Source organism: Ascidiella aspersa, chromosome 3 (assembly GCF_963924565.1).
Source record: "Ascidiella aspersa chromosome 3, kaAscAspe10.2, whole genome shotgun sequence".
NCBI classification, from domain to species: domain Eukaryota; kingdom Metazoa; phylum Chordata; class Ascidiacea; order Phlebobranchia; family Ascidiidae; genus Ascidiella; species Ascidiella aspersa.
The window spans coordinates 25,071,649-25,143,737 of record NC_139449.1 but is presented as its reverse complement, the minus strand read 5'-3'; positions in this window follow the sequence as shown (position 1 = coordinate 25,143,737).

The window sequence follows — 72,089 nt, the reverse complement described above, 5'->3', positions numbered from 1 at the left end:
CTGGAGAGTTGAACATATTAAAGTTTACAGAACGGCTTCAGATGACAGAACTTTGTTAAGAATGCTAGACATATGGGAGATTTTTTTATAATGTACACGTGTTAGCAAATTGTTTGGGCGATTTATTGCTGTGATTGTGGGCCCTGTAGGGTAGACTAAGATTAATCCCTTCCCCAAACAAAATCGAGGTTAAATAATTTAATAAAAATATACTAGGATTCGCTATTCTGGATTCGTTATTCTAGATTCGAAACCTATTATTCTAGAATACCTTGGGATTCTACTTTGAACATCCCTAGCTGCAACCACATTAATACATATTGGTTGCTTAATCATATTTGCCATCCGAATAAGACGTCACAAGCAGTAAAACACAAGGCTTTTTTTTAGTTGTGTTACAGAACCCTGCTAACCCCCCCCTTTGGTTTGGGCTCATTATTGCCCCATGTGGTTTGTTTTATTTAAATATAAAAAAAAAAAGCGAGTGAAGATGGTGAAATAAATACCAGTTTGTGTAACAGTATGGAGTTAGACGGGACCTGCCCTTCATTCCCCCTACAAGGAGGAGTATGCATGTGGCAGGTCTTTAGTTTTGAGAGAAACGCTATGATGCTCCCCTATCACAGGATGTGCGTATTGGATTTAGCATGTGAGGATTCGAGGCTTGTTAAAGCCTAACATTTAGGTGGGGGTGGTATACAAGCCTTAAAACAGGCTCTATGTACATGAATTGAAAAATTTCAAAAACAAAATGGCTGATAATAATTAAAAACAAAATGGCGGTGAAAAAACAAAAGTGGCGTCCTAAGGGGCACAAATGGTTCAGGGCTACGAGCTTTTTGTTTTTGTACATATGTTTACTTTTCTATTTAAACAAATTTAGTAAAGAAATGACAGACATTATAATGTGAAGCCTACACGTGATTCCATGAGATAATATGAGTAGTTGTCGGATTTATTTTAGGATGGTCGTCATTTCAATAACATATCAATTTTAGCATTCCAGAGTGTTGTAGTGATTTCACTTGGTGCACCTAAGTCACTGTTCTCAAATATCTTGACTTGAGTCTTTTGGACAAATGAGTTGGCTGGAACTTTTTTTGTCATTTTGTTGAATAACTTTGGGTTAAAATCAGTGCTTTCATAATTATTTTTTTTATTTAAAATTTAGTTATTTATCTTAATTTTTGCACGTTAAATAATTTGCTTGCTGTAAATTTTGTTTTGTTATTTCTAGTTGAGTTATTGCTCATATTCGGACAATTTTTACCAGGTTTTTTAGGTAAACGATTTGGGCCCTTATTTCTGTCAATGACTTGAAAATGTCTTGATGGTGACTTGACGTGAGCAACTGATGAACCGAATTTTGACTTGAATTGGACTAGAAAACGAAAGATACAGCAGTTTACGCGACAAAAAACACTGCTTTATTATTGCACTGAGTGAGTTCAGGCGATAAAATCCGTTGAACAACCTCTTATCTCTTCGCCCTGTTAATCTTTGGTTGAAGCTGTTCGCTTTCTCCGGCTCCGCTGAGAAGATCCAGATGTTGGGATTGAGTTGCTTAGTAGCCATGGCGATCACGTCCATAAGGGCTTCCTGTCCCCCCTGGGATTACTAGAGCATCCAGGTGAGGATGATCTTTGAGCATCTCTAGGCCGACTGCTCCGTTCCCGGAAATGATTCCGCTTTCTGTGGATCTCATCCTCCATCTTGTTTTTGCTTGTGATGAATTTACTTAGTTCTGTAAAATTTTCAGATTTATATTATTGATGTGTTTAACAACTGCGATCTAGCCCTCTGTCATTTTTTAATCAGCAATAACATCTTACATATCTTACAGTGTATTTGCACTCCTATTTACAAATAATACCACAAAAACACCTGCATGACCTAAATTATAAAAATAGAAATACCGATTTGACTCAGATCTCACCAAAACAATTATATGTTTTCCACCAGTTGCATCAAAGGAAAAAAACAACTGTGCAAACCCAAAAGTTACCTTTAAACACAAAACAGTGGACCCGCAATTTACCAACAAAATAAAGTGTTACCGAATTAAGAATTCGTTTGACTTAGAGCATTAAAACACATGTTTAAATATTTCACCAAAATACACCCTTGGGTCTAAAACCTAAATAGTACCTATAGAAATACCTATATTGCGCCCAAATTTCACCTATACATACATAGTGGACCTGGATTCACCTAAAAAGAACATTTGCAACCAGGACTGTAAAACTACCAGAGTCTAGAGTCCGACGTGCGCAGTACCAAATTTCGAAACAGAAATCACACATTTGACGGCGTCAAACTAGGAGTCCCTGAGCTTGTTTTCCGGCGAGAGTCGGATCCGGGTTGTATTTTACGACTCCGCAGCCCTTACTGAGACTTACCCTAATCAGGTCTCGATAATTTGCTTTATCAGGTCAAGAGAAAATTCTACTGTGACCTGATTAAATAAATTAGCTCTCGCGCGTCTCGAATGTGCCAAGTGTCCGAACGAGCAGATGTATCGGGTTTAACCCTTAAATACCACTATGTGGTAATTGCGATTGCGAACTTTTTGTATATTCCTGCATTACAAACCCAAATGTCCAAACACAAAGTTCTTATCAGCTCATAAGCTGTAACTACATTAACGCGAGTTCGTACAAGTTTTGCGGTGTTTATTGCGCAATGTTTATATTGTTTTTTCAGTTTTGAAATTTGCATACTTACCCGATGGAAAAAGTGTGAAAGCTTGTCATGATTTCCACCTGATATACTGGGACTTATCCTATCGCCTTCAGATCACCAAACTGCCCAAGAAATTCGGCAGCGACTTCCAAATGCTTGGAGCCAGTTTCGCCTTCCTGATTTTGCCACCGTCTTCTCATGAGCCAGGTTATGGTTTGGTTGTAGGTTATTCAAGCTGCACCCAAATTATAAAAAATGGAAATTTAACGACAAAGATTTAAAGACATAAAAATCGTTTAAAACGTGTTATTGCTGTTACGATAACAACTGCTGTTGCGAAGACAAAGTGGTTCCGAAATTTTCGTGAATTTTTAAGAAGTAATGCTGGAACCAATTTCAATAAATCTAACTACTGCAGTCGGCGAGCCAGTTTAAAGTCACGACCCATGGTTGAGAAACACAGGTATATTTTGTAAGTGGTTACACCTAGAAGACTCACATCATCGACTGACACTTCTTGAATGCTCACTGTTTAAGGTTGGCTCAGCTCATAACAAACCTTGAAGAAAGGGAATGCCTTTATCAACACTAATTTTTTGTTAAAAAGTATACTTTTTATGGCTCTTTTTCGCATTTTTTTGCTTAGATTTTAACTGCCCAAGTTGAATTTTAACACATGGATATTATAACTGGGTGGGAGATTCAATTTATGCAACTCCGAAAAATCTTTAAAGAAAGGCGATTGTCTTTTAATAACTCAAAAACTTTCGACGAAATTAGCGCAATAATTAAAAGTAATTTAAAAAAGGCGTTGGGTTGAAGTGATGATAAAAGAAGTTGGGCCTTTTAAGTTTAATTGACAATTATGTTGTTAAAATAAATAGGTCTTAGTTTAAGAGATTTTCCCCACAAAAATGTTTTCGCATTTTCATAGTCGAAATAGCCAAATAATACGAGGAATGGCCCCGTGCCAGTTTGTAAATGGGGCGGCGGGGCGGCGGGCCGGATGATTTACACTGGCGGGTTGCATCTGGCCCTCAGTGTGCCCACTCGGCTTTGGTTTTAAGTCTGATAGACATTCACTGACTGTAACTATTTCCTGAAGTTTTTGGTTTGTATTTTCTGATTTCATGCATGTGTAAACTATAGAGTGAGACTTAACTTATGAACTACGGAAGAAGCGATATTGTGTTACCTTGTAGGTCTTCTGTTTGGTCTCGACTAATCCATGTGCTGCCTGGGCTTCGAGTGTAGCATTGTATCCCTGTAACAAATTTCAAGTTTTAAAAACACTCTGTGAACATCGTAAAAAAACACGAAAACATAAAAAAAAAATAAAAAATGACCAACAGTCCTTAAATGTTTATGCTCGGGTAAAACCATATTAAATCTCTTTTATTTCATTATTTTACCAGACGTTCTCTGAGATATTTACTTATCAAATTGTCAAAATTCGGGCTTTTGAAAAATATACCGTAATATCAGATCCAAGGGCTTTTCAAAATATACCAATAGCACAGGCCCAGTTCAGTATCCCAGCATATAGGCAGCGGTTATGGTCGCCAAATCGACCATTATTTAAAATATTCTCAAACCGTCTTACCACGTGGATTATCGGCGAAATCTGTAACCAAACAAAATGATAATAAACCTAAAAACTTTCTTTGTCCCCTAAGTACTTTAATATTGTCAACTTCAGTATATAATTCTTAACAACCTTGTTTTAAGTGTTTAAATTAGGCTTTATTACTCAGATATTCCTGAGACGCCATCGGGATTTTTTAGTCGGTACTTGACCAGTAAAATGTGCTTACCGCTTTACTGAAACTGTTTAACGGCGTTTTATATATTTATTTCTGTTCACATTTGCTTTGTTTCGTTTCCCGCTTCTAATTCGGAAAAGTCGCTTCAAGAAACTTGGATCCTGCCACAAAACATTATTGAAAAGAAATCGTAACCAAGTATTCTTATAGGAGCAAATTGTTTTTATCAGGGCTTCATAACTATAACATCACGTTTATTGCAACTTTGCATGTAAGGTTCACACATTATAGTGTTTCTCGAGAAATTGTTAAGTTCGCCGTGAATTTTATGTTGTTTTTTAAATATGACGACGCCAATATGGCCGAAATATATATTCCTTTAAAAAAATGTCTGATTCTGGTTTCATTTGGGTTTTTAAACTGAGTTTTTGTGTACATGCAACAAAACATATGCCACTTACCCGATCAATGTACATTGTACGATCTTTCTTGAAGCGATTCCACCCCTGTAATAAAAAAATTAGACGTAAAAAAGGGAAAACAACAATGATTTAATAAAATGATTTTGAAACGACAATTGTTGTTACATAAAACAGTACTGAAATAAATTGATATAACTTTAGAAAACAACTCGTAAGTTCTTTGGGTCTAAAATTCTAAATAGTTCGGCCTTAACTTATAAGTAAATTTTAAACTTTAAGTAAGCATTTCACGCTTATATAACCAGTCATAAACCTTTTGAGCGAGGGAAGTTTTGGCTCATGGTATAATAACAACGATTTTTCAATTTAGTTTATATACGACTTTAACAGCTGCAAATTTATATCAGAGGTCCAGCTAAATTAGAAATAAGAAGATATATATTAAACATAGCACAACAGTTATTTCACTTACCCTGGAAGTTTTGTCTTTCCAATTGCATTTGCATTCTTTCAGGATTTCGCTGTTGTGAATTTCCTGGAGACAAAGTTTAGCGTAAAATGGCGTCGAAACATTTTCTAGTAAAACGTAGCCGAAAATTTTACCTCTGTAAACTTGTAAGCATTATATTAAGATGTTACGTTTTACTTTGTTTCTATACTTACAGATAAACTACTAATGGCCAAAACATTTTGCGCAGTAAAAGCCGAAAATTTTATCCTAATGTATTATATTATGATTATTGACTCGACAAGTCTTTTGAACAAATGACTTCAGTAAGTCATTTTTTAATAAAATTGAGCTATTTATCCAAATGTTTGCACATAAAACAACTTGCTTGCTATATGTTGCGTTTTTTCTTATTTTTTAGTTCAGTTATTGCTTAATCGTACGAGTGTAAAAATAAAAATTCCAATAGTTCAACGTTTTATTTTTACGGAAAGTGACTTAAAGTTGACTTGCTCTAACTATGATTTAGACTGGGACTTGGCTGTTTATTTAGTCAAAAAGACTTGACTTGGACTTAAGCTATTTTACAAATGACTTGTTTATAACACTGAAATTTTATAAAAAAGTGAGCTAGTTATCTGAAAATTTTCACTTAAAACTATAAGATTGAAAACCATGCTATCTTATAGAAAGTTTACTAGCATGAAGTAGCTCGAGTGATACGATTGTTTAAATTTTAAGGTTTCTTTGATTAAAATATTGTTTTATTTAGTGCTGTTTAGTAATTGGTGGCAGAACAAAACTTTTTTTTCATAAAAGGGGTAATCTCAGAGCAGGACAGGGAGATCGATTAGAAACATTCACAAAATGCTACTTATACTTCTGTAATCTGTATGGGTCATGGCAGTGGTCTCCTACCTATGGGTCGCGATCCCATGCGGGTCGTCATCACTCACCAATAAATGCAGTTTTAGTCATTTCATTGCGGTCGTGGCTTAAACCAGTGTTTCTTAAACAGGTGAATGGTTCACCCAAGTGTGAACAAAAATTTTGCAGGGGTGAACCAATCAAAAGGGGTGAATAATGTTTAACCGTCAGAGATGTATGATAGCTCTGCAGAAAATCGACTACTGAACTGATGTTTTTTTTTTGTTTTTTTTCCTTATTGTAATAGTGAAGTTGGTTTGCACTGAGTGTTAAAGTAAAAAAAATGGTGACTGTGTTTTGTGCTTTTGTAGCTTTATATTTCTGGACTCGAGAAATTGTAGATTTTTAATGGTAAAACTTAGCTTGGGTTGATCTTAACAAAAGTCGAAACAACCTAAATCCTTTTATGCTGTTATATACAGACGAGATAGTTTTATCATATCGTTAGACTTACTGCAAACTCTTGGTTAAAATGAAAGGGTGAATGAAATCGGGAGATCGATGCTAGGGGTGAACAAAACTAAAAAAGTTTAAGAAGCACTGGATTAAACGATTTGTGTCAATTTAAACTTTACCTGTATGGGCTTTAATATTGATTCTACGTCCAACTACAACCTTCAGCTAGTATAAAGAATTATTCGAAACGTTCACAAAACGCTACTTAATTACCTTTGTATGGGCTTTGATATTCATTTTCCGTCTGACTTACAGCCATTATATTAAGATTGATTTAAAACGTTTACAACATTCTACCCACTTATGTATGGGCTTGATACTTATTGTAAGACTGTATACCTACAAAACAACCTCCAGTTATTATTCTCCAAATAGCAAATAATGTGATAAAACAGCAACTGGGCGAAGTACGCAGTGTAACGAATTATTAAAGACAAAATCTATGCTATGTGAAGCATTTTAATCCAAATATACTACCTCACCCTTGCAAATAAACAACGACACTTAATTGTAATTAACTTTAGAATTGAATATTTTATGGAGACTGATGCTAACAGATGGGCGAAATACATTTCTCTTCTAATCAAAACTGACTTTGATCAGAGTATAAAGATTACATGCTATCCTTTATATTGTTTTCAATCTAAAACAAAATCAACTCATATAAGCTTTCTAGTTTTAAAACTGAATGCCCCAAAAGGCTTTAACTGCTGTAACAATGTTTTCTACGATTGTAAATCTAAATGTGTAGCCTAAATAGGATAATAAACCTCACTAACTGCAAATACAATTGTAATGACATTACAACATGTATTTCTAGCAATTTTTAATTTTTCATTTTTAAGAAAATAATGAAAAAAAAACACGAATAAACCGAGGCTTCACGTTATCTAGGTTTTTGACATAGTGACTGTTTTTTGGCACCAGTTGGAAAGAATGTGACGCAACAATTGTCTTTCAATAGACGTCACAATGCAATTTTTTCACCGTTTGGCAAATTTTTACTATTTACTTACCTTTTTGCGTTGTTTACACCGCAAAATACCTGTTGGCGAACTTTTTGTTCAAAAACCTCTCGTAAAATCTCTCGATTTTATCGAAAACCCGCGAAAGCATGTCTAAAATGAAGGTAAGTGTGTCGTTTAACCCTTTTACAAGCGATTTTTACTTAAAAAACGTTTGCAACCAAGATTTTGCAAAGTTTATCAAGAAAATTAACCGTGCCATTGCTAACAAAGCTTTTACAGGGTATTAGGTGTTCCATTATGCCTTATACGGGTTTTATTTTATTGTTATAGTGTTAATAGATAATGCCAAGTGAAGTTTATTGTTTTTACAGAACCCTTTTGATTCTGGTGAGGCTTCAAGTCTTTCAGATCAACTTGGTTGTAAACCCGACGGAGCTCAGTCTCCAAAGGTTAGTGTATTTTATTGTTTTAGCCTAAAAGCTAATACTTTATAATAATTTAATGGTAAAGATTGTTTAGTTTCAGAAATTATTATATATGTGTTGTATAAAAATTGTGCTACCCCAACCCAAACACCAACTTTTTCAACACTTATATATAGAAAAACGTACTTAGATATATAGAAAACGTTATATATATAGAAAAACGTACTTACATATATAGAAAACGTACTTAGTATTGTTACTGCCGAGAATTTACCGAGTGTTAGGTTATAAATACATACCGAGTGTTGTATGTGTCGCAATTTCAAGAAATTTAACGATCAGTTTAACGTTAAATGTGGAATGTTGACTACAAATCGTTGAACAAGAAAAACACAGAAGTCAACTCAAGAAATATTTGTACATTTAGGCCTAATATACTTTGAATACTTTTGGTGCTGTTTTATGTAGCACTATTGATGCATACTTTAAACTTTTAAAGTGAAGTTGTATACTTTTGATGCTTATTTGTATACTTTTGGTGCTGTGTAACTGTTATGTGTAACGTAATTTTGATACCTAGTTGTATACTTTGGATTTTATATATTTGCTGCTGTACTGTTATGTATTGACAAAGTTTGACGCCAGGCAAACAGGCTCTACAGCAGGGGTGGGCAACTTACGGCCCGCGGGCCAGATCCGGCCAGCCAACACCAATAATCCGGCCCGCGACCTATTTTACAAACTGGGCACGAAGTCATTCTCCATATTTCTGGCTGATTGAACTACGAAAAAGAAAATATTTTTTTCCGCTTTGCGTTAATCTTGTTCCTCAATCCAGTGTAAATCGCAAAACGCCCTAGTTTATCCTTGATTAACTGCCGTTGCAGTTATAATAAGATCGTAAAAGTCTACACATTTAACATTAACGGCCCGCTGAGACCTTTTTTAGTTTGGTTTTGGCCCGCGACTAGAAAAAGTTGCCCACCCCTGCTCTACAGGTTCATCAACCCTGATTTGATTTACAACAGCTCACATACTAATTAAAGCCGGATTTCATACCTGTTTGTTTTGGGGGAAGGAATGTTGCAAAACACGTCTACAAAGCGGCGTCATTACTTTTTTATGTAAAGGGGGCAGTATCTTGTGAATAGACTTAACATCTATGGAGAATTAAACATGACCAATACAAACCATCATGAGTCGCATGATTTTCTACAACATTAGTATTGTAAGCTAAAATTTACTTGGCACGTATAAGGTATGTGTGGCAATTTTAAAGAAAGTTTGATGTCTATATATGGTTAAATGTGTTAAATAGAAATATTTGAATAACAAAACACAGAAGACAACTCAAGAAATTGTTGTACAACAACATTAGATTTTTGTTTTTATGTATTTTTGTTTTTGTTTTTGTTGTTGTTGTTGTTGTTGTTCTTTACGTATTTTTGATGTTTATAGTTTTATACTTTTGATTGGGGGTGTCCGATACTTCATTTTATTCCGATACCGATACCCGATATTTTGGAAAAAAGGTATCGATCCGATCCAAAATTAATTGATGTCAGTAGTGCTCTGCTTGAACAAGCAACATAAATGAAATAAAAACGTTCAGAGGTATTTTTCTGCTTGCTTTCACCACTGGTACAGGCAAAGTGTTTGTATGCGTATTAGGTTTTAATCAGTGTTGTAAACAAGTCACTCGTTTTAAATTACTGAAGTCTAAGTCAGTGTTTCTGGTGAATGGTTCACCCCAGGGTGAATAACATTTTTGCAGGGGTGAACCAACTAAAAGGGGTGAATAAGGGTGAACGAAGTTCAGGAGCATCATATAGTCACTAGTAAACAACTTTCTGAAGTAAATCGACTAAAACCTGTTGTTTTTAGGTGTTTTATTGCTTATTGTAATAGTTAAGTTGGTTTGCACTGAGTGTATGAGTTCGGCCTACCATATGTTCTCTTTTAGAAGGATTTGTGCTCTTTTCTCAAGAAAACTAAATGGTCCTCCGAGGACGCTCAAAAATGTCCAAATGTCCTCTTTTTTCGCATTTCGAGTTAGTTACGTATACATTTAACAAGACTTTTGGGCGAGAGGTTTTATTTATTTCCAAAAATACTTAAGCCATGAAAGATGCTGAATTGCTGGTTTAAAAAGGGGTTCTAGGGGGGCTCCAAGCAATTCGTAGGGGGGCGCTCGAATTTTTTTGCTATGATTCTAATGGTATCGTTTTCGTTTTGGTTGAACACCACTCCTACAGCGCTGTACAAACTCTGTTTTTGCCAACTTAAATATTAAAATTACCAAAAAACATTTGCGAATCTTCTGTTATCTAATTTTGCTTACTTTGTTGAGCACAAAGTCTCTTTGAGTGCCATTCCATGTTTTCATATCATCGAAGGTATAACGGCCCTATATAATTATAATTTTTCTAACTTATAGATAAACGATAAAAGTCATCCACCATTTGAACTATTTTTTATCCATATTTTATATAATTGGATAACAGGTTAGCAACAGGGGGACGAAATGTTTTGCGAAAAGCCTCCTGATTTTACAGTTTAGCACCAATTCAACCAATTAAATCCAATTTTTTTCTCGCTTCGCGCGACCGACAACAAACTACACTATTTTTTTAAGTTGTCTCAGTGATATTTAATTAAAAATTCTTTTTTTCGTAGGGGTGCAAGTCATAGTAAAATTACAAAGGGTACCGCTGCTGAAAAAAGTTGTTGACATGGCACGTATTTCTCAAACGTAACACTCTAATTTCGTTTTACTTGCAGCCAAAAATGTCCTCTTTTTGAGTGCTAAAAATATGGTAGCCCTAGTAAAAGTACAACAATTTGGTGACTTTGTTTTGTGCTTTTTTAGCTTTATATTCCTGGCCTCGAGAAATTGTAGATTTACAATGGTGAAACTTAGCTTGAGTTGATTTTAACAAAAATCGAAACAACCTAAGTCATTTTGTGCTGTTATATATAGACGAGATAGTTTTATCATATCATGAGACAACGGTGAATGAAATCTGGAGATAGATGCTAGGGGTGAACGAAACTAAAAATGTTTAAGAAGCACTGGTCTAAGTCACGACTTTTGAAAAGATACTAACTCAAGTCGATCATTATCATTAGAGCAAGTCATAAATGCGATAAACGATCTAACTCCTCCGAATATGAGCAATAAGACAACCAAATAGAGCAGCGATTACAACAACATTTAGAAATAAATCGATCGCGAAGTTTGAGATTAATAGTTAATTTTTATTATGTGTAAAAACAGTAAATTTCAACCTATATAATCGTTTGTTGAAAACACTCAAATCAAAGTCACTTAAAAAGAGCGAATTAATTGCACTCACGCCAAGAACACCAGTTATACGTAATCCTGACTATAACATATTATTTATGATACTTTGTTGAACAATGATAATCAAGTTAATGAACTTCGACCCAATATTTAATACCCCGATTGTCAAATCCTTCAGTTATACTTCCTTTTTGCAAAACGTTTGGTCGACCATGCTCTCGGGTGCATAACTGTGCTCCAAAATATTTAAATAAAAAGATCGAAAATATGTGTTATTTAAATATAATTTTGCTAGTATTTTGATAAGTGTGGGCCGTGGCAAATCCACTCAAAACTAAGGATGTCCGATTGTATCCGGCACCGGCTTTGAGTATTTCACACATTTACGTGATTAAAATAAAGTGATGGATATTTAAAAAATTCACCACTAGAAGTTTTACTATTACTAATCCACCCACAATACATGGTTGGAAAATAATCATCCATATGGTATTCCTTGTTTACAACTTAAAGTTTTCGGCCTTATCAGTTTCGAAATTTGTACTGCGTAGCGCGAGTCGCACTCAAGACTCACGCAGTTTTACGTCTTACCCGCGTCCCGAGTCCCGAGTCAACGTTGTTGAACTTAAACACGTCAAGTTATTGTATGTGTCAAGTTTTCTGCTTGGCATGCGCATTTTGCGACTTAGGATTCGGGTAGTCGAAACTAGTCCTACCCGAGTCCCGAGTTTTTACGACTTACCTGTGACTTGGACCACTTTGATGCAGGCCTTAGTTTAACCAGTGACGTGCGGTGAGGTTCCTAGATGGTGAAGCACAATGTTTTTCGAGTCACGTTTTTTTTAACAACCACAAAAATGGTATCGTACTAATAAAAAAACAAGTTGGAAATTTTTTTGTTTAGCTTTTGCCATTGTATGAACTGCCTATCGAACACAAATAAATATGCTAGCAAACCGTTTCGAGCAGCAACTTACCGCATCACTCAAAAAAAACATTCAGAGAGCAAAAACAAAATGACTAAAAACTAGTAACACTACGTTAATATAGGTAACGTAATAATGACTACATCGTTTTTGACGTAACAGTGCATGACCATTGAAGGTGTGGCATGCCTGTGATCGACAATTGTGGTAGGCTACTGCTCATAAAACCTACAAAACAAATTATTCTTAAGAGTACAATACAGTATTTCTACATATTTTTTTTTGGGGGGGGGGGGGGGGGACTATGGCCCCCCTCGCTACGCCTATGACAACTTCACAGTCACTCTCGTTTTTACCAATCTCTTTGAAAGTTGCGTGTTATTTTTTTTGTCCAGTCGTCTGATGCAAAAGTTTTAAATTTACAGCAGGTCTGCCTTTATTTAAGACTTCAACTTTAGAGCTTTACACTACAAGAGGTCAATGTACAGTTGTACACGCACTATGCCAGCATTCAGGTTGGACAAAGAAAGGTTTCATAGCGTGGACCAGGGCTCTCACAAATGAAAACCGGAAAATCCCTAAAGCTATGTTAAAAAATCCCTAGATGACATGAAAAATCCCTAAAACATAATTAGCGCGTTATGCTATGTGATCGCATTACCTCAAAAATGGCTAGTAGGGGTACATATATATATATATATACAAATGAGAAAAAATTTAACCTTGTTTACATGCTAAAAAAATTAACCTTGTTTACATGTTAAAAGCGAGCTGTAGATTTTCCCATATTTTTTTAAATAACTGCATTGTGTAGCCCACCGTGGTCCAAGTTTGACAGCATCGTGGGCCACAATATTTCTTGCATATTCTTAGCGGGCCACATAAAGTGCTACATGCGTGCCAGGGGCGGATCAATAATTTTTGTTTGGTCGGGGCATAAAATGGTTAAAATGACGTCACAAAGCATCGTCAAATACGTATAAACTCCAGAAACTTGTTACTATCGTCGAACTTGTGCGCAAATGAAATCGAGTGTTTTAAGACTGGGAGAATTGGTGCGCGCGAAGCGCTAAAAATTTGCGTATTTTACAAAACTTATTTATATGACTGCGTTTTATAAGCGTAGAATATTTGCGGAAACCATGCGTACCTTACTAAAATGAGGTGTTGCAAACTACACAATCGCCAAATTATAAAAATTTCATCGCGTAAAAAATGGTTTATAACCGGCAAAATGTAATTTTACTCAAACAATTCAGCATTGCTTCGCGGCCACGAACAATGATGTTGCGGGCCTGGGTTTGGGCCACCCTGGTGTAGCATATAGCCTATAGGTCTACTCTAGACTACTATTGTCCATTATGTCCAGCTACTCATTTGAACAACAATGTGCTGACATACTTCACCTGGTGTCATTTTAATTAAAATTATATCTCTCACTTGACCACATTAAGAAAAAAATTAGCTAAGCTAGTAGTATGATGCATAACGTCCAATAGCGCAACAATCAACAAATTCATGCCAGGTTTGAAATAGGCAAGCAGTTTCAGTAACTCTTTAAAATTCCATATAAACTTCCAAATGAACAGGAACAAGTAGGCTAGGCTAGCATATTTTGAACCTGTTTTTTTTTTCAAAACTGCAATTCGGTAAACATTTACTTTAACAAATTATACAATACAATTTGGAAAAATATGGCGAAAAATCCCCCCAAAATCCCCAGATTTGTCCCTAAAAGGGGCTTAAAGTTCCAATTTGGAACTAAGTCCCTAAAAGTGAAAGCACTGACGTGGACGTAACAATTGGGGCATGCCTCAAATCGTAGCTAAATCGTTCATTATGTTTTCCGAGATAATTTGCGAAAGAAAAAGGCAATTATAATGCAGTGCATGGCACTTTTGTGATCTGAACAGAGGCACGGCTTGGCGTTGCCTCTCTTCGCGTATTCCAATGATTTTCACCGCGTGAACGCTTAATATAAATAACGCAAAAGAAATAGAAGAAAAAATAGATCACGCTTTAGGTATAGAAACGTAAAATTTGCGGTAGAGATATAACTGATATAACTTTTGCTTGATATATATTTTGCTTTGCCAGATGTTTGCAGGTGAGGCAGTGCCTCATCTGCCTCCCCTGACTGCACGTCCCTGAGTTTAACCCATGTCTCTTTAAAGGCACCCAAGACTGAATAATTATGTTTAGTTTTAGCTAAGCCGTTAAATTAAAAAAACACAACGCTTCCGTATTCATTGTAGACTTATTTGTCGGTATTACAATACGGGCTACATCGGAAATACATTCATTTTCGAATTTGGCGCATTGATATTTTATGAAATTTATGTAATGATGCTATAACGATTGTTATTCCTGTTTGTAAAAGTCGATTTACTGCTTTAAAGTCTTAGACGTCATTTTGCCATTTAAAACGTTTTTAACCCTAAAAGGTATAAAGAGTGGCAAACCATGAGATAACTAACATTTTAACCCTAAAGCAAAATTTGGCATGTAATCTGTGAAAAGTGCATTACAAATGACGTCATTTGTTGTCAGATCGCGATATTTTTTGGCCCAAAACATTAGAATCGGTTTAAAATGTCAAGTATCGGGCATTGCTATGTATAAAAGGTTTTTGGGTGCAGGTTTTAACAAAATGGCCACACAACTTTAGTTGTATAAATTTAACCACCTCTTTCGCAAAAAAACCCTTGGTAATTTTCCTTGGTAGAGTCACACCTTTTTCATTTAAAGCAATGTTATTTTTAAACATCTTTTATCAAGTTTTGATGCATTTCAGTCTCCTGGTTCGATCGTGTCACCGGAGACTCTGGCTGGAAACATCCCAGCAATCAACGATGTACCGTTAAATGGTGCCGTGGTAAGAACAAGCATTCATTAAACAAGATTTGTAAAAAAAATATTTTGTTAAATGGCCCAAGTGAGTCTAACTGTACATGGTATGATTAACAGTTCAGCAACCATAACCAGCTTGTTTCATTTTACCCGATAATTATATCAACTTAGCTAATCGACATAACCTATTTAAACCGCCATTTATTACACAGTAAACAACTTAAAACTTATCTTGGGTTGCGAAAGGTCAAAACTATGCCTAGAATACCATTAAATAACCCGGTTATGTTGCATAATACTGGTTTAAATCGACAAACATGCTGGTTTAAATCGACAGACGACTTGAAAACTGGTTTATGCTATTTGACTTTTTTGTCGGTTTTTGTATACGTTTTGTTTTGTACGAACCGCCAATGTATTTAATGCAGGTTGACCTGTCGATTGGGGCAAGAGATTGCAAGGATTTCAATCAATCTAACGCCAATGATTCCTATGGAAATGAGTTGGTTGTTAGAAGGCCACCGCCTGTGGACTTTGCGGTAAACTTCTTGAGATTATTTCGAACTACAAATCTTTCATTAGGAAAATCAGTGTTGTAAACAAGTCATTTGAAATGACTTAAGTCCCAGTCAAGTCGTTCGTAAAATAACTTAAGTACAATTCAAGTCTTTTTGAATAAATAACAAGCCAAGTCCCAGTCCAAGTCATCGGTTGCCCAAGTCAAGTCCCAGTCAAGTCATAATTAGAGCAAGTCAACTTCAAGTCCAGCCCTTTGTCAAAAAAATAAAACTTTAAATTATGAAAACCGGCAAACTCCTCCGATTATTATGAGCAACTCAAGTAAAAAATAACATAAAAGCAGCATATAACAAGCAAATTCTTTTAAGTGCAAAGATTGGGCTAAATAACACAATTTTATAAATAATTGCTTAATTAAAACAATTTATTTTAACCCAAGTCATTTGTCCAAATTACTCGAGTCAAGTCAAGTCATTTGCCCAAAAGATTTAAGTCAAGTTAAGTCTTTTTGCCCAAAAGACTTAAGTCAAGTCAAGTCATTTAAAAACAGTGACTTAAGTCAAGTCATTGACTTAAGTCATTACAACACTGAGGAAAATATTGAACCATTTGTCATACACTAATTAGTAGACATCTGTGATCCATAGCCATTTTAAAGTATCTAGCTCAGGGATGGCGAACCACTGACCCGCGCACACATTTTTAGTGACCAACTTGTCTCTCTAGAAATACCGAAATGTTATCAATAATTTCAAGGAAAGGATAATGTAAAAAAACAATTCTTGGTTAGCACTATACTGTTTAAATCCTAATCTGTGGGTCGATTCAGCCATACCGAATCGAACTTATCAATAATACCGCGGCACTCCTTTGTTATACTAATACAACTTGTGCTTTTGTAAAGGCTTAAATTGTTTTCACCAAAGGTACACAGACTTTACACAGTATAGACTACACAATTGCTAATTTTATGACTGCTTGGTGCACTTTGATAAAATATACACATATCGTTCTGGTTATTGCAGACTGTATGTTTCACTAAGAAAACAAAATCCACCATTTTTGTCAATGGTAGTATACACAAACAAATCTGTATCCTCTATTTCACTCCAACTATTGTTTTGTTTTTTTATGTTTCAGTGATTAATTTTGCTCCTAGCAAAATTTGTGTATAAACCCCAATCGAGAAAGCTGTTTTTTTATTGAGAAAAAATATAAAGCTTCTTTGTATCTTAAATTTAATACTCAATTTTAGGCTTACCTATAATTTTATCTTTGCGTTTCATACTTAAATTTGAGTGTTTAGGCCGGCTCGCCAATCTTATGCGACCTGCCTGGCGAAGATCTTGCCAAACTTCCCTTTGACACCGATGTCGAACAAATGGTTGTTTCTTGGTTGTTGGGCATTTTGGTGAGAATATTTATTAACATAAGTTCCGGTTTATTATTGAGGGTATGAATGAAATCATTTAGGAACACATCTTTGTTGTAAATGAATAAATATTTCAACTTTGAAAGAATAAAATTTTGTAATACTTTTTTAGTAATTACTACTCTGACTCATTTTTAGCATTTTGTACTTTTCCTTTTCTGCTGGAAAAAGTGTTTATTTTAGTACAATAATAAATTTTTACTTAGGTAAATACCACAAAAAACTCATCGAGAAAAAAGAGTTACTTCTTACATATTAAATAAAACAAAAAAGAGTAAGAAAAAGAAGTACATTTTTTCATAATAAATACAAAAAGGTGTGAATAGAAAACGGAGAAAATTTGAAAGTGAGTATAGGCCTTCTTACAAAAAGGACTGAGATTTAGTAATTTAACGTAAATTCCTTCCTCAGTGCCCTAGGCCTAACGGTTTTATCATCGTCGGTGTACTTATTGTTGTAAGGGTAAGCTTTGTACTTAAAAAAAAACTGTTTTAAGGAAAACCTCCCGATTGGTGAGGATTGCAAAAGCGAAGAGCTTGTCCAATCACCTCAGGATGATTTCAATGAAAACGAACTGCCAGCAGTTCTACCATCGAACGAAGCCATTGTGGTACAATTTGCGTAAACTGTAAATCCTTGCTAAAATACATCTCGCACAATCGTAGGCCTACTTAAGAGATCACTGTTAGAATGAAAGTAACTAGTAAATTATTAAATAAAGTATTTCTATTTTAACATTGTTACGTATTTTACTGCTTTTAAACATGTATAGGACAGATGTAAGCTTTAAATATACCATTATTTCCCTAATACTTTCTTGTTGACAAGGAATGAAAAAAAAACAAAGTAACTACTTTACACGGAATTTTTTTCGGCCAATTAGAAATATTTTTGTAAATTTTGCCCGTGTATTAAACGCCTTGCATCCATTTGGAAACGACATTTTTGAAAATTAAAAAAAAAACCCACTATCAGAGGATGAGTTATATGAAGCCCCCTACGAGTGCATTGCCGAGTTAATGGGTATAATACGAGCTGTAGGGTCGGAGTCGGACTCGGTCTGGGGTAATAGTTAAATATTTCCGTTTTATATATTTACAGGCCGAACCAGCAATGGCCGCCAGCAACGGCGAGGACCCAAGGATACCAGTTCATAAAAATCCTGTAGTGAATCGAGTAGCTGGGAAGATGTTTGGTGTTGCTTACCTGGTGAGTCTCGCGCTGAAATCCTCGGTTGCCAATATTGCCTGTTTTCCTATAGACAACGAGAGTGTGAAATTATTTCTTTATAGATTAGGACCGACTTTTTAAATCGTCATACAAGTCGAAATTGTGTGGAAAACCAGGCTAGTTGTTAGCAAACAAATAAAAATTTAAACTTTTATAAATGGATAATTTTGGTTTCTCTGATTTATGTATTTTCCCAGCCGTTTTCCCTAAATAAAAATAAGTATGGTTTCAATTGAAACTAAAACATTAGAGATAACCAAACTTTTTTATCATTATTACACTTTTACTTTTTGTAACAGTCACAGCAGTCAAAAGTAAAAAAAAATGTTGAAGACATCGTACTGTGCAGCTATAATTTTGAAAGTCAAACAAAATTAGTGTTCTTATTTAACGCGACTTAATATTTTAGGATAAGCCGCAGACAATGGCAAGTTATGCGGAAGAACTCAATATTTCTTCCACTGAAGCCCAGCAACAAGCAGCAGACGTTGAAATTGAATCCTTGGTAAGTGTTCCTCCTTGTTATTAAGAAAGCTCTTGTTTATATTTATTTAGCCTTCAAGCGAGGCCAGTCTACAAAAACCAATGCCACTATAATTTTTACGATTTTATTTGGTATTTTTCTATATTATGCTTGCTTCTTGTAGTGAGACTGGGAATGTGTATTTTATAAGGCGAAATATACATTTCTGTTTATTCTCAAAAATATTTACTGTTTTTTTACCTCTTTACAATTACAGCTATAAGATATTTATTTGATAAGAAGAAGATTTTTTCTTTTTTTAATGTACCTATTGTAATGTTAAAATAACTACTGAGCACTACACGCCTTAACGTTTTTGTTCACGATTTTAAAATATTTTATTAAATAAAGTTCAATTGTAACACATCCTACACCTATTCTCACTCTTACAAACTTGTCAAATGAAGGATGTTAATACCTTTCCTTTCAAACTGGGTCACACTTTGTAAGATGTGTATTTCAGATCTCAGAATGATCAGGCTCTCTAATACATTTTCTTATTCTTATGCGGCCCTATTTCAAAAGTAATTGCCGACCCCTGCCTAACTACCACTAGGCTACAATTCGCATCTCTCAGAAAGTTGCCCTCACCGGGAATCGAACCCAGTTCCTTAAAAATCTTCTTCTTTTAGCTTAAGCCTGCGAACGATATGAGCGACGATCGAGATTCGAATGTTTCTTCTCCCATTAGCTTTATTTGGGAAGGACCGATTGCTGATCAAACCAGTGGTGAACCTTCGCAGGTAAGTTTGCATTTTATCCTCACAGGTTTTACTGGTATAAATAATTTGAGTCAATATTCAGACTGTTTAATAAAAATTAATCCCTGAAGAATACTTCGTTCTTAAAATTAACAGAAATATACCAGACTTTATACTTATTTTTGAAATTGGAATCTAATCACCCCCCAGACTTACAATGGTTATTGTTTCAATTAAGCTAAAGTATACGCTTAAATCGAAACATATTTATCGTAAAATCTTGTTTTCAGTTCGAACCGCCTCAGTTTGTGTATGATGCTGGTGTCTGCGAATCTCCTTCGAGAAACCTTGTTGATATCGACCCAGCAAATGGTCAATCGGTTGGTGCTAACTTAATGGTAGGTTTTTATTATAATTAGTAACAATTGAACAGAACATTTTGTAATATACACTAGCAGTTGTATTGTCCAAGGATGCAATAACTGAACACCTAGTAATATAGTTAAAACAAACTGAAAACAGTCCATAGTCGTGACTTTTTAAAGTGGCTTGCTAAACTCGCATAACCAAGTAGGCCTAATTTATTTAATGCAGCTTTTCCGGTACTTTACTGCCGTGGTTATTCACTTTCTATAAATCAAAGTAGATTTCAAAATAATTACCTTTGCAATTTCGAATGCAAGTGACAGGCTAGGTCAGGCCTTTGGTTGCTACTATAATCGTTAACAATTTTCTTATGTACCATTTCCCGCCCTCTTTATAACATGGATAGGTTGTTTTTCTATTCAAAGTAAGTTACGGTGTCCAGTGCGATATGCATAAGGTAAAGATTCTCATACTTGCATATTTTCCAGTCCCAGTCTCCAAACATCGCTGATCAATGCAAGGATTTTTACTGCTCTGATATTGTGGATGCTGAGAGCGTTCAACCTGACAAAAAACTAGCACAATATGACTTGGTGAGCAATCATTAAAAATACAATGCTTTTTACTTTACCTGCTCATCATTAAAGTTAAACATGATTAAAATAGTTAGACGTAGAACGCATACCGAAGCACATACAGAAGGAGGCATTTATTAATGTTTCGAATAAATCTTTAGCAAAATGATTAACAGAGGAAGAGTGTTTTTCACTTCAACCGACAGTAAGTAACTGTGTCACTTAGATCACACGGTCGCAAATTGTAGATAAATTGAAATTTAGAATAAAACTTAGATACTTGTGTTTTTTTGTTTGGAGGTTGTAGTGAGAATATCAAAGCCCATACAGACTTATGGTATCATTTTGAACGTTTCGAATAACTCTGTTTTCATTTTTTAACATGTTTAAATGTGATTCAAGTTAATTGAAAAAGTCCTATTTTTTTAGGCGACTCCGGATCTAATTGCGAGCAACTTCAAGGTTTCGAGCGAATCTTTTCCTAACGGTTACGGCGGAAGCGTTCCGTCGACCGCCAAGTCAATGGTTTGTAAATACACAAACAAAACAACCCTTCTCCCCGGACAAAGCCGGTGTCCATTTGTTTAAGACCTTGCCTTTGAATCTTCTTGAAACATATTTTTTCAAACATTTTTTTTTATAAACATCTAAATTAAATAGAGTTTCGGCCATTTGCTGTTTAGTAAAATTGAGAAAAGGTGCCTAAATTAGACATGTGAAACACTTTGTAGCACGACGCTGGGAGAAAAATGGCGAAAGAGGCGTAACCTTGCACTGGCGTATCCTATAATATCGGATCGGAACCGATACCCGAAGCCAAGTGGTAGTATCGTCCGATACTAGGGTAGTATCGGTGCCGATCCGATACCAAATTATTTTAGGAATTTCAGCAATAATTCGCGTCAAATATAAGCCTAACAACCTAGATAAAATAACTCTTTTTTTTAAATTCACCTAAAATTTTCTTGTTTGATCATAATAATGACGTCAATTGGTATCGAATAGGATCGCGATGCTTTTAATCCAACATATCTGGTATCGGAATTAAAAACAAATATACGACATTCCTATCATTCACCAACGTAAACAACAGTTTTTAGTTATTATTTATCCGGTTAAAAATAGCCCTTTTCAAGCGTAAAATTTTCTTTCTTAATGTTTAAAAAACACTAAGCTGTCTGCAAAAATCTAAAATGGCAGAATTCTTTAGATCTCGAGTGAGCTGAAACAAAGGATGAACTTTTGGAAAACCCCAAACAACGAGGAGGCTGTTGGTTCAGTTTCGCAAACCGGCGTTCAACCTTTACGCAAATCATTGGTTGTAAGTTGCAAAGGTTTTTAATTCTTTAAATATTTAGTTTTTGTGATCATTTTTGTTGTACTTCGGGGCTGCGGAGTCTAAGTCTGACTCGGACCTCGGTGCGCGACGGATTCGGCTTATTTTGCTGCAATCGGACTCGGGACTCGAGAAACACTACTGAGAATACCCGAGTCCCGAGTTCGACGTGCGCATGCGCAATACCGTATTTCGAAACTGATAAGACAAACAAACTGTAAATTGTTAAGGTGGATCTCAGTTATTAACACACATATGTGTGAATGTTTCATTGTTAAGGTGGAATAGCATAATATTGTGGAACATTTTTCAACCATGTATTGTGAGTGGATGAATTATCTGGCATCCGTAAATGGGTGTGCAGAATATCTGCCTTATTTCAGTTACGTAAATATTACATACCGACCTCGGAGCCCTTACTCTACTAATATAAGTTTGACGGAAGTTTAGACATTGTTTCAAAACTTTGTTCCACAGCAGCACTTCCTAACCGGTGCGCCATAGAATTTTGCAAGGGGCGCAATAATAAAAAAATAGATATATTTTTCCCTTGGGGCGGGCTCATTTACCATACAAATGTTTAAAGATAGCTGCAACCATATTTTACAACTTGCGAGTTTCTTTCGCAGTCCAAGCTGCCCAGCAAGGACGAACCGTTGAAGCGTGTCGACGCCTACTTTGCCAGCCTGGAGCTCGATCAAGCGGGGGTTCCCCAGTTCGATCCTATCCCGCGTCGGGATTACGAGGAGCTGGAAATAACGGAGAAGTACGAGTTGCTCCGGATCCACCGATCTCCCAGGGACTCCCTGCATCCGCTAGACTTCGATATCCTGTCGGAGGAGCCCTTTGCCGACTCCTACCGGCGAGCGATGCCGGCCAAAGTGAAGAAGGATCCGAAATCGAAAAAGAGACAAGCGCGCACCAACAAGCTAATTGTAAGAGGTTTTTTGTTTTTGTTTTTCTTTTATTTCCATGAAACCTCAAACAGCGGTTTTGAAATAGGCTAATTACCAGTGTTGTAATGACTTAAGTCAATTACTCAACGATTTGACTTAATTGACATAAGCCAGACAAATGACTTGAGTTGACTCAAGTCTTTTAGACAAATCACTTGAGGTGACTTTAGTCTTTTAGGGAAATAAATTGAATTGACTTAGCTGCACTTGAGAACTCTTTTCAAATGACTTGGCTTCAACCAATTCAAGTCGCTTTCTTGGATGTGAAAAAACAATTATATTTACTAAATTAAGCGGATTGTAAGACCATTAGTTTTATTTTTTCGTTTTTGTGCGATCAAACACCAAACAATGGTTTTGTAAAAACATAAAAAGAAGTTCCATTATGTTATAGTGCTAGACAGTGCTCCGCAACCTTTTTTCACTTGCGGCACACCAACAGGGCTAAAAATATTCGGCGGCACACCAACGAAATATCTGACGTTGGACAATAAACAACAATAGCAAATATACTGGGCTGCCCAGAGAAATAGGTATCGAAAATTTGACGTTTTACTTTATTTTATCTTATGATTTTGCGGTTTTACGGGCTTCCTAAAATATTTTAACACGGCTAAAGGGACTACAGCCATAAGACCGAAATTAGAACAACATCAACGCCGGGATAAAACACAGTTCGGAATAAGACCAAAACAGGACAAATACCACTAAATCAAAAGTCCTAACCCCTGGGGTCAACCTAAGTTCATCACTAACTCCCCTAATACCCCACCACTACCATCTAACAGGGGCAAACAACTCTATGTCTAAACACTGGGGCTCCGACGGCGCCTTAACCGCCGTTCAAACTAGAGCTGCAAAACGTCGACACCTTTCAGGCGTTATTTTGTCCATGTAGGACCTGTTTGAACTAAGAATTTTTTTCGACAGGTTTAGTTATTTTTTATTAGATCTTATTATGTAAGTGATATTTATGCGTACTTAGCTTTATTCGTTTGGTTGTCCTAAAACTATGGCATTGTAGATTATTCTGCGTTAGATATGATATTTCATTGGTTTTAAGCATATGGATAATTAAATCAATATCCTTTTCCACTTTGGTGTAAAATTTGATAGTAATTAATGTTAATTTGTACTGCTGCTAGTTGAATAAGTCAAAAAACGGTTAGAAAATCGACTTACGGCGATTGAACCTATAACACAGACTTTCATAATTGAGAAAACTTCAAAAGTTACACCTGGAATATTGCATAAGGTCAAAATTCCTGTCTTGATGTACCGTTTTCGTGTTAATTCTACGCGGCACACCTGGCATGGTCTTGCGGCACACCGGTTGCGGAGCACTGTGCTAGACAATACTATACTAGCGTGTGTATTGAAGGTAAACCAAACATTTTAACAAAAATACGAAGTGTGTTTGGTTATGTCTGTATTTTTTATTGCAGACCCCGTTTTCTCGGGTTTATGGAATGGTGACAAAGGGAAAGTCTAAAGATTCGGTAAGTTATTATCTATATTTTTTACTTTCTTAGTTTATTTTCATATCCATGAGCGTTAACTTTCGAAAATGCAATTTAACACTCATTTCTCGATAAGCATTTACAAACGTTAAAATTTGCATTTACAATCGTTCAAATATTGCTTCAGAGCAAGGTTTTTTCTAGTATTTTTTTCCCGTTCAGCCATGCTTGTTTTAAACGCAAACCCCGCCCTTCATCACCAACTCCCCTAATAATTAATTTCTACTTTAACTCAATGTCTAACTTTACCCGTCCATAACCCCAAATAGGGGCAAATAAATGTGCTTAAACAACGGCTCAAAATAGGGCGCCCAAACGTCGACATCAAAACGGCCGATGCCAGACCGGTGTCACTCAATCGTCCCATACCCTCTACAGTATTGGGCGTTATTTTCTTTATTTAGACTTATTCCGGTAAATTTAGGATTAATCCGGTAAATTTAGTACTGAATACTATATAGCCTACAAGTTTTATGCCTTATTCAGAATATTTTATTTCTTATTCTGTCGTGAATGTTACTATGTTTGGCTTTATTATGTCGTTGGTCCTAATACTATATCATTAAAAATGATTATGCTCTAGACAGAATTATATTGTAGATCTTTCTTTTTCACTAACCTTAAACAATTTACAATCTTCAGGAAGCTCACCCAAGAGTCAAGCAACCCGCTCAAAAGGCGCTGACCAAAGGCAAGAAGAAAAACAGCTTGCCAGTTGAGGCTGGAAGCAAGCAGAATGTTCCAATGGTCAAGAAGGAGGCCAACAAGCCGGCCGAGTCCGCCGGCCCTTCGAAACTTGCGGCCGCCAAAAAGGCGAAGAAGGCAAAGGAATTGGTGAGTTTTTTCGACATTACATTTGATTACGATACGTGGTATAATTAAGTTTTAAATAGCGGTTAAAGGTGTCCACGAAAAAAGGTTGAGAAACACTGTGTTAGTGCTTGGTTATAGGTGACTCTATTCAATAATATCGTATATAACGCTATAGTTACAAGTGTGACGTGTATTTACAGCCACCATGGGACTCTTCGGACGTGGCACAGAACTCCTCAGCTTGGCAGTCGGGCAAGGTAAATTATGTAATGCAAAAAAATCTCAATTTAATTGTTAAATTGTTGTTCCGCATTTTTTTTCTTTCCGAAAAATTAAAAAAAAATATATATTGTCAATTGATAAAATTCAATTGATACAATGCCTGGCAGCTACAGTATGTTCATTGAAAAAACATTAATTAAATAAAAATATGGGCAAGGGCATTGGACCAATGATTTGAAAAGAAAGAGTGGCCTTAAGGTGACACCAGTCGTCATGTAGGAATTTTAAATCTAGAAAACGTGACTAGTTTATGTTAAATTATGTTCATAATCTGTCTATGCATAAATTCCTCATGGCTTTTGCCAGCAAATCGTAAACCCCTCTCTACCAAGATAAATAGGCTGGACCTTTTGTTATCTTACTTTTGTTAGTGCACTAACGTTGCGTTTTGGGTTTGTCTACATGTATTCTTATGGCAGTATTACGCATTATAGTTAATTTAGGCAAAGATGACGAGTAGGCTACATTTGTTTATAGTAAGTAGGTTGATATTTTTGTATATCGCTATTACTTTTATGCTAATAACACTTTAAAATTGTGACCAGTTGTTGAAGACATTTATTTTGTTAAAATCTTATAAATGAACCTGTTTTTTAATTTTTAAGTACATTGATATTAATTACTGTATGCTATAAGTTAGACACATAACGTTATCCATAATTTAAATATTTCTCTTAAATTGAAAGAATATTAAAGAAAATCCATGTTTTATATTCTTCAATTAAAAACTAAACTGACTTCATAGGCTGTTTTGAGAAATCTGGTCAAACCCAAAGCACCATCGGCGAACAAGCCAAAAAACAACATGAAAAGCAGGACTTTACCGAGAAAAGTCCCCAAAATCGACCTGACACCTTTGGCGTCAGGGTCACCAAAAACCCTGCCCACCAAAAAGTCGACAACCGTAAGATTTTGAGTTTTTTCGTAGCAATGTCTCCCAAACCTCTCTATGCTTTTTTGTTTTAACAGGCTTCCTTAAATTGTGGACGCAGACCGAAAGTGCGAGAGCCTCCGTTTGTGAGGGTAAGACTATTGTGCGACTTTTTGAGGTGTATGCGACTTTTTTTGTGTTAATTAAGAAGTTTGAAGGCAAATTAATTCCCAGCATCGACTGTTTGAATACAAAAAGCATCACAGCACTTATATTTTTTGCTATTTTTCAATCGCTTTTCCGGAACAGCTTATAAAAATAACAAAAACCTGAAAAAGACCATATAAACATGACCATAATAAAGGTATAATCGCTTCAAGACTTATATAGGAAAAACCGAGAAATTTGTATAAAATATTTTTGCTTTCAAAGGTCACACTATTTCGCCGTATTTGAAACTACAATATTTTTGAAAAAACGCGGAATTTCGATTAATATCATCCTATGTGCAACAACTCCAAAAAGGACTGCCCGTTGTGTAAAGCAACTTAAGCTTTTGAATTAGTTTTCTGTACAGAATCCACCTCAAGATGGCGACTTGAAAGGAGCAGAAGGAGAAAAGAGCGCTTTTCTTGTTTCTCCCAGGAGAAAATCGTCGGTGGATTCAAAAATGCAAAGCGTTAGTTTGTCCATTGATAATTGTGTTGTTGTGACTTAAGGCCATTTGGTTCTACCAAAGCGGGCACTATTTGGGTTAGGTTCCGGGTTAGCGTTCAAATCGGACGAGTTTATCGTTTTAATTTAATATCAGTAAATTTAACTTGGGGATGACTTGCTCTAATAATGATCGACTTGACTGGGACTTCACTTGTTATCTTTTTTTCATTGACTAGGACTGAAGTTATTTCACAAATGACTCGACTCGGTCTAAAGTAATTAGAAAACAACTATTTGAAAACCTGTTGGTCATAATTATACTTTTAACTCCAATTGAAAAGCGTGAAAATTGCATCGAAAAAAATAAAAAAAATTAATGGAAAAGGAAAAGCAATTGGTGTAAAGTTTAACACGTTTGCATGCCGCTTCTAAGAGTGAATTTGTTTTTAGAAATGCTTTTTGGGCTCATAATAATTAACTTCGCATTCATTAGCGCTATTTCGCTCATATTTTGTCACTCAATATTGTGGGTCGCAGCGGAAAAAAGCCTGAGAAACTCGGAAATGGTCACTGCCCTTATCAATTATCAAGGATTTAGAGCGTTTTAATTGAAGCAGTTTCAGTAAAATCATGATGTTTCGTGTTACGTTAGATCCCGTGGAACGGCGGGAGAGCAAGAGAATTGAAGAAACCTCATTACGAAAAAGTAAGAATAATAGTTTAGAAAAAACTATTATACGTAATTTTTCCTCATTTTAAGGGAGGCAGATCACAGTTGTTATATACGCATGTGTATATTCGTTCGTTGGAATTGTAGCTCCCCTTCAAAATGAAGTTGCTTATACTAAAAGGCTGCAAGGTATAATTTCATGGCTATTTATCGGTCTGCTCCCCTTTGAGCCTGTGTATCTTAGTGGGTAGAGCAACGATCCCGGTATGGCCGAGATCGTGAGTTTAAACCTCACCACAGACTATAATTTTACCAAAAGGATGCAGAAGGCAATGGTATCATGACTGTTGCTCGAATTTCTTCCCTCTGAGCCAAAAAATAGTTAAACTGTTCTAATATTAAAGGTTGTGGTATCCTGCCAAATTTTTAAGGTTTTTTATTAAAAAACCATGAAGGGCGCAAAAGTACTGACTTTTACCTTCCAGGTCACTCCCCACACAAACAAACAGGGTGGAAACGGGGAAGATGGAGCCCAAGCCTCTCCCAGAGACACTTCAGCCTCTAAAAACCGAATGGTGAGTCACTGTAATCCCATAGTTGACTGTCGATGCTTGAGTATTTAAGGGAGTGAAGTGTACGGTTTGCACACAGTTCATTTGGACACTTTGCGTTATTTAGGAGTCACAAATAGGAAAACTCATTATATCATTATAAAGCTATACCTTGTAGTGTAAAATAATATAAGTTTAGAAAAAAACACAAAGTACAAATTGAGCTGATGTAAAAAAAAATTGCAGCAAAAAAACATTTTAAAATTGGAACTAACATAATATCTAAATTAACAAGACACATAAAATATACTTGTGTAACATAGCAGTAAGATATATGGCATTTTATATGGCATTTATTTGTAAGCATGACATTCAAGCAAAATTTAAGTATTCCATAAACTTCCGTAAGATATAGTGTTAACAATAAGCGTCACTCAAATGAACAAAATGTCGAGACATCATTATTTGTATTTTGTACACTATAGTTGTGCTTTTGCTTACCCTCCTAAATTGCGAACAATTTAAATAACAGACGTCAGATTTATGTTTAAGCAACTAAATGTGTTTTAGAAGGACCGCGCGTGATAAAAATACTGTGTTTTTTCTATCCAGGTTCCTTGGAATTGGGGAAAAGGTATCAAGATGAAAAAGCAGTCTCGCTTTGACAAGGTAAAACTAGTGATAAAATTAAACTGGTCGGAACTATACATGCCAAATTGCCAAGGGTAAATTTGCAAAGTTGTCGTTATTTATTATTACATAAACCGCGGCAAAATTGTGATATCTGGGCTCTGATATTAGTGAACCATTTTTCACATCCGCACTAATTCATTTCGAAACAAATGGAATTATATGGGATTACCCATGATGCGTAAAATACCTAATTAGACCATTTACAATTATGGAGATGGGAATTCGCATTGTTTTCTGATTATTATTGTTCCTAATTTCGTTCCTCGGCAACTAAGTTTTTGTTAAGATGAAATAGTATATTAATTTGTTACACCTTTCTGACACCTACATGCCAATGTTAGTGTTTCAACCGTCAAAATTATTTTTATTGACTATAATAAGTTTTCCGATAACTCATTATAAACTTTAAGTTTTTGAAGTTTATGTCGCCAAGTTTAAACCAATTATAAATTATTGTTAAGGCGGAAATAGTAAAACAAATTGCTGTACCTTCTACTAACATTCCAATATTTCGTGCATCGAAACGCAATTATTTTTATCGACTATAATATGTTTTTTGATTGACTTACCTTTAACTTAAACTTTTTCTATGTTTAAATAATTAGGCTACCGTTATGATTTTGTACCTATTAGTTGAGGGAAACGACTTTTTTGCAGGAACGTCCTTTAATTCCCAATCTGGAAGTTGAACAGACCAAGGATCCTCTTTCTCCAAGGAAGCAAGTGGCCGCCAAAAAGCAACTTAACGTTGTACGTTAACTTTTTACTTTATGTAGTACAATTTGTTAGCGGGTAACGGTCAGCAATGTCATTTAACTTTATCATTCAAGCTATTCTATAGTTCTGACCATTCCTCACTATATACCTCGTTGCACAAAACGAATCGATTAATTTCAACTATTGCTGTTCATTATTGAACCTATTAAATTGCTGCAACGCACATTACAATTAACCAAAGGAGACTTCGCGGCCAAACAAATCTTTATTTTGCGAAATTTACCGATTGCGTTTAGGTGAGATTAAGGAAATCTGTTTTGCTAACGAAGCCTACGTATTCGGGGATGTTTCCTTGGGCCTAAATCAATATGCCGCTATACTGTTTACATTTCTAACTGAGAAGCTATACCATTTATCTCGTTTCACCAGATTCCGTGGAATTCTGGAAGGCCGATGAACCCGCCCACCGATGGATCAGCAAAAGTAAGTGGCCAGTTAACATAGGTTCTAATCAATTATAGGTTTTAATCAAGTATAGCTCATTTCCTCGATAATACACAAAACATTCGCCGGTCCAAAGATACGAATAAATGACTTGTGTTTTAAGCTAGTTTTTCACTGTTAAGTTGACTGATATTCAACGGATTTGAGATAGACGACCTATAAAACTGACTACGGTCGTACCAACCTAAACGTATTTAAATCAATATCGTCAAACAATATGTACATGTTGTATAGAAAATTTTATGAAAAGTTACACTGTGTATTACAGTAGTAAAATGGCTCTTCCGTGCGGTTAACTTACTATTTAAATGTAGTCTTTTTCAGATATTTGATTCACATCAACATTATGGCGGTCCAATTGACGTCATTTTAATGCCCAAACAAGCAAAATAGATTAAATTGCAACGTTCGATTTTGTCCGTTATTAGGCCAAAGTTTGCAAATGTAATCTTTTCAATACAAAAATGGAAGCATACCTTTTTAAGTTTGCGTTTTGGTGCAAAATGGTTATACTTAAATAACAGCAATGTTGCTTGGATACAAAAAAGCCCTTCCCTGCCTTCACTATATAGTGTTGCGCTAATAAGTAGCAAATATATCGCTCTTAGGCAAAAGGCACGACCAAGAAGAAAAAGAAAGCAATACACCACACCGCTAATACAGCAAAGAAGAACAACCAAATGCAAACGCACATCAACCGTAAATCACTTAATGCAGTCGACCGTGACGAGCCACGTTGGGTTGGAGGTCACCTTAATGACACAAGAGACGAGGTCGGCTTTGGGGAATCGCAACACGCGGAGCACTTGAAACCAGTTGAAAAGCTCTCGTTAGAACAAGAAGCAAAGTCGGAAGAGAGTGTTGATTATTCTGAATCTTTGTCTAGCGTTGAAAGCTTAATCTGCATTGATGACGTTTTACTTGTCGGAGCGGATTCGTTCGATTCGCTTGATAATTCAGCATTCTACACGCCACCACACTCTGACGAAGCTGAATTTGACGATTGGACCGCAACTCAAATGGTTTTGGAGTCCATTATTAATAAAGTGGTCGCGACGAACTCCCGGGAAGTCATTAAGCTTGAGGAAGACGCCTTTGGTCAATCTGATGGTTTTATGGAAGATCAACTGACCACCCTAGTTGTAGCAAACGCTCTACAACTTGCATCAGGATCCAATTCGATTGGAAATCAAACTGATGATATTATGGAAGACCATCTGACTGACCTCGTTGTAGCAAACGCCCTTCAACTTGCAACAGAATCCAATTTGATCGGGGACACCACGTTCAGCCTTGATGACTTCTCTACAGACGGAGTTGATTTGGTGGAACCACAAAATCATCTAGATGAAGAAATTGAGCAGGTTTGCGAAGAATTCCAGCAACTAGTCGAACCAAACGCCACTGATTTGACATCAGAAACCATCTTGAACGGAGAGACCGTTATCGTCATTGATGACCTTTCACAAGTCGGAGTTGAAACGGAGGAATCACAAGATGATCTGAATCAAGACATGGAGCAATTGGATGAAGATCAGCTGACCAACTTAGTTGTGGAAAGCGCTCTTGAACTTGCATCGGAAACCATCTTGAACGGAGAGACCGTTATCAGCATTGATGACCTTTCACAAGTCGGAGTTGAAACGGAGGAATCACAAGATAATCTGAATCAAGACATGGAGCAATTGGATGAAGATCAGCTGACCAACTTAGTTGTGGAAAGCGCTCTTGAACTTGCATCGGAAACCATCTTGAACGGAGAGACCGTTATCAGCATTGATGACCTTTCACAAGTCGGAGTTGAAACGGAGGAATCACAAGATGATCTGAATCAAGACATGGAGCAATTGGATGAAGATCAGCTGACCAACTTAGTTGTGGAAAGCGCTCTTGAACTTGCATCGGAAACCATCTTGAACGGAGAGACCGTTATCAGCATTGATGACCTTTCACAAGTCGGAGTTGAAACGGAGGAATCACAAGATAATCTGAATCAAGACATGGAGCAATTGGATGAAGATCAGCTGACAAACTTAGTTGTGGAAAGCGCTCTTGAACTTGCATCGGAAACCATCTTGAACGGAGAGACCGTTGTCAGCATTGATGACCTTTCACAAGTCGGAGTTGAAACGGAGGAACCACAAGATGATCTGAATCAAGACGTGGAGCAATTGGATGAAGATCAACTGACCAACTTAGTTGTGGAAAGCGCTCTTGAACTTGCATCGGAAACCATCTTCAACGGAGAGACCGTTATCAGCATTGATGATCTTTCACAAGTCGGAGTTGAAACAGAGGAACCACAAGATGATCTGAATCAAGACGTAGAGCAATTGGATGAAGATCAGCTGACCAACTTAGTTGTGGAAAGCGCTCTTGAACTTGCATCGGAAACCATCTTGAACGGAGAGACCGTTATCAGCATTAATGACCTTTCACAAGTCGGAGTTGAAACGGAGGAACCACAAGATGATCTGAATCAAGACGTGGAGCAATTGGATGAAAATCAGCTGACCAACTTAGTTGTGGAAAGCGCTCTTGAACTTGCATCGGAAACCATCTTGAACGGAGAGACCGTTATCAGCATTGATGACTTTTCCCGAGTCGGAGTCGAAGCGGAGAAACCACCAGATGATCTGAATCAAGACGTGGAGCAATTGGATGAAGAGCAGCTGACCAACTTAGTTGTGGAAAGCGCTCTTGAACTTGCATCGGAAACCATCTTGAACGGAGAGACCGTTATCAGCATTGATGACCTTTCACAAGTCGGAGTTGAAACGGAGGAACCACAAGATGATCTGAATCAAGACGTGGAGCAATTGGATGAAGAGCAGCTGACCAACTTAGTTGTGGAAAGCGCTCTTGAACTTGCATCGGAAACCATCTTGAACGGAGAGACCGTTATCAGCATTGATGACTTCTCGAAAGACGTTGTTGATTTGGCGGAACCACAAAATGATTTGGACGAAGAAGTCGAGCAGGTGATCGAAGATTCCCAGCAACTTGTCGAACCAAACGCCACTGATTTGACATCGGAAATCATCTTGAACGGGGAGACCGTTATCAACATTGATGACTTTTCCCGAGTCGGAGTTGAAACGGAGAAACCACCAGATGATCTGAATCAAGAACTAGAGCAGCTAAATCAAGATTCCCAGCTGATAATTGGTCAAAGTGGAAGTCCAAACTCCTCTGCTTTGATATCAGAAACTATGGTGAACGAAGAGACCGTTATCAGCATTGATAAATTTTCCCAAGTTGGAGTAGAAACGGAGGAACCACAAGAAGATCTGGTTAAAGAGTCTCAAAAGGATAAGGATTCGCAACTTGTTGGTCAAAATGCCACTGCTTTCAAATCACCAGTTATCTTAAACATGAATACCGCCTCCCGCAATGATCATTTCTCAATAATCGGAGCTCAAATGGATGATCTACAAGTTGAAGTGATGCAGGAATTGGTCGAAGGTGTGCAACTGGGCCAGGCAAACACCACTCAACTGGCATCGGAAGCTCTTTTAAAGAAAGATATCGCAAAGGCCGATTATAAAGACGAAGCGATTCAAGTTGTAGAGCAATTGAACGACGACGTGCAATTATGTCAAGAAAATGCAAGCGATTTGGCATCAAATAACGCCTCAAACGCAGTTGATGAAGATCTTTTGAACTTGTGGACTGAAATGTGCGATTCAGAGCCAACAGCGAACATCGATTCTGTTCATTTGGCCGAAACAAGTTGCGAAGAGCTAGATTTCGGAGCACAACAACCCGCCTGTGACGTCATTCCGTCCTCTTGTGACGCAGGCATGAGCACTGAAGAAACCGGAATGGTTGCAGGAACAACGACAGTGGTGAGATATAGTTTGTGTAGTTTTACATGGTTAGAATTATTTAGATTGTTTCTGGGTAAAATTGCTTCAATATATATGATAATTTCAAGCAATACGAACATATGTCTTAGTGAATACAAACTTATTTTTGCTTATGTAATGTTTTTGTTCGCTTGCGTGATAAGCTGTACTTTATGACGCTAAATGTTTTCTCATTTAAGGCCAGTTTTCTATGAGATGCAGTAATAAATTGGCGTTATATGTTAGTTAGTGTGATATTTCTAGACCTTAAGACAATTTCGGCCCAAAGTTCCTAATACAGTTAACCTTAAAAGCTTTTTGTCTCCTTCAAATCATTGTTTTCCTCAAACTGTTGTTTTTTTTGTCTAAATTTGGAACGAACTTCACACAAATTTATTTAATTTTGCAGACCAAACATGATCCATACGATGACGATGAACTTATTGAGTTCGTGTTCCAAAAACTGAAGGTAATAAGAGGTCTACCGGCATTTATATTCGTTTTGCCGTAATAGCCTTTGAATAGCAGAAAATGTAAACTCATCTGCCTAATAGTACACTGAAAGGAACGGTCCCGGTTTGACCGGTGATCGTGAGTTCGAGCCTCACTACAGGCTAGTTGTTTTTCTAGCCTGCCCTGCTTGCATCGTAGATCGACAGGTTCGGTGAGTGTGCAATGGCTTTCGTTGTACCAATTATACGTAATCGTTGGTAAAAAAACAGCTTCAGAAGGCCTAGATCTCAGTTGTTAACACACACATATGTGTGGGCATGTCTCATCTGCCTAATTTGCCATATATTAGATTTGTAGTTGAAGTACGCCACTGCTACCAATAGATTTTAACAGATTGTTATTTGTTTCAGCTCTTTAACAGATTCAAAGAGGTATTTGGAAGTATTTAGTTGTGATTTTTGTTCTATAAAATAAAACCGCCGTAGTTGTAATACTTAAATAAATAATACAATTATGCACAATCTGTTGATCTTGGATACAGATTGAAAACTACTCTAAACATGCTGTTTTACGCTTTAGGTTAGGGTCAGAAATCGACTCTTAACCGTTTGGGACAATGAAACAAGTGTAAATGTGAGTAGAAATCCCTAGTCCGCTGTTGAATTGGTGCAAATAATTTATAACAAAAAGATTATTTCGTGCAGACTTACCTGAACAGTAACATCACCATTGGATTGCGCGAAGTACTGCTTTTCCGACTCAAGGTAAACACCTTTTGTTGCATTATTATCGACGCCATTTTTGATCAACTATTTTTTAAACTTTATTTTGCCTCGACGCGACTATATGATCTCTGTTTTGTAGTATAGGACCCTACTTCAAATACCGATATAATGTATTTGATGAAATATAAAAAAACAGTAACGCAATTTAATTTTACGTGTACGTAATAAACGTTAATTTTTTTTCTTCGTCATTCAGTGCATTTTCCCGGGGTTGTTGGTTCGATTTTTATTGATGACTGTTCATTTAATTTTTGTTTTTGCTTGCTCGCCCAGCAATAAAACTTGAATAGACTCTAAAAAGGTCTGGAGCTACAAATACTAAAACTTTTGTATATTTCTTTCATTTTGCCCTCTTACATAGAGACAGTCAGTGTTCATTCTTTTTTTAGTAAATGCAAAAGTATTTAACAGTTTAAAGACGAAATTAATTTAAAACGGTTAGATTATTGAAAATGAATAAAACGAAAACGGCAATTCTTTTGTTTTTTAGATTGAAGATTGCTACGAAAATGAGGTTTGTTTTCCAAAATATTATATCAAGTTTTTGCTTTAATGTTGTTTGAGTAAAGCATGGCCGTTTTAATCAACTTTCCTTTTTTACAGGTCAGAAAGAGGTTTAGCAGAAAGGTAGGTCGCTTTTTTAACTTGCTTTTAAAGTGTACCAGTTAGCTTTTTGTCATTGTGGTAACTAGCTATTTTAAAAGTCAAAGTCTTTTAAAAATAAATGAGTCAAGCCACAGTCAAGTCATTAATATAAAAATAAAACGACAAACCATTACAACTGATAAACATTTACGATTATGAGCAATAAATCAATTCAAATTAACAAAACACGCATCTTTAAATCTTATAGTTTTATGTGAAAAAAATCAGATAACCAGGTCACTTTTTATGATAAAATGTTGTAAGAAAACTCTTAATTTCTACCTTTTGACTTAATGACTTAAGTCCAAGTCTAGTTATTTTACGACTTTTTTAAAAGTAAAACTTTGTGTTTCAGAAACCAGCCAAAATTCATTTGAAGGTTGCTTTTAGCAAGAAAATTAAGAAGTACATTTTCCAGGACGAGGCGACAATTGATGTAAGGACTTTTGTACAGTTGGGGGCAAGGCAGTTGGTGTCTTTGGGATCACAACCTTGTTAAAAATTTACCCTAGTAATGAACCATTATAGTAGTTAATCTAAGTAGAAACAAGTCTAAGCGTCGTAATTTAAAAACAAGTTTCACGGCGATAAAATTGTCGGCGTTTGTTTAACACAAAGTGGTTAAGTTTGGTCAATTAGTATTTTATATGTAAATATAGAAATAAAATAAATCGCTAAGCAGTAATATAATACTAACAACTTTCACAAAAGTAAACTTTCGGCCATGTTTTAAAACATGTTATTAAAAAATACTTAAGTTCGGGTCGTTAGTAGTTTATCTGTATGTATGAAAATAAAGTCAAACGTCAAATCCTAATATGATGCTAACGAATTTCACGAAGGTAAAATACGTTTTACTGCGAAATGTTTCGACGCTATTTTACGCTAAACTTTGTCTCCAGGAAATTCACAACTGTGAAGTTGTTAAGCAATCCAACTGCAACTGGAAAGATAAAACTCCAAGGGTAAGTGAAAATAATTTTTTTTTTATATCTTAAAAATATCTTCCTACTGCTGTAAAAACTTTTCTGTAAAACATGAAAGTTTCTCAAAAATAATGTGTTAAAATTCAACATTTTTCGTCTGCCTTGATTTTTCAGGGCTGACTTGTTTAGACTTTTAATTTTTTTTTTTTTTTTTTTTAACTTTTTAATTTTACTTTACAGTAAGGTATTGTTTAATTTAAAAAACCCAACATAAAGTCAAAATCATCTTACTAAATTACTCATTTTCTTATATTTATTTTTTACGTCTAATTTTTCCATTACAGGGGTGGAAGCGCTCCCGAGAAGGGCACACAATGTTTATTGATCGGGTAAGTAGTTTATGTTTTGTTGCAAAGATATTGCCTACGTCCACACATAACATTAAACTAGTATGGTCGCCTAATACGGTGTTTCTTAATCAGGTGAATGGTTCACCCAAGTGTGAATACAATTTTTGCAGTTGTGAACCAACCAAAAGGGGTGAATAAGGGTGAACTGTCAGAAATGGATAAAAGGGCGGATTCTCCAGGTGTTCATTTTGTGCTGTTATATATAGACGAAATAGTTTTATCATATCATGAGACAAGGTGAATAAAATTTGGATATAGATGCTAGGGGTGAACTAAAAAAGTTTGAGAAGCACTGGCCTAATAGACTCTTTTACCATAGTTTGTACCATGGTAAACAATTTAACAATGTAAACAATTAAAAACAAATCATATAAAAATGACTTAAGTCCCAGTCAAGTCTTTCGTAAAATAACTAGTGTCCAAGTCTTTTTGAATAAATAACTCGATAAATAACAAGTCCCAGTACACAAGTTTATAAAAAATGCCTAATCAAAGATACTTCGTTTTACCCCAGCCGCTAAATCAATTCATTACAACACTGGTTTGTAACGGAAAGTTGAATGACCGCCTAACAGACTATTTTATCATAGTTTGTGCCTATGGTAAACAATTTAACAATGTAAATTATTCCGTTGTTGATAGTTCCAATTCAGGTTATACCCATTACGCATTTAGGCTGAAAAATGTTCGCATTTACTTATAGTTGAAATAACCAAAATATAAGAAATGGCCTCTTACATATTTAGTTAAGGATGTGGCGGGCCGGATGATATTCATAGGCGAGCCGAATCTGGCCCGCGGGCCGTAGGTTGCCCACCCCTGGCGTAGAGTATAGTGATTTACAATCTGTGTGCCTCGATAGATTTCGAAGTGTGCCGCGATTTTTTTTCTAATTAAGGAAAAACGACTCTTATATTTCTCATATTACTCAAGGCATAGGCAAGCATATGAGACTTAAACTGCACACTAATCTTTGGAAAACTGATAATTTTGTAGTATTGATCTACTGCTTTGTGAAGGGCGTTATTCTAGTTTTGGTAATTCATTTTTGTGGATATTCAAGTTTAAACGCCCCTTTCAAAACAGCTTATTCTAAACCTATACGTTTGTTTTTTTGGTTTAAAATAGCGGCTTTAAAGCATGAATTTTCATAAAACACCAATGCGGTCAATTTACAACCGGAAAAAAATAGATAAGGGGAACAAAAAGCTTTAAATTATAAGAATAGGGTTAAAAAAGCGAGCGTGTGTGGTTTTAGCTGGCCACTTATTGTAGACCAAGAATTATCCATCGGTTTATTACCGCGCTAAACACCACCTATATTAGCTTAATTTTTAATTTGTAACTGGGATAAGTCACTTAACAAACTTGTAACTGGGTTAAGTCACTTAAGAAGTTTGTAACTGGAATAAGTTATTAAGGAGTTTGTATCCGGGATAAGTTACTTCAGGAGTTTGTAACTGGGATAAGTCACTTAGGAAGGAATCCCATACCAAACAGTGTCATTATTTCGCTCAAAGGAAAATAAATTTAATTAAAACTACAAAGAGTCGTTTATCCAGTTAATTTGGATGAAATGCTCTGTAGCGCAAAATGTAGTTACCTTCAGTTGTTATCCTATACTTCAGTTGTTATTCTATAGTACTAAAACTTTTGTCATGTTTTTCCGAAGTGTCAAGCAAAATGTTATACATTGCAACAAAACATGCCAATCAAACTATAAGACCTTTAATTATCCATTTCGCTTGTCTCTTATGCCTAAGACAAGAAATACATAACTATAAAAAACACGAAAACTAATAGTGATATTTTCACACTTTGAAATGATCAACTTTCCTTTTATAATTTTTTTTCAATCCATGGCCAAATTAAAAAAAATCCAAACGAATTACAATTTTTTTTTATATTCAGGCCCGACCTTCGAATGGAAAACCGCGCAGCCGAAGGTCAAAACACGACCCCAGGAACAACGGCGGCATGGTTTACGGGGGCTGGCCTCCGAAAATCGATGTAGACGCCCTCATGGCGGTCGAAAACGAAGACCCGGGATTTGAAGTCGGAACTCGGCAATCGGAAGCCGAGTTCTTGGACGTCGGTCATCCCGATGAGGAGGAGAATCAAGAGGAGAACGAATTCCTCCAGAAAACAGTGGAGGTTCCTTTGGCTGAGGAAGAAGTGCGATTGAAATTTGTGAGTGAGCTGATTGAGTTATTAATTTAACCAGTAGAAAAATTTACGGGCTTTGCAAAATTAAAGCCCTTAACTCAAAAAGTTTTAACTTTCAAACAATTCACAGTACCGTCCGTTGTAACTTTGACCGTTGTATATAGTGAACGCGAAAAGACATACATCTCAATAAAACGTTAAAGTTGTTCAAAACGTTTTTTTTATAGCGATTTCAACCTTTTTTAGAGGTAACCCTTTTACTCAGCCAGCTCTCCTTTCAACTGGTGTGGGTAACATCAACTTAAAAGTATTATTATTATAATTCAAGTCGATTTGGATACTTAAAACATTAAAGAAGCGCAAATATTTCACCGTTAAATTTGAAAATGCCTTACTTTTAGGTGAACTTTTCCGGCCTTAAAGAGAAAAATGAATTTGAAAAGAGTAAAGTTGTTGGTCCGGGCTGCGGCCAGGTTAGTTTATTCAACATTTTTACATTTTTGTATGTATTTTACTTAACTTTATCCATATGCCCAAATTAAGATTTCCGAGATAATCGAATTTGGTGGTATAATCGGTAGGTACTCTACCCAAACTAGGATGGAACCGGTGTCAATCAGAGATACCTAATTTGGCACTTTTTATCAACGGTTTGCACTTTACCCCAGCGTGTATTACCTTTAAAATCTGTATTTGTTAAAGTAATGTTGAAAAGCAACAAACTTACTGAAACCTTTCATTAACTTATAAATAACGATTTGAGATGAACTGAACTTTTCTGGCTTGCGATACACTGAAAAGAATCCTAATTATTTTGCCTGACACTTTTAACAGAACAACAATATAGTAACTTTACAATTGCATGTAAATGTATAAATGTATCAATTTTTTAATGAAAAGTGTATGTTTACTAATTCATGCAATTTGCTACTTGGTTACGAGTTCTTACACCCTTTTTAACTATGATTTGTGGCAGAATTCAAGTTTCCTGAAAAGAATGAAACGTGGAAAACGAAACAAGGTAAAATATAAACAGAAATAAAAAAATAAAAAACAGTAAATGAGTTTCAGTAAAGCCTTAAGCACATCGTACTGTCAAAGTACGACTAAAAAGCCTCGATGGCGTTTCAGGAATATCTGCCTACGTTTAATAATGAATGGCGAAGCCCAAAAAGTCGGGCAGATCGACATCATCTTGATTAAGACGTTTAGATACGAACTTGTATCAACATTAATTGATCAAGATGGTGTCGATCTACTCGACCTTTTTGCCTTTGAGTTTCATTATCAAGCTATGACAAATCCGTGCATAGTGAACCTGAAATACGTTTAAGAATGTAAAGTGAATTTGACAATGGTAAAGTAATCAGTTGACTATGAATTTTTTCACGTTTATTATCAATTTGTTTGGTTACAGATTTCGCCGATAAACACCAGACTGGTCCATGTGCTGCCAATTCGCGTGGTAAGACGGTTTAAGAAATTTTAAATAATGGATGATTGTGCAATTATAACCGTTTCCCTAATACTGGCATACTGAACTGGACCTGTGTTATTGGATGTTTTGAAAAGCCCTTGGTTCTGATATTACGTTATATTTTGCAACGATTCGATTTTTCACAATTTAATAAGTAAATATCTCTGAGAACGTCTCGTAAAATGAAGAAATGTAAATTAATATTTAAAGAAATTTAATACGGTTCACCCGTATATGAACAGTTTAGGACTGTTTGCCAATATTCTTGATATGTTTTCGTGTTTTTTTACAATGTTCACGTGTTTTTAAAACTTGAAATTTGTTACAGGGATACAATGCTACACTCGAATCCCAGGCAGCACATGGATTAGTCGAGACCAAACAGAAGACCTACAAGGTAACACAAGATTGCTTCTTTCATAGTTTACTAGTTAAGTATCACTCTATAGTTTATACATGCATGCGATCACAAAATACAAACCAAAAACGTCAGGCAATAGTTACATTGAATATATATCTGACTTATATCCAAAGCCTTTCATCATCACTCAAAACAGGGGTGGACACACTACGGCTTGCAGTCCAGATGCAGCCTGCCAGTGTAAATCATCCGGCCCGCCACCTCTTTGGCAAACTGGGCCATTTCTCGTATTATTTGGCTTTTTCGATTAATTAAATGCGAAAAATTTTCGCCTTTACGCAAATATCGTGTTCATGCATAGTGTGTTTGCGTTGTGTGGAAATCTTTTTAACTAAAACCAATGAATTTTAACAACATAGTTGTCAATTAAACTTAAAAAACTCGTCATCCCCTTTTTTATCACTTTGAACCAAACCTTTTTGACGCATCACTTTCAATTATCGCGCTCATTTCGCCTTTTTAAGCTAATTTACTTATTTCAAAACCTCTTTGAAAAAAGTGTAATAAAATATATACTTTAGTTTGTATACTTGAAGAGATCGAAGTGAAAAAAAACACATATGCCAGTATTCGTATACCTGTTGGAACTCGATAAAAATAACACGTTCGGACTCATGGACTCGTTCATAAAGAACTCATGTAGATACCTAATGCAACCTATATGTTTTTTAAAAAGAAACGGCGGATCCTATATTAACAGTAATACAAATGCTGCAAACATAGAATGAAAAACTGTAGTATTTTGTAGTTATTTTTGTAACAGCAATACCCCGTTTTCAACGATGTTTTTTAGGTTTATTAAATCTTAATCGTTAATTTTTATATTTTTATAATTTGGGTGCAGATTGAAGAATCAGAAGATAATACGGTACAACAAGAATCCGGGGCCGCTAAACTGGCCCAAGATAGGACGGCAGCAAAAGTAGCAAGGCAAAACTGGCTGCAAGCCTTCGCAAACCGCTGCCGAAGTATCTTGGGTCGTTTGGCGGTCCGAAGGCGATAGAGTAAGTCTCAATTTATAAATCAGGTAACACTGTTGAACGGCAAAGTGCATTGAAATCTCGACAAGCTTTCGTACAACCGTGCTTCGTCAGGTCAAAGTATAATTTTTCTGTAGACCTGATGAAGCCTGATTACATTAAATTTAAGTCAGGGCTGCGGAGTCGGTAAAAACCAACCCTTGTCCGAATACCGCCGGAGAAATGAACTGATAAAATTTTGGGACTATGGACATTATGGTAAACTTAGGTTGAATAGGTTTCCTATCAATAAACAAAAAACTAGTGGGGACTGCTAATTTGGGTTCACTGTATTTCTATAGCAACTTGCGTAAAAAAGTTTTCACCAATGAATATTAACACAAGTCAACAGAATCTATAATAATCAACGATGTAAGTACATCGTAAGCCCTCAACACGATGTAGCCTACTAAGGTATGCAAGCTTATCACAATAACAGAGGTCTAGATCGCAATTGTTGAACACATCTGTGTATGCATCTATCATCAAGAATGAAAATCTAAAAATATTCACAAATTTACGTAAATTATTATTCCGCACTTTTACAGGGTCGCCAAAAGATCGGAAAACCAATGATTGTCAAGGGAAGAGAAATTTTTATCGTCCTAAACTCCCTCAGTGCAATAAAGCGTCGTTTTTTGTCGCGCCGTTGTCTTCTTTCGTGGTTCTGGTTTGGCGAGGCAGTTGCTTTATTGAAAAAAAAGTGTGGGGAGGGGGGGGCTTAAAACAAATGTAGGAAACAACGAGAAACACTGCAAAATCGTTTAAAATAAACTTTGCGATAAAATGTGTGGATTGCATAAATGTGTTAAAATGAGCTACCGGTAGATAAAAGTTTCTGGCTAACATGTTAATGTGTAAAAATCTCACGTGAGGCCATTTTTGTTAATTTAAATTTAAAAATGACTTCACAAGTTATTTTTAAAATATGTCCGAGCCAAGTTTAAATCCAATTCATCCGTTGCCCAAGTCAAGTCACCGTCATGTCATTTTTCGGGCAAACCAACTTCAATTCAAGTCATTGATATAAAAGTAAAACGTTAAACTAATAAAACTTGTAACTAAAAATAACAAAAGAGGAATTAGATTGTTCTAACATAATTTGTCCTATAAATGCCATTTTGATAAAATTTAGTACGAACTTCGTTCTCATTAGAATATAACCTACTTTAAATCTTTAATTCTATAAGCGACGAAAAAGCCTATGGCTTCATTGTTAAACGCAACTTATTTATCAGATATAAAAATTTTCCGCATGAATGAAATTGCTGCAGAGTGTAGACACATAGAAGCAAAATTTTACCAACTTAAAAAAAACATGAAAAATGCGTCTTTAGAATAGTATTGGGTTATAACCTATAGTCCAGTGGTTCGACTGGGAATTTTATATCGGTCTGGCAAAATTTTTTCTTTATTTGTGCAGTTGTCCAACTAGCTGTTTGGCAAATACTCCAACTACACAAGTGCAAACATTTTTTGAAACTCTTATTTTGTCTTTTCAGTGTGCTATACAGTAATTGGGAAGAGTCTCCTAAGCACTATAAGCAATGTCGTAATGACTTAAGTTTTTATTACAGTGTACCGCACTATAGGCTGCTGCGGCTTATTCTAAAATGATTATTGGCCTAAGGTGTCTGAATTTCAAAATGTCCTAAATTATCTGGGAATCCACTACCGTGTAGGCTAAGTGTTGTTTATTAATGACTATTATAGCGGTATCGTGCGTTAGAAAACTGTGGAATCGCGCCTTAGAAACTATGGTTACCTAATCGTAAAATAATTTTGACCAGTTTGGTAGAGTCACCAGGTCTGCTGACCTAAACAGTAGATTCATTTACACTCCTGCTAATTTTTTTGAAGGGTATTCCGCAATGATCGGATAGCTTATAATAGTAAAACAACAATGGCACTGGCGGTTGGTCGTCCCTATGCTTTTAGCCGCTAATTGTGTATAAAATGAAAAATATTTTCCCACAATACCAGTAAATCCTTCTAAGAAAACGGCCTGTGTGAAAGCGGCAATTAACTGATTGGTGTCATATTTCAAACAAATATGTAGTCCCGGTGCCAAATCTGTATAGGCTATATATATATATATATATATAGGCTAACTTAAAAAGTTTGTCCGTTGGACTGCATATGTTCGTAACCGCGCAAATTTTTTTTTTGACGCCATTACCTGCGAGGACATAAAATTAAATTAAGTGTATAGGCTTATTGCCTTAATACTAATAAATTTTAATGTTTTTAACTTAAAAGATGTTTGACGTGCTTAGTCGTTGGGTATTTAGTCCTTCAAATGGTTTTAATAGTACCCAATTTTGGCAAAGTTTATAGTTTTATGTTTAATAGTTTTTTGCAGTTCCTTACACAGAAAACGTACAGCAACCCTAACAGAGCATAGAAACTACCCAAAATTTAAAGTGAGTTTGCAAAATATCGCGTTTATTGCTGCTGTGATTTTCGTTCAATATATGTCACTGTTTTTTGTTACGTAAAATAAGCGAGACGTGTTTAGCCAATGCTGTGTGTTGAGTAGTTCCATTTAAGCAAAACACACAACGTTGCAATTTGTTTTGATGTTAAATACCGAAATATTTTTTCAAATCATCATCTATTCTGTAACATGCGGCATCGGCAAGCTTACACAATATTCGTAGCAGTAAAATCGTGATAAAATTGTCACAGCGCGTTCGCGCCTTTCCTTTGGCGGCGACTGATTTTAAACACCAAACAACATACGTTAATTTTTCATTTTCAAACTGTTTTAACCAAAGTCGTGCCTTTTTATAGCCTGTCACTGTCACTGGCACCTACCAATGCGCAATGACAGGAGAGATTTTACCTGTTACTCCTAGTTTCTATGAATATAAAGGCCAACTAATGATTTCCTAATGCTGTTTTATAAAAGGTTCAAAAGTACTATGTTTTACCCCCTAAACTTTCATCTTGGGCCTAGGGGATTTAAGTTGAAAACTTAATAGCATTTTTTAATATTGGTCTGTTTTAAAGCAAGCCTATTCATAGTGAAAGAGCGAATAAATTAAAGTATAATTAGTGAGAAAATCACCGATTGTATCAGCTTAGAAGCAATAATCAATAAAAACGCGAACGAGCGAGGCGAATATTACACGAAGAAAAACAAAACAAATGAACAATTAAAGACAACAATGAACTGAAATACGAAAAGGTAAGTGTTGTGACAAGATCGAAAAAACTTACCGAACACGACTATGTGAACAAAAAAAGAAAGAACGACCAATTAAAGAAAAAAAGGCGTCAAGGGCGAGAAATACTGAAAAGGAACAAAGGGCTGGGCAACCAATCAAAGCCCAGAGTTCATTTCCTGTCAAATCATGTAAGTCTCCAAGTATAGGGATAGATTTGTGCTAAGTTGGTCGGGACGATGTACTGGATTTGGGTATCAAGGCGATTTTTCGCCTCAGGCGAGCGCACCTTTGGACGGTTTTTCATTATTTAAAAAAAAAAAGTCGTCGCCACTAAAAAAAATAGTCGTCGCCACTACGCGCGCCAAAGCTGAGTGTTGGATGCCTAAGCAATATCGCGACCCCGTTCCTCGCTGGAGGCCTCGACAAGGCCGACCAAAACGGGGCTTTATTGGGTTACCATTGAACACTCCATGCCATTTCCTCTGCAGGAGAACTGTGTGGTGTCTCCAGCAGAAGAATGACGTGTGCGTCGCTTCCAAAAAGGGAATGAAGGCATCTCTTATTCCCCCGACGTTGAATGTGGTTAATTTAAGGTAAGTTTAGCCATGACTACTGTTTAGTTCAGGGATGTCAAACCTTTTAGCAGAATGGGCCGCATTTGCACTTTAAAAATTTCGATAGGCCTCAAAACCTCTCAAATTAACGAGGTGACGTCATATGTTACGTCATATCGTGACGTCATAAAATAACCTAACTTCTAAAGGCTGATATATTTCCTTAAAACGGTCCGCAAAAACACACGTTTAGAAAAACACACATGTTGCTTAGCAATGATGGGTGCACAAAGTGTTCGACGGATGTTGAAATACGACATTAGACTCGATTATAGTTTCAGAAAAAACATAAGATTGGGCCTACATCAAATACTGCGCGTTCTACACTGATTGATGATAGTCCAAACAATTGTTTTTAATAAAGGGCTACTGAAAGTGAGAATAAGTGGTGGGCCGCACGTAATGCGGGCCTTCTTATTACAATCGGGACAGACGCATATTTATCCCGTATCAGAAAAAATGGCAGTTGCACTGACTTGCCCACTGGACGAACATAGATGGTCGTGCCTCATTCGTAATCTTCCCTTACGTTCTCGAGCCGCTGCCCCTTAGAGTTATTGGTGCTCTCGTCCGAGTCTGAAAATAACCGCTTAGCTACCTGGGGTTTGTCTTCGTCGTTCCGATGCCGTTCTCTTCCACCTGCTGTGTCCGTTTCCGACGTCTCCGTTTTTTCCGTGGTGGCGTTGCGGCCGAACTGGGCAGCGTTGTATAATGTCGGATGCGCCCGCGTTCACCGCTAAGACGTTACTAACGTTGGACACCTGTTCACCAGGGTCCGCTTTTTCGGTGAAGTCATCTCTTCGTTCGGCGATGCCCTCCAGACAGGTGTAATTGTAGCGCCCCTACTTCAACAGATCTGAAGAATGAATTTGCGAGATCGTTTGTCGGGCAACTTGGCGACAACTTTCGTCTTTCGTTCGAAGACGGCTCTTCCTCTGCTTTCTATTTTGTTCCATGCAACTTGGGCCATTGCGGGCTGTGTGTTGGTAATGCGCAGTGGGTTGACAGGGAGGTTGTTGGTGGCGTCTTATTGGACCGTTGTCCTCAACGCTTGATCGGGTTCTTCTAGCGTGCCTTGAGAAAGCCATGAAAAAGGCGTTTTGTCCTCGGCAAGGTTTGAGGTTGGGTTTTTTGGGTTAACCAACTTACCGTTCCGGGGACAAAACTCTTAAAAAATAAGTGATTGTTGTTTTTTCGGAAACGGGGTGGGACGATTTCCGGGTGCTAAACCTATTTAGGGAATTCCTATGCTCAAAACCTTCGGGACTATCCTCGAGCTTATTTCTCTTTTCTTCCTGATGCAGGTAGGTCTAGCAGGGTATTAGGGTGTAGCGACTCTACCTCTGGCTAGCGGTAGCTTTATCTGCCCAACGACATTCCTGTTGTACCGGTATTCTATATATCGCCTTCTTCTTGTATCTTCTTATATGCTCCGTGTCTACTCTCTTTTCCAGAGACCGCCCTTTGTCTCTTCTGAGACCACACCTAACTTTTGACTCTGTTTGTTTCGAGTTGAAATAAATCGAAATAAGGCTAGTCATTCTGCCTAAAGAACTTAACAGCTCGATCTTTAACTACTTAAAAATAAGTTTTGCTGAAGTTTTTCGTATAAGCTGAGATGTCACTGCGAGAGTTTTTCAACGCTCCCAATTTGATACGTAGAAAGTAACGCAAATAAGGTACGGTTTCTAATTCTGTCCAGATTAAGATTGCGAACGCCGTGGATACGTCAGAATGACATTTTTTATATTTTCTGAGCACTATAAATGACCCCCACTTATAGTGTACAAAACGTTAATATATTTAGCAAGGTTCGATCTAGCGGAATTTATTAATTTTAAAACTAATAAATAAAAATTACAAAACCACTCTGCGAGGCACGAAATGATGTTAAAGGTATTATTGAACTTATTTTAGGAATTCATTATTTTTTAAACTCATTTCCTGCGTACCCGAAGTATTTTGCACGGCGCGACAACTGGCGGTAGATTCAACTGGCCCTCTTGTAAAATAAATTTGCCGTTAGATGGCGACACAGTTGTAGAGGTGACCTCTGGTTTCCAATCTTTACTTTGTTGGAAACAAATAGGGTTGCCAGCTAGGATTTTTTAAAGCCAAATTTGAAAATTTAGGTTTTTTTTTTAACCTCTTTGGATTTTATTTTTTCAAAAAAAAGAAAAATTTACAAAAAGAGAAATTCAATGTACCAACATGACCATTTATTGCATTGTTTATTTATTTAAGGAAAAACATAGGCTTGTTAGAGTTTGTAGTAGATTTGGCTTTTTTTGGCCTTTTTTAGAGTAATTTTGCCTTTTTTAATTTTTCTATGGCAACCCTGGAATTTGGAAAGAAGAATCATTCTGCTTTCTGCTGTCCAACAGTGGCACAGCCGAGCTGGTAGCCTTCTTTACGTACAAAATCGCAACGACCTTATTTGAAGGCAAATCGCGTTACAGCTGGCAGTGACAGTTTTGGTGCAAACTGTCAGTAGCTTAGTGACACATGTAACTGACCTGTATTACTGACAGTGACAGGTGTCATTAGACAAAGGTCACGACCCCTTAACATCATCATATTAGGGCGCCAAAACGACGACATCGAAACGGCCCATGTCGAACCGAACCGATGGCCCCCGATTGTCCCATATCCTCTTCCTACAGTTTTAGGCGTTACTTTAGCTAATTAGGTCTTATTTCGGTGAAATTAGTACGTATTTATTCAAGTTTAGGTCTTATTCTCAGATGATATAGATTTATTGTGTTGTGGATATTCCTTCCTATGTATTTGGCTTTATTATGTCGTCGGTCTTAATGCTAGTGTATTATAGATTATTCTGCTTTAGGTAATGTTTTTTTGTGATTTCCAAGAACAGGGCGTTTTAGAAAATATGATATTACATCAACGGACAGCAATGTACAGATAAATAGGATTCACTTGAAGCGCGGAAAAAAATGCTACTGTTTGATTTAAAAATACAGTTTAAAAGGGGTCAATGTCGGGTGCAGTTTTATTCAAACCATGCTAGAATGATATCTCATTTTATCTGCGAACAATATTCCTTCATCAAAAAAGTCATATATGGCTCGCGAGCCATAGCTTGCTGACCTCTGTTATATACCATCAATAATAGTTTATGTAAGTTTGATTAAACTTACAATTTTTTTTTGATCTTACAATGTACATGAATCACTGTTGCTTAAATTCTAGCTTACTGTTTTTTGGAGCACTCCTTTGCAATTACCAATATTGTTGTCAATATATATTCTGCAATAATATATATAGATATATACAAGTCGAGAAACACCATAGCACCATTGCCTACCACATCCTGTTTGTATGTATAAAACAGTGTTTCTCAGCCTTTTATGGCTAGCGGCATCCTTCAAAAATAATAAAAAGATTCCGGCACCCCTACAAGATTTTTCCGCAGGTAATTCATTAGAATGTCATATTAAAATTAAACAGTACTGAATCAACACACACAATGTAGGAAGTTATAATTGCATTTATTCCACTCTAATCTTTTTTTGGTTTGCCCCCCCCCCCCCCCTTTTCGTAAGTGACAATATCGTTTTTTTGTTCGTTTTTGTCAACGTTTAAACTCACCGTCCGAAGCTGGGGGTTTTTTAATGTAATTGGGTCACGACTCACGCGTCTTAAGCTAATGCAAAACGAAGATCGAGCGCAAAACGCTGTTTTTCGTTTCTTGTTTGGTCGACCATAAACGCGGGATATTTTTTCTCTCGCATTTCGTTATTTGTTCAGGTTGGCTGATTAGCAAGTGTGTGTTCGACAATTAACAACAATAAATCAAGCGGTCTCCGCCTTTTCTCGCTTATAACGTCGAGTTAGGCGGTGCTGATGTTTCTCGCAGTTTACCAATTGACTTTTCTGCATCCGTTTTGTTTACAATTTAATGCTATCTTTTGAACTAGATCAGCGCTGCTTTACTGTTGCGCCGTGGAGGGCTGCCACGTGCGTCGCGGGCAAACTTGCAATAAAATTAAAAGAAATGCCGTTATACCAAAAAAAAATCGCGCTCGCTTCGCTCGTCAGGTGTGCCCTCACTTAAAAAGGTTAAAAACACTGATTTTAGAACTATTGAATTAGCGTTTTTATGTTATGCTAGTCGAATAACACCCGGGAAAACGATCTTCGTTTAGTATTGCAGGTGGCCAAAGACATGCTTGTAATTTAGGGTGGTCCCGTACATGGATCTACCAAAATCAATCACATATATTTCACGGTCTTGTTTTCGATTTACTCAAGAAGTTAACGATTGCACTAAGCGGTATTATTTATGACGTCATCACAATCGCTATTTTATGAAGTCATAAACGTCAGACTGAAAAAACGGGGAATTCCCCAAGTTGAAAATTCGGGACCCCCCCTTTTTAAATTTCTGGATACGCCCCTGAAATTGAGGTATTGTGGCCTGAAGCGTTATAATTATTAAATTATTGCACATTATTTGGGTTAGGGCGCTGGTTAGCGTTTGGGTTTGGTTGGGTCAAGTATTGTTAAACTTAATCTTCTTATGCACAATGCAAATTAGTGCATTGTCCAAGACCTCCAAGTCTAAAAGTCGGACTTTTTGATCCTTGGAATGCACTGATTGTTGTAGACCTTTTTGCTTTGAACTGCACTGATTTCTGACGGATGGGGTGCTAACTTTATATATATGTATCTATTCCTGTTTTTGATCAAATAATTGTCTAAGTTTTTTTCATTTAACGATAATTAATTAATAGAGCTAATGAAATTTGATATTAAATTTTATATCAACCCCGTCAACTTGATCCTTAAAAAAGGGTTGAAAACAGTTTCTTAATGCAGAAGTATGATGACCCACTAAACCAGGGGTCCGCAAATACGAGGGCTAGGGTGAGGCCAATGCCCCTCAAAAATTAAAATATTGTAGTAGTTCCTTGGCCCTTTCCAAAAACATTCTCTAGATTCAGTATATTAAGATTTCTAAAAGAAAACTAAGAAATATTTACATGTAGGGGTGCCTCTGTTTGATCAAATATTATCTGTTTTCATAAAATTCGCCATTTTAACCTAATGCACTGTTCAAGCATCATTTAATCTGAACATCAATGGTTAAATGTTAAAATGTATCATAAATAAAGCAACATTCAACAGCTAATTGAAAGAACCTCACAAAAAAGATATATAAACCAATCTGAAACTAAATTAACTAAAAATAATGTGCATAAGGCCACAACTCAAGAATCAGAACCTGCTGTATACATCACAGATATCCTCTTGAATATAGAATGCTGCAAGCTCTAACAATTCTTATAGTCATCTCTAGGTGTTTCTATTCAAAGTAAAATGGATTTTAGTAAAATTATGAGCTGATCTTTATCTCCATTCTCCATTTTTGGTTAAGAATTTTTCTTGTAGGCAAATGAAACGTTATTTAGATTTTCAAATGGTAAGCTGTTGAAGCCTTTTTAAAACTTTCCAAATATAAGAACACCAGGAGACTTTCTAGCTGTAACCTGATCAGTATTAGAACTAGTAGTTTCAAACACCACAGCTTCCACTGAAGATTTGTATTTCCATTCATCAAGTAGCTTTTCTGTTGCTGTAGAGATCAGTTCTGTCATAGGTTCATTAGATTTAGTAGAAAGCTTTGGTGCTCCTAACAGCTTAATGCCATTAGTACCTGAAAGATGTATGGGAAACTTCTCTTTTTCCTTTGAATCCAAAGTCATCATAAGTTTACAATCCCAATGTTAAGATTCAGTTCCGGCCAGTGCCAGTGTTGGTTGCAATTGTTCTTCAATGACTTCAGCAGTTGCTTTTACAGTTTCAGTTGGATATCTCGGAGCTTAAGAGTGGTGAACGTTGATTTTTGTTACATCTCCGCCACATACAGTTATCAGGTCTGAGACAACGCAACAGAACTTACATGGTTTCTCACAGAACAACCAACATTTGAAGGATGTTTACAAATATCAAATGGAACATGAATTGTTGTGCCAGTTTTGATGGTGGGATGGTGACTACATGAACTACATGTGGAAGCTGCTTCTTATCCAAGATTACTGTCAGATCAGAAATCCATTATTTGATCAAATGAAGTATTTGCAGTAGTCCTTCCCACAGTGATTAACTGTTTTCGCTCCTCTTCTTTTTGTAATAATTCTGAAGCCTCCCATCGCGTTGCATTTTTAAAAATCTTTACCTGTAAATGTAGCTGTCCTGTCTGTCATCATGCTTTTCCAAAGGACATAGTCTAAGACTCTTCCAATATGCTTTCTGTCATATGCCTTTAGGTTTTGCAAACTTTTAACATATTTTTCATAAAAATTAATGATTTTTTCTTCAATCTTCTTCTGTGTAATACTATTAATACCAGCAAATGAATAAAGCTTTAAAATTTGACGTGCAACTTTTCTCGCAGCTGTTCTCTTACTTCCTTGCTTGCATGGATTTAATTCTTGGATCTCATCATTAAATGTGCTAAATGAAAACAAAACAGCATGGCCTACTACATACTTGTTACGCCCATGCGAATGTCATACCTGTCTGTTTAACAGGAATGGTGACTATCATGATTGCCTATTTAACTAAATAAAGAAGTATTTGCCAAATCAAGTAAAACTGCAAATACACAACAGTTCTATCGAAATTTAGTACTTTTTAAACTAATAAACAATCGATATGCCAAACACTGGCTTTTCCCTGCTAAACAACACGCTAAGCACTTTTCTCAGAATGGCACAAAAAAATTATTTCCTGCCAATTTTAGTGCATAATGTTCCTACATATTCAGCATTTTAAATATATATTGAATATGTGTAGAACAAGCACACGTTTTTTTTAGTAAATGGATCTTTCAAAAAAAAAAATTGTCACAATTTTTTTTTTTTTGAATAATTTCTTCGGTTTTCTGTTTGATTCTTCGGCCGACATAGTCGCCAAGTCTCCAGCTTTCTGTCATACTGCTGAGAGCCGTCTTACTTTGAGCGCGACTAAAATTGTCACACGAAATATGTACACTATCCCCGTAAAAAGTCGTGAGTGTTCGTTCGATCCAGGTGATGGCAAAGAGTGCTTGTAATCTAACACTATTTTGGCCATTACCACACCAAACTGATCTGCTTACCGCCATCTGGGTTTACTTCTAGGTATATGTTTTTAAAAAACTCTCCTCATTTTTTTTATTCCGTTTCTGGAACCAAAGCTCCGTAAGCACGTTGTTCTCTTAAAATTAAACTATGCAAATTTGAATCTAATAAATATTTTGTTTTGCCTAATGCGATATGTAATGAGGATTGTTGTCTCAATACATATTAAAATTTTTCCTAACATAAACTGCTTAACCAGGTTGTGCAGTTCTTCACGAATTTTAACGAAACAAGCTATTATAAGACTCTTTACGAGAATCTTCATGTTTGCTGAAATATATTTTTTGTGTGGGGTAATTCCATGTCAAAGCAACCAACCTATTTAACCCATATATTTTTTAAATTGCTCAAATTTTGTACATGTGTAGAGTTTTTCCATCCTGATTACAATAAACTTTATTTTACCAAAATTTTTTGAGGGGTTAAAAAGTTTCGCTGTTTTGAAATATTGGGATTTTGTGCTCGCTGAACCGTGAAATTCATTGATTTTTACTCATGCAAAGTTCAATCTAGCATAACTTTTTTACCCCTCAACCAATTTTGACAAAATAAAGTTTTCAATGATCTGGCTGAAAAAAAGTGTGGCAAATATAAAAGAAATCCAAGGTGTAGTGGATAAAATTTTCCTTTTTTCTGGTTGATTTGACATGGAATTACCCTGTGGTCAAGCGTCGTCCTTTTTTTTTAAATGAAAAGTTTTGATAACTAAAATCAGATGCTGGCAATCTGGCTGCGTTTGGCGCATTGAGTTAGGCTGGACAAACGTATTCAAGGCCTTTGTGTTAAAATGATTTGTTACATAGTGTCTTAAAACCGAGGTCAGCAACCTTCGGCCAGCAGGCCGGATCCGGCCCTCCAGTGAAAATCATCCTGCCGCAAACTCTTTCACAAACTGTACTAGGCCAGCATGCTCAAAATTTTAAACTGTTTTAACTATACGAAATTGAACAAAATTTTTCGCCGCACGTATCAAATTTGACTTTGAATTACATTGGTGTTTTGATGTGGTATTCTCAGACCAAAGGTGCCATGCGCATGACAATTATAAGAAGGAAATTCTTCGTAGCATGAAACTTTCTAAAATGCAATTTTCTCCAAATTAATATGTATCATTTAATGATAAACATTACCAAAAAGAGTCACAGCTCCTTGTAAATTTAAAGGTTTTGCGCTACACCCGCTACTTTCTTGTTGTAGTGTAACTAGACTCATTTTCACTGCATCAAACATTTGAGTTTGTCCCTGATTAAGTTATTATATTAAAGTGCTTAAAAGCCACACGTATTTATAAAAAATTGTTAGCGGAAATTTAGTACAGCCGAGAACTTGCTGAATTTTGTCTGGTCCGCGACTTGGTAAAGGTTGTTGACCTCTGTCTTAAAATTTATATTGCCCTCTGAAAAATCCTTAGATGCGAGCCTTATAATGTTGAGTTTCCTAAAACGATTGCGATGAGACGTCGGGCATTTTTAGTGAGTCACGCCAAAAAATCATTACACACCTTGCCAGTAATTATTGCACTAAGAAAGCGCAATAGCGGACGGGGCTTAAAGGGGTTATGGCGGGGAGTTGGTACCAGTGGGGCTGCAGCCATATTGGTGGCTAAATCATATTTCTCATCTGAATGAGACATCATAAGTAGTAAAACTCAAGGCTTCTTTTTAGTTGTGTTACAGAACTCTTTCTCTTTAAAAACGCATAACATATAGATCTGTCTTAATGAATAGAAACACAATAAACTAGACAGGGTGTGCGGTTTTTGTATATTTTGCTAGGGGGGTATAGCGCGGTTCTACTATATTATACCAGGGGGGTATAGCGCAGTTCCACTATACTTTACCAGGGTGTTACACCTTGGTTATTCTATATTCTTTAAACGGGTCTTATTTGTCAGTGTCCATATACTCCCAATGTTGTGCTTCCAGTTTCGGTGCTTTAGCAGGCAAAAGCGGAAGTGGCCCGAAGTTGCGTGTTATAGGTTGGACATGGTGCACTTTTACAAGTTTAATTGCCAGTGGTCTTAGCATAAATTTTGCTGCGAAGCAAACCTATAACTTCTCTTTATAATTAAAAATATTTGACATTTTTTTCTTGCACCCCTATACGCCTCTCATTGGGGACAAAAGTCAATAGAGTGACGTAATCGATTTAGTTCTTAACAGCTATCTACTCCAATCTAGCGGCAGAAAACCTTCAATAGAGAATTCATTCATATCGCTTGCTTTATTTTGGCCGCGAAGCGGCTGGCTCCCTGCTGTGCTTATTTTGTCCAGCGCATGCAACATTCATCGTGCAAAGTGTCTCGTCTCAGTGAAACTAAGCACGTGCGACTTGCCTTTTAGAAAGAGGCTTCTCTTAGTAAATTAACTTATTGCTTTTACAAAACAACATATTTTACCGCCGCAAGTTTAAATAAAAAATCTGCCAGGCAGTGTACACCACTTTGTTTGCAATTTTTTTGGCATCAAAAAATCACTTTAATTTCTATATTTTTGGTTAATTATTTTCCCCAATGGGTTAATTATTTTGAGTTGAAGGTCAAAATTTTGCTGTGAAGCAACCTATAATTTGTCTTTATAATTGAAAACTATTTAACAATGTTTTCTTTAGTTTTTTAGACACCTCTAAACACAAAAATGGCCGAATTTTAATTTTGCCCCCCTAAAATACTCCGTATTTTCAAGAGGTAAAATGTTTATTTTAACATCCGCTTTAAATGGTTCTCTAACATTTGTGAAATTTTCAGATTTTTATGTCATTTCCTTCTAGTGTAAATATATCATTGAAATTTCCTAAAGTGCTGTGCATTTTGACCCCCCGGATAAACAGTTCAGGGCTAATGTTTAAAAATTTTTTACTTAGCATTGTATATGCCATGTATCCATCATCCATAAATATATCAGATTTTTTTTACATTTTTTCATCTCTAAAAAGTGCCGAAAACCAAAATTAACAAAAAATGACAGTTTTACCCCCCTAAAAACCACCCCTTAGAACCTAGGCAATTTTTTTTATATTAGAAACAACTTTGGGAGGGTATTTAACAGTTGTGAAAATTTCATGTTCCAACTATGTTTTTTTCCTTGTCAAAAGTGAGCCATAAAAAATTGACTGAAAAAAAAAAAAAATAATAATTCGGACAAAAACAACATGTGTCCAAAAAAAAATTTTTTTTTTCGGGCCACATAATTACTGTGTTTTTGAACAAAGCTATTTTTCAAAAAAAATTCGAGTATTTGGGTTGTGAGACCTCAGTACTAGCAATTTTGGTTCGCACCAAAAAGTATTTGCGGACCCCTGCACTAAACTATACTAATATATATTTATATTGATCTATTGTAGAATGTATGTATACTATACACTTGTGGGCCTTTTTTAGTGGGCAGCAAGCTATTGTTTTATATTTAAGATTTATCATGTAATTGTGGGCCGCATGATAGCCAAACATACTTTGTACTGTTAAAAGATGGTGTGGCTAAGCAATGTAAGTATAGCCTCCAGTTAGAGTCAATGGGGCTGCAACCACAGGAATACATATTGGTTGCTTAATCATATTTGCCATCCGAATGAGACGTCACAAGCAGTAAAACACAAGGCTTTTTCTCAGTAGTGTTACAGAACACTAAATGAACAAAATGCACACACAGATTTGTCCCAATCAATAGAGACACAACCCACTAAGTATTTGGGTTGCAAGACCTTGGTACTAGTAATTCTGGGTCGCGCCAAAAAATATTTTTTAGGACCCCTGCCCTAAACTACTTTTAATTTAACCATAAAAATACCATTTTTGGTCTTTACTTAAATCTGTAGCGACACGTCATCACATTGTTATTTATCACAGAAAATTCTTTGTTTTATCGCTGATGACCGTTTAATGTTTCGTCATGGAAATATACTAATAAAAACCATTGCAGCAAAAGTTTGCAACCAAAGCTGTTTGACACCAATTTTATGCGTCAGAGTTATATCTGATGTCACGCGCATCCGTTTTATACATAGGTTGTTAAAGCGCTGTCGTGTGAGCAAAGTTTATGTTTTCGCAGTTACATTAGATATACGTTGTTGTTATTTGTGCGAAGCTAGAAATGATGTTGCAATCGTTTTTCGACGTAGAAACTGTATTTTTCGCGTCAGAAATAAGTGTAGAAGAAGGTTTGAGTTAACGCCCTTTGTCATGTGATTTTTTGTTAAATATTGTAAGAATTGACGACGTAAATCCTTCCTCTTTTCACAGAAATTTTCTAACTGATTTTCGTCTATAAATAGTGTGATCAATTAATAAAGAATGCCAAATACGCAGACAACAAATTCGGGTGGTTGTTTTCTGAGCTAAGGCTTTATACGAAGCAGAAGATGAACAATTCAATTTGAATGCAGTATATAAACATTTTAGTTGTGAGGTTGATACACCGAGGCACAACAAATTGCAACAGAAGGTTTTTTTGTTGATTCATGACCAGAAAGGTGCCAGAAACTCCCAAAAAAAGTCCCCGAAAATTCATAATGACGTCATCCATATTCCTTATTGGCTCAAAAATTCAAAGTTCTTCTAGATACTCGCAATTAGTCTCAAATTAAAGAATATATTGTTGTTAACAAAAAACTCAATTAGGTCAAATTGATTAAATCAACTCATTAAAGACCCTTTAAGAAAAATCCTGTTATTACGTAAAATTTGCACTAAGCTGCGCGCAGGCTGGTGAGAAGGACCTAGTATAGAAACTAACGCCTTGAAGTACAAAACATTAAATTGTTATATTAATAACACATGATATGACGTCATTATGATGACGTCACTGGACAAGTTATTTAATTAAAACTAAAGAGAATTACGCAATCAATTCTGTTAAATTTTGTTAATTGTTCAAAAAATAAATTGAAGCACCACATGGATGTAATTAACAGTTGTCACTTATAGATTATCGTCCAAGGTTTTTTCTTGGACGACAACATTTCTGCGGGACATTCCCTTGCGTTGACCGCATGCAAAAGTACATTGCAAATTATGCTTTCTGCACGTACATTTTACGGTTGTGCATGTCGTTGTACAATTACACCGTATCACCTTAAAGGAGGTTCTGTGTAGCTGCTCTTAAATCTGTTAAAATAGGCTTTAAAGTTCCATTGATATTTTCCATCCCCAGTCCTCTGGATTGAGGGAAAACTCTCGATCTTTCCACTTTTGAACCTGAAAGTATGTGCGCATACTATGATATTTTATGGAAGCGGATGTAGGGGGCAAATTTTTAGGTTCAACACACTTTGTTGAATTGCTAGCTATCTTTAAGTAGAATTTTCTGTGTCTTAACCGGTATCACCATTATAAAGATTATTCGGTTTTCCTATACCGAATAAACGTGACGTCATGTCGCATCCTAGTATTGCGTGTAGGAATAGTATACTCTGTGAGATTTCTTTTCCGAGTTGACGCTTTACCAATGTGATATCCCAAGTTTTTGTGCTGGATGAGTTACTTTTTGGAGCATGACATAAGTACAACTTGTAAAGACTATCCTCATCTACCTCAACGTGATGAATTAAGAGAACTATAGGATCTGAATCATCTCCAACTACAATTGTATTGGTTTCATTAAATGACTGGACAGCGGTTTGAATAATGAGGACATCAGCGTCTTCTGGAGCATGAAGAACAGTACATTTTATTGAGAAATTTTTGCTTGTTTTTTTAAATTTCTCAGAAACACCACAGAGCATGTCACCACGGAAGTCAACAGGTACTCCACTATTTCCATGTGTTCTTCTTGCGTGAGTCGAAGATTTAGTTGACAGTTTCCCACATTCGTAACCATCGAAAACAACAAAGAGATGATTTATATTTCGTCATAACATATTCACAATAAGTTTGACAAATTTCATTGTAAGTTTGAATTACTGGGATCCATGGTATTCTGTGAAGTAGGGATCCTCCATCAACTACATATTGGACTGGTTCGAGGTCATTAGGAACATTAACATTAACAGTTTTCGATTTTGTCCATAACGCATTTGCCAAAGTTGGTTTGCATGCTTGCCGCATCACAAAGGGGGATTCAAAAAGGGCTGTCGGTTAAGTACACAATTCAAACTTAAAACACTCTTTGAAAACATCTTCATCCAATTTTTTCGCAGCAATTACCAAACGTTGAAACAATAGATGTGGATTGATGTGTATTTCATCGCCATCAAGTTTACACATAGACTTATGCCCCAAATTCTGAAGCATTTTTCGTGTTCTTTAATTTTAGGATTTTCAGACCAAGTGACTTTGCTTCCAAAATGTTAACATCATTGTCAGCGTACGTTCCATTTGCAATGTTGCATAGCTGAGCTGTTGACATAAAAGGATTTCGGTCTTTAAAAAAAGAAATCAATTTGTTTTCGTTGCTTATGTATTTGATACCAGTTGATTCTTGAAGAGTGTTATTAAATTTTGCACATGTTGGCATTGATAAAAGCCATGTAATTCTTTGTTGCTCCATCATTCAACGGCCTCTAGTCAAGCGACCAGTTGATTTTAGGCTTCTCATAAGAACGAAGTCCAGCCCAAACTTTATCATTTCTTCTGACCACGTGGAAACCATTTTTAAATCTCATATAAATGTCTGGATGAGTTTCAGGGAGTTGCTTCATATCTTCCAAATATATTCTCAGGGACTTAGTGTACAAGTTATGGCCAGTCGCAGCCAGGTAGGGTAGCATATTTAATAGGCTCTGTAAGTGTAAACTTCAATTTCCAGTCCTTTTGCCCTCAATAAATAATTGCAAGATTTCAACTAAATCAAGACATTGAAACCACAATTCAGCTGTTTTACATCCCCGATGTGTTTGTCGAAAAGACTTGAGCTTTTCATTCAGTTCAATTAGTTGTGCGTTGGTATTTAAGTTACCTTGTGATACTTGTTTTGCTATAACCATATTATATAGTTCATGAAGATCTTGAAATATTGGTGAATTTGACTCATGTGATTCATTGATTGAATCGATGCTGCCTTTATTAGAGTCTGTCAAATTAAACTTTAATATTTCACAAAATATTGTTGAGTAAAGTTCAGAGCTAACAAGTAAATGACCCCTAACCGCCCTCAAAACCGCCTTTTCAGATAAAATGTGTTGAACAGCATTTTGTGAAAATATTTCTTCTAGGGTTTCGCTTAGACCAGTTCCACACATTAGTCACCCAATGCACCCCATAAAACTCATTTGTGCGTGAAATCCTCCTAACCGCAAAACCACTCGTTTAAGTTTGCTTTGTGGGGGCTCTGCTTGAATAATCATCATGGCCTTCCAATAAAGCGGTTGATCAAAAGTTATAATTGGAATAACTTATAGGTCGCTCGACATTTTCACATATAAACACTAACGTTGAATATATACAGGTTGGATCGCTTGGGTTTATGTCAATCATCGGTAAGCATATTTCCAAGGACTTTCCTGGAAATATTCTGGGTGTTCAATTGTGTTTGAAAACACGTTTTGCATGGTGCCACCCCATATAGCTGTTAGTTAGGCCGTCTACATGTACAACAGCAAATGAACTAAACTTGTCTGTTTTTTGCACAAAAATGATGATTTTGCACATATCATTATTTGCTTTAGTCAATATGACGTCATAATAGCATTCTATGTTTAGACACCTAGGTAGGCTACAAACAACCTTCGATAGGTGAACATATATTTCAAAAAAAGGCAATCTGGGTGATATCCCAAGTTTTTGTGCTGGATGAGTTACTTTTTGGAGCATGACATAAGTACAACTTGTAAAGACTATCCTCATCTACCTCAACGTGATGAATTAAGAGAACTATAGGATCTGAATCATCTCCAACTACAATTGTATTGGTTTCATTAAATGACTGGACAGCGGTTTGAATAATGAGGACATCAGCGTCTTCTGGAGCATGAAGAACAGTACATTTTATTGAGAAATTTTTGCTTGTTTTTTTAAATTTCTCAGAAACACCACAGAGCATGTCACCACGGAAGTCAACAGGTACTCCACTATTTCCATGTGTTCTTCTTGCGTGAGTCGAAGATTTAGTTGACAGTTTCCCACATTCGTAACCATCGAAAACAACAAAGAGATGATTTATATTTCGTCATAACATATTCACAATAAGTTTGACAAATTTCATTGTAAGTTTGAATTACTGGGATCCATGGTATTCTGTGAAGTAGGGATCCTCCATCAACTACATATTGGACTGGTTCGAGGTCATTAGGAACATTAACATTAACAGTTTTCGATTTTGTCCATAACGCATTTGCCAAAGTTGGTTTGCATGCTTGCCGCATCACAAAGGGGGATTCAAAAAGGGCTGTCGGTTAAGTACACAATTCAAACTTAAAACACTCTTTGAAAACATCTTCATCCAATTTTTTCGCAGCAATTACCAAACGTTGAAACAATAGATGTGGATTGATGTGTATTTCATCGCCATCAAGTTTACACATAGACTTATGCCCCAAATTCTGAAGCATTTTTCGTGTTCTTTAATTTTAGGATTTTCAGACCAAGTGACTTTGCTTCCAAAATGTTAACATCATTGTCAGCGTACGTTCCATTTGCAATGTTGCATAGCTGAGCTGTTGACATAAAAGGATTTCGGTCTTTAAAAAAAGAAATCAATTTGTTTTTGTTGCTTATGTATTTGATACCAGTTGATTCTTGAAGAGTGTTATTAAATTTTGCACATGTTGGCATTGATAAAAGCCATGTAATTCTGTGTTGCTCCATCATTCAATGGCCTCTAGTCAAGCGACCAGTTGATTTTAGGCTTCTCATAAGAACGAAGTCCAGCCCAAACTTTATCATTTCTTCTGACCACGTGGAAACCATTTTTAAATCTCATATAAATGTCCGGATGAGTTTCAGGGAGTTGCTTCATATCTTCCAAATATATTCTCAGGGACTTAGTGTACAAGTTATGGCCAGTCGCAGCCAGGTAGGGTAGCATATTTGATAGGCTCTGTAAGTGTAAACTTCAATTTCCAGTCCTTTTGCCCTCAATAAATAATTGCAAGATTTCAACTAAATCAAGACATTGAAACCACAATTCAGCTGTTTTACATCCCCGATGTGTTTGTCGAAAAGACTTGAGCTTTTCATTCAGTTCAATTAGTTGTGCGTTGGTATTTAAGTTACCTTGTGATACTTGTTTTGCTATAACCATATTATATAGTTCATGAAGATCTTGAAATATTGGTGAATTTGACTCATGTGATTCATTGATTGAATCGATGCTGCCTTTATTAGAGTCTGTCAAATTAAACTTTAATATTTCACAAAATATTGTTGAGTAAAGTTCAGAGCTAACAAGTAAATGACCCCTAACCGCCCTCAAAACCGCCTTTTCAGATAAAATGTGTTGAACAGCATTTTGTGAAAATATTTCTTCTAGGGTTTCGCTTAGACCAGTTCCACACATTAGTCGCCCAATGCACCCCATAAAACTCATTTGTGCGTGAAATCCTCCTAACCGCAAAACCACTCGTTTAAGTTTGCTTTGTGGGGGCTCTGCTTGAATAATCATCATGGCCTTCCAATAAAGCGGTTGATCAAAAGTTATAATTGGAATAACTTATAGGTCGCTCGACATTTTCACATATAAACACTAACGTTGAATATATACAGGTTGGATCGCTTGGGTTTATGTCAATCATCGGTAAGCATATTTCCAAGGACTTTCCTGGAAATATTCTGGGTGTTCAATTGTGTTTGAAAACACGTTTTGCATGGTGCCACCCCATATAGCTGTTAGTTAGGCCGTCTACATGTACAACAGCAAATGAACTAAACTTGTCTGTTTTTTGCACAAAAATGATGATTTTGCACATATCATTATTTGCTTTAGTCAATATGACGTCATAATAGCATTCTATGTTTAGACACCTAGGTAGGCTACAAACAACCTTCGATAGGTGAACATATATTTCAAAAAAAGGCAATCTGGCTAATTTAACTGAAGTAAATCTTCTGGGCCTGCAGCGGGTGACTATTGACCAAACCATTAATGTAATGCTGTTTCCAAATGAAAAGTTAAATTTTGAATTTTCCTGTTGTAATGGAACTGTTACCTTAAAGTTTACAGCTGTGATGTCATTATGACGTCATTTGCTCGTCTAATCGTTTTTATTTAATTAACTTTTTTGTTTGTTTGAACTTTACGTTTAATATAACACTAATCTCAAGGTGTTTGGACTATTATGAAATTTCAGCCTATATGGACATGCGTATGGTTTTGACATCATTATGACGTGTTAGACACTAAATTTTTCCGGGGACTTTTTGGGGGGAATTCCGGGGACCTTTCCCGATATGATTCAGCCAAAAAACCTTCTGTTGCAATTAGTCCTAGGTTTGAGCCTTTTTTCACCTAGATTTACTGGCCTACACCTCCACAAATCTATTCAAGGCGATATGTTTTCCATGATGTCTCGCATGGTGTAACTTAAAAACACTACAGTCTAATTTCTGTTAAATTAGACTATGCCATTGTTTAAAGCAATATTTGAATCTCTTACATTCGCCCAATGCATCATGTATCCTTTTTATTTATCTTTTTTATCCTTTTTGTTGACGTTTTGCCAATTTGAAATTAATTAATGCATTTTTTTTTTGTAGAAAAAATAAGTAGAAAAATATGTTTTTCGTTTCAGGAAAATATGCTCACTTTAATTCCTTGTGAATCATCTTCACCATAAAAGGAAATAAAATGAATGCTTATTTCATGGCTAAAATAATTAAAGTATATTTAGATGAGAACTCAATTTCATAAATATGGCTTTTAGGACAAATTACATAAGAACAATCTGACTCGCCCCAGATTTATTTAAGCCTACATTTGCATGAGCTAAGTAAACTAGCTTTTTGTTTTTTGTACATATGTTTACTTTTCTATTTAAAAAATTTTATTAAAGAAATGACAGACATTATAATGTGAAGCCTACACGTAATTCCATTAGATAATATTAGTAGTTGTCGGATTTATTTTTAGGATGGTCGTCGTTTCAATAACAAATTAATTTTAGCATTCCAGAGTGTTGTAGTGATTTCACTTACCTAAGTCACTGTTCTTAAATAACTTGACTTGACTCGAGTCTTTTGGACAAATGAGTTGGCTAGAACTTTGGTGATTTTATTGAATAACTTGGTTTAAAATCATCCGTGCTTTCATAATTATTTTTTTACCTAAAATTTGGTTATTTATCTTAATTTTTGCCTGTAAAATAATTTGCTTCCTGTAAATTGCGTTTTGTTATTTCTAGTTGAGTTGCTCATATTCAGGAGTTGCTCATATTCAGGTGATTTTAACCAGTTTTTTGGTAAACGTTTTGGGTCCATTTTATGTCAATGACCTGACTTTTTGACTAGATACAAAAATCTTTTGATGGTGACTTGACGTGAGCAACTGATGAATCAGATTTAGAATTGACTTGGACTAGAAAATAACTTGTGGGACTAATAAGTCATTTTGAAATTTACAACAATGGTTCAACGTAAGATTTTTCCCATAAACATGTCAGATATATAGCTTTATTTAGCGCGTTTATGCAAGCCACATATTTTATCATAAAGTTATATTTAAAAAATCAATTAGTATTTATTGTTGTTTCCTACATTTGTTTTTAAAAAGTCACCCTCTTTTGAATACAGCAACTGCCTCGCCTCACTAGAACCACGAAAAAACATGCAACAAAAAACAATGCTTTAATATTGCACTGAGAGCCCTGTTAATCTTTGGTTGAAGAAGCTGTTCACTTTCTCCGGCTCCGCTGAAAAGATCCGGATGTTGGGATTGATTGCTTAGCAGCGATGGCGATCACGTCCATGAGGCTTCCTGTCCCCACCGGGATTACAAGAGCATCCAGGTGAGGATGTTCTTTGAGCATCTATAGGCCGACTGTTCCTTTCCCAGAAATGATTCCAGGGCAAAAAGAAGCGAGGACTCGAACTGCTCCTCGCTCCCTGTGGATCTCATCCATCATCTTGTCTTTACTCGTGATGAACTTACTTAATTCTGTGAAATTTTTCAGATTTATATTATTGATGTGTTTGACAACTGCGATCTAGCCCTCTGTCATTTTTTGATCAGCAATAACAGCTTACTTATCTTACAGTGGATTTGAACTCCTATTTACAAATATTACCACAAAAACACCTGCTGGAACTAAATTATAAAAATAGTTCTCACCCAAAACAATTATCTGTTATCGACCAGCTGCATAAAAAAAAACTGTTCAAACCCAAAAGTTACCTTTAAACACAAATAGTGGACCCGCAATTTACCAACAAAAAAAAAGTTTATCAAATTAGGAATTTGTTTGACTTAAAGCATAAAAACACCTGTTTGAATATTTCATCAAAATACACCCTTAGGCCTAAAACCTAATTAGTACCTATATAAATAACTATATTGGGCCCAAATTTCACCTATAGATACATAGAGAATTCACCTAAAAAGAACTGTTGCAACCAGGACTGTAAAACCACCAGAGTCTAGAGTCCGACGTGCACAGTACCAAATTTCGAAACAGAAATCACACATTTGGCCGGCGTCAAACTTAGAACCCGAGTTTGTTTTTTTCGGCGGGAGACCGGACCCGGGTTGTATTTTACGACTCTGCAGCCCTGTCTGAAACTTAGCCTAATCAGGTCTCGATAATTTGCTTCATCAGGTCAAGAGAAAATTCTACTAACTAGCTCCCGCGCGTATCGAGTGTGCCAATTGGCCGAGCGAGAAGATGTATTGGGTTTGGCCCTTAAATACCGCTATGTGGTAATTGCGATTGCGAACTTTTTGTATATTCCTGCATTACAAACCCAAATGTCCAAACACGAAGCTCATAAGCTATAACTACATTAACGCGAGTTCGTACTTTGTGATTTCAGCGCTTCAGTTTATATTTTTGTAACACTTTCGCAACTGTTAGCTTCCCCGGCTGTAATTCAGGAAAGTTTTGAAAAGTGCTAGTAAACCTCAACTGTGGTACTTGCGGTGTTTATTAAATCTTTATATTGTTTTTTTTTTCAGTTTTGAAATTTGCAAGCAAATTACTGACGGTGATTTCCACTTATGCGGTTTTTCAACCACCTGATTTACAAATTGAGACTTACCCTATCGCCTTCGGACCGCCAAACGACCCAAGATACTTCGGCAGCGGTTTGCGAAGGCTTGCAGCCAGTTTTGCCTAGCTACTTTTGCTGCCGTCTTCTCATGAGCCAGGTTAGCGACCTCGGCTTCTTGTTGTACCATAGTGTTGGTTGTAGGTTCTTTAAGCTACACCCAAATTATAAAAATATAAATTTAACGACAAAGATTTAAAGACATAAAAAATCGTTGTCGTTCAAAGCGGGTTATTGTTGTTATGAAAACAACTGCTTCCGAAGTTTTCGTGAATTTTGAAGAAATCGTGCTGGAACCAATTTCAATAAATCTAGCCATGTACAACTACTGCAGTCGGCAACCAAATCAAACTATAAGGCGAGCCAATTTAAAGTCACGACCCATGGTTGAGAAACACAGGTGTGTTTTGTAAGTTGAAACACCTAGACTTACATCATCGACTGACACTTCTTGAATGCTCACTGTTTAAGGTTGGCTCAGCTCATAAGAAACCTTAAAGAAAGGGAATGCCTTTTATCAACACTAATTTTTTGTTAAAAAGTATACTTTTTATGACTCTTTTTCGCATTTTTTTGCTTAGATTTTAACTGCCCAAGTTGAATTTCAACACTTGGATATTAGAACTGGGAGAAACATTCAATTTATGCAACTCCAAAAAATCTTTAAAGAAAAACGATTGTCTTTAATAACACAAAAACTTTAGTCGAAATGAGCGCGATAATTAAAAAAAAGTAATTTAAAAAAGGCGTTGGGTTGAAGTGATGATAAAAGAAGTTGGGTACAAAGTAAACTATAAAGTGAGACTCAACTGATAAACTTCGAAAGAAGCCTTATTGTGTTACCTTGTGAGTGTTCTGTTGTGCCTCGACTAATCCATGTGCTCTTTGAAATTCTTGTGTAGCATTGTAGCCCTTGAAACACATTTCAAGTTATAAAAAACACTTTGTGTACATTGTAAAAAAGCACGAAACCATATCAAAAATATTGACTAACAGTCCTTAAATGTTTATGCTCGGGTAAAACTATGTTAAATCTTTTTAAATATTACTTTACATTTCATAATTTTACAAGACGTTCTCTGATGTATTTACTTATCAAATTGTCAAAATTCGGGTCATTGCAAAGTATACCGTAATATCAGAACCAAGGGATTTTCAAAATATACCAAGAACGGCAACAACACAGGCCCAAATCGACCATTATTTAAGATATTCTCACCTGTTTAACCACGCGAATTGGAAGAACATGGATTAGTGTCGTGTTCGGTTCGCAATGTACCGACCAAATCTGTAACTTATAGCATTAGTCTTTTGAAACCTTTCTCTGTTAAGTCTTCAGGGTAAAACACGCTTGGTTAAATCGTAAACCGTAGCTAAAAAGTGCCACATTATTGACACTGGTACCATCCTAGTTTGGAGAAAGTAGCGATAATACCACCAAATCCAATAATATCGGGCGTCTTAATTTAGGCATATTGTTAAAGTTAAGTTAAAGCATACATACAAAAATGTGACAATGTTGAATGAACTAACCTGGCTGTAGTGCTTGTCAACAACATTGCTCGCCGTTTCGAATGCATTCTGCTCTCCAAGTTTGGAAACGTTCACCTAAAACGCAAGGCATTTCAAACTTTAGGGCCAGGGTACCCAAAAAGAACAAAGTTAAAAATACAGAATACTATAGTTAAACCAAAACGGCATCATTAATTCTGCTAAAAACTGCAAACATATAAGAAAATACAACAAAATTTAATTAAAAAACATTTGTAAGTGGCGGGATTTGTAACTATACCCGATATTATTGATAAAAAGTATCGCGATCCGATCCGACACAAATATTATGTCGTTACCTGTGGTCAAACAGGCAAAATATTTTCAAAGAGGAATGTACGTGGCCAAAAACAAATTACTAATATAGTGTTCAAAATGTCTTCTTACACTTTTACCGAACACGAAACGGTTAAAAGTTCGATTATTTTCCACCGAAGTACCTCAACTATCCGCATTTCTTCAGACAAAGTCGCTTCAAAAAACTTGGCTCCTGCAAAAAAATTAGACAAAATGAGCGCGATTATTAAACGTAATTTAATAAAAATGCGTTGGTTTGAAGTGATAAAAAGAGGGTTGACCGCCTTGAAAGTTTAATTGACAATTATGTTGTTAAAATGTGTAGGCTTTAGTATTACGTGCCCGGTTTGTAAAAGAGGTGGCGGGCTGGATGATTTACACTGGCGGGTTGCATCTGGCCCGCAGGCCGTAGTGGGGCCACAGCCCGTTTTAAGTGATGATAAAAAGCTTTGGTTATAAGTCAGGTGGACATTTGCTGTAACTATCGCCTGAAGTTTTTGATCTGTATTTTGTGATTTCATGCACGTATAAACTATAGAGTGAGATTTAACTGATAAACTACGAAAGAAGCGATATTGTTACCTTGTAAGTGCTTTGTTGTGTCTCGACTAATCCATGTGCTGACTGCTCTTCGAGTGTAGCATTGTAGCCCTTGAAACACATTTCAAGTTTTCAAAACACTTTGTGTAAATTGTAAAAAAACACGAAAACATCAAAATATTGACAAACAGTCCCAAACTGTTTACGCACGGGTAAAACCATATTAAATCTTTTTAAATATTACTTTACATTTCATAATTTTACAAGACGTTCTCTGATGTATTTACTTATCAAATTGTCAAAATTGGGGTCATTGCAAAATATACCGTAATATCAGAACCAAAGGATAAGTATTCTAATAACACAGGCCCAAATCGACCATTATTTAAGATATTCTCACCTGTTTAACCACGCGAATTGGAAGAACATGGATTAGTGTCGTGTTCGGTTCCGTACCGGCGAAATCTGTAACTCATAGCATTAGTCTTTTGAGACCTTTCTATGTTTTCCAATGTTGTTTAAAAAACACAGTCTTAAAGGTAAAACATGCTGGGTAAATCGTAAACCGTAGGTAAAATAATACCACCAAATTACATAATATCGGACATGTTAGTTTTGGCATATTGATAAAGTTCAGTAACATACATACAAAAATGTGACAATGTTGAGTGAACTAACCTGGCTGCAGTGCTTGTCAACAACATTGCTCGCCGTTCCACATGTAGTCTGCTCGCCAAGGTCGGAAAAGTTCACCTAAAATGTAAGGCATTTCAAATTTTTGGCCAGCGGACCCAAAAGAACCACAAAAATTAAAAAATACGGAATACTATAGTTAGACCAAAACGGCATCACTAGTTCTGCTTAAAACTGCAAACACAAATAAAACAGACAAAATTATTTAAATTAATGAGTGCAGTGGTAATGGTTTATCGTGTTTCAAAGAGTATGTACGTGGCCAAAAACAAATAACTATTATAGTGTTTAAAATGTCTTGTTACACTTTTACCAAGCACGAAACGATTTAAAATTCGATTATTTTACACCGAAGTATCTTAATTATCGCGACTTAATTTTCCGCATTTCTTCAGACAAAGTTGCTTTAAGAAACTTTGCCCCTGTAAAAACAAATAGAGCAAATAAGCGTAATAACTAAACGTAATTTAATGAAAATGCGTTAGTTTGAAGTGAGCGTTTACGGGTTTTCAAAGTTTAATTGACAATAATGTTGTTAAAATGTGTAGGCTTTAGTATTACGTGCGCGGTTTGTAAAAGAGGTGGCGGGCTGGATGATTTACACTGGCAGGTTGCATTTGGCCCGCAGGCCGTAGTTTGACCACCCCTGTTTTAGGTAATGATAAAAAGCTTTTCTTATAAGTCCGATAGAAATTCAAACCGACCATTATTTAAAATATTTTCAAACCGTCTTACTACGCGAATTGGAAGCACATGTATTAGTGTCGTGTTTGTATGGCACTGTATCTGCGAAATTTATTTAGTCCCCTAAACACTTCAATATTGTCAACTTCAGTAAATAATTCTTATCAACGTATTTTTAAGTTTTAAATTAGGTTTTATTGCTCAGATATTGCTGTGACGCCATCGAGATTCTTTAGCCGTTACTTGATCAGTGCGATGTGCTTACCGCTTTACTGAAACTCTTTAACTGTGTTTTATTTATTTATTTCTGTTCATATTTACTTTGTTTCGTTTCCCGCTTCTAATTCGGAAAAGTCTCTTTAAGAAACTTGGATCCTGCCACAAAACATAATTGAAAAGAAATCGTAACCAAGTATTCTTTGGATCAATTGTTTTTATCAGGGCTTCATAACTATAACATCGTGTTTATCGTAACTTTACATGTAAGCTTCACACATTATATTGTTTCTCAAAAGATTTTAAAATTTGCCGTGAATTTTTTGTTGTTTTTCAAATATGAAGACGCCAATATGGGCGAAATATATACTTCTTTAAAAAATGTCTGATTGTGGTTTCACTCAGGTTTTCAAACTTTAAGTTATTTTGTGTATATGCAACAAAATATATGCAACTCGCCCGATCAATGTACATTGTACGAGCTTACTCGGAGCGATTCCACCGCTGTAATGGGAAAAATAGATGTAAAAAAACTTCGAGTTATTGACTTTTAGGGCTTTTACGATCTCGTACCACTTAGACCCTCTGTACTGCAACGCGTACCACTTCTTTTAGAACAGTGATTCTTAACCTTTTTTCTACCCCGCCCCCTTCGGTTATTGTCCTGTGCCTTGCGCCCCCTTAGATATTAAACAATAATTCTAAAATAAATTCGGTATTTTCAAATACATATAAATTAGACAAAATAGAAAAGTTCACTCTTTATGGCGCGAAACGCGAGAAAATCGTGTTTATTTTGTTAGTATTGGCTAAACTTCAATTTGGGAGACACACAAAAATTGCTCGTGCTCGATATATTGTTATACATCAGTGGTCGGCAAACTGTGGGCCGCGACCCAAATGTGGGCCACAGGGCCATTTTTAGTGGGTCGCGAGCTTCGAATAGTTTAGTGTAACAATGTAGTTGTGGGCCGCGTGATAGGCGTACATTCATTGAACTTTATTTCAAAAGTTTGTGTGGCATAGAATTTTAAATCAGCTTGGAAGAGCCCACGTGACAAATGTGGTTCTGGGAGCCTGTCAAACTATATTTTTGGCCAACTTAAACTGTATGTAATTGAAATTTTTTTTGCGCTGGTGCGTATATTCTTCGTTATATAGTATGTTTTACATTATGATATGGCAGTGTTTTGGCCATAAAGGCGCCGTGTGCTATTTCACCTTAAAGATCAAATATCCTGAATTCGCCACTGTTTCGTAGTGGTTTTACGCAGTGGGCCTTTAAAAAAAAAGTGTTATGACACACAATACAAAGGCTATTGACTGCAATTAACATACAATAAAATTGGCGCAAAAAAGTCTTGAGTTCCCCCCCATTAGTGATGCGCAAAAAAATTTGGTAGTAAAATATACATGTTTTTTTTCGTAGTTTTGTTGTTAAAATTGAAAAAACGAAGTTTGTGAACTGTTTTTCAGCCTGTTGTGACTAAACGCAGGCCCAATTGGCCGCAATAAGTAGCAAATATTGTCCCCAAATTCGAGAAACTATATTAAAACATAAGTAGCGTAAAGTTCGCAAATTGCAAAATTATGAATCATTTTTCTTCAGTTACTAAACATGGGTAATTTTAATGTTATGCACAGCGCAGCATACAAGCAGATTTAATAACGAACCCAACATGTAAGTGATTAAATCATTATAAAATGGTAAATATTTGAGTAGAGCTTGCGCCTACCTAAGAATTGCTAGGCGTTTTTTTTTGTAAAAAAAACGGAAGCTACTCGCCTACCACCTGAAAAACCTTCGCGTACCACA